Genomic DNA, 72,089 nt, shown 5'->3' on the forward strand with positions numbered 1-72,089 from the left:
GGATGACGAGGCATTTCGCTACCTTAAGAGCGTCATAGTTACTGCAGCCAGCTGCTCCCCCTTCTTTGAATGTTTCCTGTCTTTAATTCGTACTGTGGTCAGTCCTGCAGAAGCGATACGCCACCACCTGTCCATGTTACCGTTGTCTGAGTTACCTCAACAACGATTTCCTCGAGTTTTCAAATAAATTTCGCCGAGTGACGTGGCATTTGGCTAACTTAAGAGAGTCATAGTTACTGTTGCCAGCTGCTCGACCTACTTTCTTTCTTTCCACTCTTTAATTATTACTGTGGTCAGTCCTGCAGGAGCAATATGCCACTACATGTAAACCTTAACGTTGTCTGAGCTACCTTATCGAAGATATCCTCGAGTTTTCAACAAAAAATTTCACATGGTGACGAGGCATTTGGCTACCTTAAGAGAGTCATAGTACTCCTGCCTGCTGCTCCCACTTTTCTAAGCCCATTCTCTCTATCATTCTTGCTATGGCCTGTCCTACGGAACCGATGTGCCGGATGACGAGGCATTTGGCTACCTTATAAGCGTCATAGTTACTGCAGCCAGCTGCTCCCCCTTCTTTGAATGTTTCTGTCTTTAATTCGTACTGTGGTCAGTCCTGCAGAGGCGATACGCCACCACCTGTCCATGTTACCGTTGTCTGAGTTATTTCAACGACGATTTCCTCGAGTTTTCAAATAAATTTCGCCGAGTGACGAGGCATTTGGCTACCTTAAGAGAGTCATAGTTACTGCAGCCAGCTGCTCCCCCTTCTTTGAATCTTTCCTCCCTTTAAATCGTACTGTGGTCAGTCCTGCAGATCGATACGCCACCACCCTTGCATGTTACCATTGTCTGATTTACTTCAACGACGGTTTCCTCGAGTTTTCAGATAAATCTCGCTGAGTGACGAGGCATTTGGCTACCTTAAGAGAGTCATAGTACTCCTGCCTGCTGCTCCCACTTTTCTAAGCCCATTCTCTCTATCATTCTTGCTATGGCCTGTCCTACGGAACCGTTGTGCCACTATATGTCCAAGTTAACGTCGTCTCTGTTACTCCCACTACGAGTCTCTCGAGTTAGCAAATGTACCTCGCCGGATGACGAGGCATTTCGCTACCTTAAGAGCGTCATAGTTACTGCAGCCAGCTGCTCCCCCTTCTTTGAATGTTTCCTGTCTTTAATTCGTACTGTGGTCAGTCCTGCAGAAGCGATACGCCACCACCTGTCCATGTTACCGTTGTCTGAGTTACCTCAACAACGATTTCCTCGAGTTTTCAAATAAATTTCGCCGAGTGACGAGGCATTTGGCTACCTGAAAAGAGTCATAGTTACTGCAGCCAGCTGCTCCCCCTTCTTTGAATCTTTCCTCTCTTTAATTCGTAACTTGGTGTCCTGCAGAAGCGATACGCCACCACCTGTATATGTTACCGTTGTCTGAGTTACTTCGACGACGATTTCCTCGAGTTCTCAAATAAATTTCGCCGAGTGACGAGGCATTAGGCTACCTTAAGAGAGTCATAGTTATTGCTGCCAGCTGCTCGACCTACTTTCTTTCTTTCCACTCTTTAATTATTACTGTGGTCAGTCCTGCAGTAGCAATGTGCCACTACATATAAACCTTAACGTTGTCTGAGCTACCTTAACGAAAATAGCCTCGAGTTTTCAAAAAAAATTTTACATGGTGACGAGGCATTTGGCTACCTTAAGGGAGTCATAGTACCCCTGCCTACTGCTCCCACTTTTCTAAGCCCTTTCTCTCTATCATTCTTGCTATGGCTGTCCTACAGAACCGATGTGCCACTATATGTCCACGTTAACGTCGTCTCTGTTACTCCCACTATGAGTCTCTCGAGTTAGCAAATGTACCTCGCCGGATGACGAGGCATTTGGCTACCTTATAAGCGTCATAGTTACTGCAGCCAGCTACTCCCCCTTCTTTGAATCTTTCCTCCCTTTAAATCGTACTGTGGTCAGTCCTGCAGATCGATATGCCACCACCTGTGCATGTTACCGTTGTCTGATTTACTTCAACGACGATTTCCTCGAGTTTTCAAATAAATCTCGCTGAGTGACGAGGCATTTGGCTACCTTAAGAGAGTCATAGTTACTGCAGCCAGCTGCTCCCCCTTCTTTGAATGTTTCCTGTCTTTAATTCGTACTGTGGTCAGTCCTGCAGAAGCGATACGCCACCACCTGTCCATGTTACCGTTGTCTGAGTTACCTCAACAACGATTTCCTCGAGTTTTCAAATAAATTTCGCCGAGTGACGTGGCATTTGGCTAACTTAAGAGAGTCATAGTTACTGTTGCCAGCTGCTCGACCTACTTTCTTTCTTTCCACTCTTTAATTATTACTGTGGTCAGTCCTGCAGGTGCAATATGCCACTACATGTAAACCTTAACGTTGTCTGAGCTACCTTATCGAAGATATCCTCGAGTTTTCAACAAAAAATTTCACATGGTGACGAGGCATTTGGCTACCTTAAGAGAGTCATAGTACTCCTGCCTGCTGCTCCCACTTTTCTAAGCCCATTCTCTCTATCATTCTTGCTATGGCCTGTCCTACGGAACCGATGTGCCACTATATGTCCAAGTTAACGTCGTCTCTGTTACTCCCACTACGAGTCTCTCGAGTTAGCTAATGTACCTCGCCGGATGACGAGGCATTTGGCTACCTTATAAGCGTCATAGTTACTGCAGCCAGCTGCTCCCCCTTCTTTGAATGTTTCCTGTCTTTAATTCGTACTGTGGTCAGTCCTGCAGAGGCGATACGCCACCACCTGTCCATGTTACCGTTGTCTGAGTTACTTTAACGACGATTTCCTCGAGTTTTCAAATAAATTTCGCCGAGTGACGAGGCATTTGGCTACCTTAAGAGAGTCATAGTTACTTCTGCCAGCTGCTCGACCTACTTTGTTTCCTTCCACTCTTTAATTATTACTGTGGTCAGTCCTGCAGGAGCAATATGCCACTACATGTAAACCTTAACGTTGTCTGAGCTACCTTATCGAAGATATCCTCGAGTTTTCAAAAAAAATTTTACATGGTGACGAGGGATTTGGGTACCTTAAGGGAGTCATAGTACCCCATTCCTGCTGCTCCCACTTTTCTAAGCCCTTTCTCTCTATCATTCTTGCTATGGCTGTCCTACAGAACCGATGTGCCACTATATGTCCAAGTTAACGTCGTCTCTGTTACTCCCACTACGAGTCTCTCGAGTTAGCAAATGTACGTCGCCGGATGACGAGGCATTTGGCTACCTTATAAGCGTCATAGTTACTGCAGCCAGCTGCTCCCCCTTCATTGAATCTTTCCTGTCTTTAATTCGTACTGCTGTCAGTCCAGCAGAAGCGATTCGCCACCACCTGTCCATGTTACCGTTGTTTGAGTTATTTCAACAACGATTTCCTCGAGTTTTCAAATAAATTTCGACGAGTGACGAGGCATTTGGCTACCTTAAGAGAGTCATAGTTACTGCAGCCAGCTGCTCCCCCTTCTTTGAATCTTTCCTCTCTTTAATTCGTACCTTGGTGTCCTGCAGAAGCAATACGCCACCACCTGTATATGTTACCGTTGTCTGAGTTACTTCGACGACGATTTCCTCGAGTTCTCAAATAAATTTCGCCGAGTGACGAGGCATTTGGCTACCTTAAGGGAGTCATAGTTATTGCTGCCAGCTGCTCGACCTACTTTCTTTCTTTCCACTCTTTAATTATTACTGTGGTCAGTCCTGCAGGAGCAATATGCCACTACATGTAAACCTTAACGTTGTCTGAGCTACCTTAAGGAAAATATCCTCGACTTTTCAAAAAAAATTTTACATGGTGACGAGTCATTTGGCTACCTTAAGGGAGTCATAGTACCCCTGCCTACTGCTCCCACTTTTCTAAGCCCCTTTCTCTCTATCATTCTTGCTATGGCTGTCCTACAAAACCGATGTGCCACTATATGTCCACGTTAACGTCGTCTCTGTTACTCCCACTACGAGTCTCTCGAGTTAGCAAATGTACCTCGCCGGATGACGAGGCATTTGGCTACCTTATAAGCGTCATAGTCACTGCAGCCAGCTGCTCCCACTTCTTTGAATCTTTCCTGTCTTTAATTCGTACTGTGGTCAGTCCTGCAGATCGATACGCCACCACCTGTGCATGTTACCGTTGTCTGATTTACTTCAACGACGATTTCCTCGAGTTTTCAAATAAATCTCGCTGAGTGACGAGGCATTTGGCTACCTTAAGAGAGTCATAGTACTCCTGCCTGCTGCTCCCACTTTTCTAAGCCCATTCTCTCTATCATTCTTGCTATGGCCTGTCCTACGGAACCGATGTGCCACTATATGTCCAAGTTAACGTCGTCTCTGTTACTCCCACTACGAGTCTCTCGAGTTAGCAAATGTACCTCGCCGGATGACGAGGCATTTCGCTACTTTAAGAGCGTCATAGTTACTGCAGCCAGCTGCTCCCCCTTCTTTGAATGTTTCCTGTCTTTAATTCGTACTGTGGTCAGTCCTGCAGAAGCGATACGCCACCACCTGTCCATGTTACCGTTGTCTGAGTTACCTCAACAACGATTTCCTCGAGTTTTCAAATAAATTTCGCCGAGTGACGAGGCATTTGGCTACCTGAAAAGAGTCATAGTTACTGCAGCCAGCTGCTCCCCCTTCTTTGAATCTTTCCTCTCTTTAATTCGTAACTTGGTGTCCTGCAGAAGCGATACGCCACCACCTGTATATGTTACCGTTGTCTGAGTAACTTCGACGACGATTTAATCGAGTTCTCAAATAATTTTCGCCGAGTGACGAGGCATTAGGCTACCTTAAGAGAGTCATAGTTATTGCTGCCAGCTGCTCGACCTACTTTCTTTCTTTCCACTCTTTAATTATTACTGTGGTCAGTCCTGCAGGAGCAATGTGCCACTACATATAAACCTTAACGTTGTCTGAGCTACCTTAACGAAAATATCCTCGAGTTTTCAAAAAAAATTTTACATGGTGACGAGGCATTTGGCTATCTTAAGGGAGTCATAGTACCCCTGCCTACTGCTCCCACTTTTCTAAGCCCTTTCTCTCTATCATTCTTGCTATGGCTGTCCTACAGAACCGATGTGCCACTATATGTCCACGTTAACGTCGTCTCTGTTACTCCCACTATGAGTCTCTCGAGTTAGCAAATGTACCTCGCCGGATGACGAGGCATTTGGCTACCTTATAAGCGTCATAGTTACTGCAGCCAGCTGCTCCCCCTTCTTTGAATCTTTCCTGTCTTTAATTCGTATTGTGGTCAGTCCTGCAGAAGCGATACGCCACCACCTGTCCATGTTACCGTTGTCTGAGTTACCTCAACAACGATTTCCTCGAGTTTTCAAATAAATTTCGCCGAGTGACGTGGCATTTGGCTAACTTAAGAGGGTCATAGTTACTGTTGCAAGCTGCTCGACCTACTTTCTTTCTTTCCACTCTTTAATTATTACTGTGGTCAGTCCTGCAGGTGCAATATGCCACTACATGTAAACCTTAACGTTGTCTGAGCTACCTTATCGAAGATATCCTCGAGTTTTCAACAAAAAATTTCACATGGTGACGAGGCTTTTGGCTACCTTAAGAGAGTCATAGTACTCCTGCCTGCTGCTCCCACTTTTCTAAGCCCATTCTCTCTATCATTCTTGCTATGGCCTGTCCTACGGAACCGATGTGCCACTATATGTCCAAGTTAACGTCGTCTCTGTTACTCCCACTACGAGTCTCTCGAGTTAGCTAATGTACCTCGCCGGATGACGAGGCATTTGGCTACCTTATAAGCGTCATAGTTACTGCAGCCAGCTGCTCCCCCTTCTTTGAATGTTTCCTGTCTTTAATTCGTACTGTGGTCAGTCCTGCAGAGGCGATACGCCACCACCTGTCCATGTTACCGTTGTCTGAGTTACTTCAACGACGATTTCCTCGAGTTTTCAAATAAATTTCGCCGAGTGACGAGGCATTTGGCTACCTTAAGAGAGTCATAGTTACTGCTGCCAGCTGCTCGACCTACTTTGTTTCCTTCCACTCTTTAATTATTACTGTGGTCAGTCCTGCAGGAGCAATATGCCACTACATGTAAACCTTAACGTTGTCTGAGCTACCTTATCGAAGATATCCTCGAGTTTTCAAAAAAAATTTTACATGGTGACGAGGGATTTGGGTACCTTAAGGGAGTCATAGTACCCCATTCCTGCTGCTCCCACTTTTCTAAGCCCTTTCTCTCTATCATTCTTGCTATGGCTGTCCTACAGAACCGATGTGCCACTATATGTCCAAGTTAACGTCGTCTCTGTTACTCCCACTACGAGTCTCTCGAGTTAGCAAATGTACCTCGCCGGATGACGAGTCATTTGGCTACCTTATAAGCGTCATAGTTACTGCAGCCAGCTGCTCCCCCTTCATTGAATCTTTCCTGTCTTTAATTCGTACTGCTGTCAGTCCAGCAGAAAAGATTCGCCACCACCTGTCCATGTTACCGTTGTTTGAGTTATTTCAACAACGATTTCCTCGAGTTTTCAAATAAATTTCGACGAGTGACGAGGCATTTGGCTACCTTAAGAGAGTCATAGTTACTGCAGCCAGCTGCTCCCCCTTCTTTGAATCTTTCCTCTCTTTAATTCGTACCTTGGTGTCCTGCAGAAGCGATACGCCACCACCTGTATATGTTACCGTTGTCTGAGTTACTTCGACGACGATTTCCTCGAGTTCTCAAATAAATTTCGCCGAGTGACGAGGCATTTGGCTACCTTAAGGGAGTCATAGTTATTGCTGCCAGCTGCTCGACCTACTTTCTTTCTTTCCACTCTTTAATTATTACTGTGGTCAGTCCTGCAGGAGCAATATGCCACTACATGTAAACCTTAACGTTGTCTGAGCTACCTTAACGAAAATATCCTCGACTTTTCAAAAAAAATTTTACATGGTGACGAGTCATTTGGCTACCTTAAGGGAGTCATAGTACCCCTGCCTACTGCTCCCACTTTTCTAAGCCCCTTTCTCTCTATCATTCTTGCTATGGCTGTCCTACAGAACCGATGTGCCACTATATGTCCACGTTAACGTCGTCTCTGTTACTCCCACTACGAGTCTCTCGAGTTAGCAAATGTACCTCGCCGGATGACGAGGCATTTGGCTACCTTATAAGCGTCATAGTCACTGCAGCCAGCTGCTCCCACTTCTTTGAATCTTTCCTGTCTTTAATTCGTACTGTGGTCAGTCCTGCAGATCGATACGCCACCACCTGTGCATGTTACCGTTGTCTGATTTACTTCAACGACGATTTCCTCGAGTTTTCAAATAAATCTCGCTGAGTGACGAGGCATTTGGCTACCTTAAGAGAGTCATAGTACTCCTGCCTGCTGCTCCCACTTTTCTAAGCCCATTCTCTCTATCATTCTTGCTATGGCCTGTCCTACGGAACCGATGTGCCACTATATGTCCAAGTTAACGTCGTCTCTGTTACTCCCACTACGAGTCTCTCGAGTTAGCAAATGTACCTCGCCGGATGACGAGGCATTTCGCTACCTTAAGAGCGTCATAGTTACTGCAGCCAGCTGCTCCCCCTTCTTTCAATGTTTCCTGTCTTTAATTCGTACTGTGGTCAGTCCTGCAGAAGCGATACGCCACCACCTGTCCATGTTACCGTTGTCTGAGTTACCTCAACAACGATTTCCTCGAGTTTTCAAATAAATTTCGCCGAGTGACGAGGCATTTGGCTACCTTAAGAGAGTCATAGTTACTGCAGCCAGCTGCTCCCCCTTCTTTGAATCTTTCCTCCCTTTAAATCGTACTGTGGTCAGTCCTGCAGATCGATACGCCACCACCTGTGCATGTTACCGTTGTCTGATTTACTTCAACGACGATTTCCTCGAGTTTTCAAATAAATCTCCTGAGTGACGAGGCATTTGGCTACCTTAAGAGAGTCATAGTACTCCTGCCTGCTGCTCCCACTTTTCTAAGCCCATTCTCTCTATCATTCTTGCTATGGCCTGTCCTATGGATTCGATGTGCCACTATATGTCCAAGTTAACGTCGTCTCTGTTACTCCCACTACGAGTCTCTCGAGTTAGCAAATGTACCTCGCCGGATGACGAGGCATTTCGCTACCTTAAGAGCGTCATGGTTACTGCAGCCAGCTGCTCCCCCTTCTTTGAATGTTTCCTGTCTTTAATTCGTACTGTGGTCAGTCCTGCAGAAGCGATACGCCACCACCTGTCCATGTTACCGTTGTCTGAGTTACCTCAACAACGATTTCCTCGAGTTTTCAAATAAATTTCGCCGAGTGACGTGGCATTTGGCTAACTTAAGAGAGTCATAGTTACTGTTGCCAGCTGCTCGACCTACTTTCTTTCTTTCCACTCTTTAATTATTACTGTGGTCAGTCCTGCAGGTGCAATATGCCACTACATGTAAACCTTAACGTTGTCTGAGCTACCTTATCGAAGATATCCTCGAGTTTTCAACAAAAAATTTCACATGGTGACGAGGCATTTGGCTACCTTAAGAGAGTCATAGTACTCCTGCCTGCTGCTCCCACTTTTCTAAGCCCATTCTCTCTATCATTCTTGCTATGGCCTGTCCTACGGAACCGATGTGCCACTATATGTCCAAGTTAACGTCGTCTCTGTTACTCCCACTACGAGTCTCTCGAGTTAGCTAATGTACCTCGCCGGATGACGAGGCATTTGGCTACCTTATAAGCGTCATAGTTACTGCAGCCAGCTGCTCCCCCTTCTTTGAATGTTTCCTGTCTTTAATTCGTACTGTGGTCAGTCCTGCAGAGGCGATACGCCACCACCTGTCCATGTTACCGTTGTCTGAGTTACTTCAACGACGGTTTCCTCGAGTTTTCAAATAAATTTCGCCGAGTGACGAGGCATTTGGCTACCTTAAGAGAGTCATAGTTACTGCTGCCAGCTGCTCGACCTACTTTGTTTCCTTCCACTCTTTAATTATTACTGTGGTCAGACCTGCAGGAGCAATATGCCACTACATGTAAACCTTAACGTTGTCTGAGCTACCTTATCGAAGATATCCTCGAGTTTTCAAAAAAAATTTTACATGGTGACGAGGGATTTGGGTACCTTAAGGGAGTCATAGTACCCCATGCCTGCTGCTCCCACTTTTCTAAGCCCTTTCTCTCTATCATTCTTGCTATGGCTGTCCTACAGAACCGATGTGCCACTATATGTCCAAGTTAACGTCGTCTCTGTTACTCCCACTACGAGTCTCTCGAGTTAGCAAATGTACCTCGCCGGATGACGAGGCATTTGGCTACCTTATAAGCGTCATAGTTACTGCAGCCAGCTGCTCCCCCTTCATTGAATCTTTCCTGTCTTTAATTCGTACTGCTGTCAGTCCAGCAGAAGCGATTCGCCACCACTTGTCCATGTTACCGTTGTTTGAGTTATTTCAACAATGATTTCCTCGAGTTTTCAAATAAATTTCGACGAGTGACGAGGTATTTGGCTACCTTAAGAGAGTCATAGTTACTGCAGCCAGCTGCTCCCCCTTCTTTGAATCTTTCCTCTCTTTAATTCGTACCTTGGTGTCCTGCAGAAGCGATACGCCACCACCTGTATATGTTACCGTTGTCTGAGTTACTTCGACGACGATTTCCTCGAGTTCTCAAATAAATTTCGCCGAGTGACGAGGCATTTGGCTACCTTAAGGGAGTCATAGTTATTGCTGCCAGCTGCTCGACCTACTTTCTTTCTTTCCACTCTTTAATTATTACTGTGGTCAGTCCTGCAGGAGCAATATGCCACTACATGTAAACCTTAACGTTGTCTGAGCTACCTTAACGAAAATATCCTCGACTTTTCAAAAAAAATTTTACATGGTGACGAGTCATTTGGCTACCTTAAGGGAGTCATAGTACCCCTGCCTACTGCTCCCACTTTTCTAAGCCCCTTTCTCTCTATCATTCTTGCTATGGCTGTCCTACAGAACCGATGTGCCACTATATGTCCACGTTAACGTCGTCTCTGTTATTCCCACTACGAGTCTCTCGAGTTAGCAAATGTACCTCGCCGGATGACGAGGCATTTGGCTACCTTATAAGCGTCATAGTTACTGCAGCCAGCTGCTCCCACTTCTTTGAATCTTTCCTGTCTTTAATTCGTACTGTGGTCAGTCCTGCAGATCGATACGCCACCACCTGTGCATGTTACCGTTGTCTGATTTACTTCAACGACGATTTCCTCGAGTTTTCAAATAAATCTCGCTGAGTGACGTGGCATTTGGCTACCTTAAGAGAGTCATAGTACTCCTGCCTGCTGCTCCCACTTTTCTAAGCCCATTCTCTCTATCATTCTTGCTATGGCCTGTCCTACAGAACCGATGTGCCACTATATGTCCAAGTTAACGTCGTCTCTGTTACTCCCACTACGAGTCTCTCGAGTTAGCAAATGTACCTCGCCGGATGACGAGGCATTTCGCTACCTTAAGAGCGTCATAGTTACTGCAGCCAGCTGCTCCCCCTTCTTTGAATGTTTCCTGTCTTTAATTCGTACTGTGGTCAGTCCTGCAGAAGCGATACGCCACCACCTGTCCATGTTACCGTTGTCTGAGTTACCTCAACAACGATTTCCTCGAGTTTTCAAATAAATTTCGCCGAGTGACGTGGCATTTGGCTAACTTAAGAGAGTCATAGTTACTGTTGCCAGCTGCTCGACCTACTTTCTTTCTTTCCACTCTTTAATTATTACTGTGGTCAGTCCTGCAGGTGCAATATGCCACTACATGTAAACCTTAACGTTGTCTGAGCTACCTTATCGAAGATATCCTCGAGTTTTCAACAAAAAATTTCACATGGTGACGAGGCATTTGGCTACCTTAAGAGAGTCATAGTACTCCTGCCTGCTGCTCCCACTTTTCTAAGCCCATTCTCTCTATCATTCTTGCTATGGCCTGTCCTACAGAACCGGTGTGCCACTATATGTCCAAGTTAACGTCGTCTCTGTTACTCCCACTACGAGTCTCTCGAGTTAGCTAATGTACCTCGCCGGATGACGAGGCATTTGGCTACCTTATAAGCGTCATAGTTACTGCAGCCAGCTGCTCCCCCTTCTTTGAATGTTTCTGTCTTTAATTCGTACTGTGGTCAGTCCTGCAGAGGCGATACGCCACCACCTGTCCATGTTACCGTTGTCTGAGTTACTTCAACGACGATTTCCTCCAGTTTTCAAATAAATTTCGCCGAGTGACGAGGCATTTGGCTACCTTAAGGTAGTCATAGTTATTGCTGCCAGCTGCTCGACCTACTTTCTTTCTTTCCACTCTTTAATTAATACTGTGGTCAGTCCTGCAGGAGCAATATGCCACTACATGTAAACCTTAACGTTGTCTGAGCTACTTCATCGAAGATATCCTCGAGTTTTCAAAAAAAATTTTTCATGGTGACGATGCATTTGGGTACCTTAAGGGAGTCATATTACCCCATGCCTGCTGCTCCCACTTTTCTAAGCCCTTTCTCTCTATCATTATTGCTATGGCTGTCCTACAGAACCGATGTGCCACTATATGTCCAAGTTAACGTCGTCTCTGTTACTCCCACTACGAGTCTCTCGAGTTAGCTAATGTACCTCGCCGGATGAAGAGGCATTTGGCTACCTTATAAGCGTCATAGTTACTGCAGCCAGCTGCTCCCCCTTCTTTGAATCTTTCCTCTCTTTAATTCGTACCTTGGTGTCCTGCAGAAGCGATACGCCACCACCTGTATATGTTACCGTTGTCTGAGTTACTTCGACGACGATTTCCTCGAGTTCTCAAATAAATTTCGCCGAGTGACGAGGCATTTGGCTACCTTAAGGGAGTCATAGTTATTGCTGCCAGCTGCTCGACCTACTTTCTTTCTTTCCACTCTTTAAATATTACTGTGGTCAGTCCTGCAGGAGCAATATGCCACTACATGTAAACTTTAACGTTGTCTGAGCTACCTTAACGAAAATATCCTCGAGTTTTCAAAAATAATTTTACATGGTGACGAGGCATTTGGCTACCTTAAGGGAGTCACAGTACCCCTGCCTACTGCTCCCACTTTTCTAAGCCCTTTCTCTCTATCATTCTTGCTATGGCTGTCCTACAGAACCGATGTGCCACTATATGTCCACGTTAACGACGTCTCTGTTACTCCCACTACGAGTCTCTCGAGTTAGCAAATGTACCTCGCCGGATGACGAGGCATTTGGCTACCTTATAAGCGTCATAGTTACTGCAGCCAGCTGCTCTCCCTTCTTTGAATCTTTCCCGTCTTTAATTCGTACTGTGGTCAGTCCTGCAGATCGATACGCCACCACCCTTGCATGTTACCGTTGTCTGATTTACTTCAACGACGATTTCCTCGTGTTTTCAGATAAATCTCGCTGAGTGACGAGGCATTTGGCTACCTTGAGAGAGTCATAGTACTCCTGCCTGCTGCTCCCACTTTTCTAAGCCCATTCTCTCTATCATTCTTGCTATGGCTGTCCTACAGAACCGATGTGCCACTATATGTCCACGTTAACGTCGTCTCTGTTACTCCCACTATGAGTCTCTCGAGTTAGCAAATGTACCTCGCCGGATGACGAGGCATTTGGCTACCTTATAAGCGTCATAGTTACTGCAGCCAGCTGCTCCCCCTTCTTTGAATCTTTCCTGTCTTTAATACGTATTGTGGTCAGTCCTGCAGAAGCGATACGCCACCACCTGTCCATGTTACCGTTGTCTGAGTTACCTCAACAACGATTTCCTCGATTTTTCAAATAAATTTCGCCGAGTGACGAGGCATTTGGCTCCCTTAAGAGAGTCATAGTTACTGCAGCCAGCTGCTCCCCCTTCTTTGAATCTTTCCTCCCTTTAAATCGTACTGTGGTCAGTCCTGCAGATCGATACGCCACCACCCTTGCGTGTTACCGTTGTCTGATTTACTTCAACGACGATTTCCTCGAGTTTTCAGATAAATCTCGCTGAGTGACGAGGCATTTGGCTACCTTAAGAGAGTCATAGTACTCCTGCCTGCTGCTCCCACTTTTCTAAGCCCTCTCTCTCTATCATTCTTGCTATGGCCTGTCCTACGGAACCGATGTGCCACTATATGTCCAAGTTAACGTCGTCTCTGTTACTCCCACTACGAGTCTCTCGAGTTAGCAAATGTACCTCGCCGGATGACGAGGCATTTGGCTACCTTATAAGCGTCATAGTTACTGCAGCCAGCTGCTCCCCCTTCATTGAATCTTTCCTGTCTTTAATTCGTACTGCTGTCAGTCCAGCAGAAGCGATTCGCCACCACCTGTCCATGTTACCGTTGTTTGAGTTATTTCAACAACGATTTCCTCGAGTTTTCAAATAAATTTCGACGAGTGACGAGGCATTTGGCTACCTTAAGAGAGTCATAGTTACTGCAGCCAGCTGCTCCCCCTTCTTTGAATCTTTCCTCTCTTTAATTCGTACCTTGGTGTCCTGCAGAAGCGATACGCCACCACCTGTATATGTTACCGTTGTCTGAGTTACTTCGACGACGATTTCCTCGAGTTCTCAAATAAATATCGCCGAGTGACGACGCATTTGGCTACCTTAAGGGAGTCATAGTTATTGCTGCCAGCTGCTCGACCTACTTTCTTTCTTTCCACTCTTTAATTATTACTGTGGTCAGTCCTGCAGGAGCAATATGCCACTACATGTAAACCTTAACGTTGTCTGAGCTACCTTAACGAAAATATCCTCGACTTTTCAAAAAAAATTTTACATGGTGACGAGTCATTTGGCTACCTTAAGGGAGTCATAGTACCCCTGCCTACTGCTCCCACTTTTCTAAGCCCCTTTCTCTCTATCATTCTTGCTATGGCTGTCCTACAGAACCGATGTGCCACTATATGTCCACGTTAACGTCGTCTCTGTTACTCCCTCTACGAGTCTCTCGAGTTAGCAAATGTACCTCGCCGGATGACGAGGCATTTGGCTACCTTATAAGCGTCATAGTTACTGCAGCCAGCTGCTCCCACTTCTTTGAATCTTTCCTGTCTTTAATTCGTACTGTGGTCAGTCCTGCAGATCGATACGCCACCACCTGTGCATGTTACCGTTGTCTGATTTACTTCAACGACGATTTCCTCGAGTTTTCAAATAAATCTCGCTGAGTGACGTGGCATTTGGCTACCTTAAGAGAGTCATAGTACTCCTGCCTGCTGCTCCCACTTTTCTAAGCCCATTCTCTCTATCATTCTTGCTATGGCCTGTCCTACGGAACCGATGTGCCACTATATGTCCAAGTTAACGTCGTCTCTGTTACTCTCACTACGAGTCTCTCGAGTTAGCAAATGTACCTCGCCGGATGACGAGGCATTTCGCTACCTTAAGAGCGTCATAGTTACTGCAGCCAGCTGCTCCCCCTTCTTTGAATGTTTCCTGTCTTTAATTCGTACTGTGGTCAGTCCTGCAGAAGCGATACGCCACCACCTGTCCATGTTACCGTTGTCTGAGTTACCTCAACAACGATTTCCTCGAGTTTTCAAATAAATTTCGCCGAGTGACGTGGCATTTGGCTAACTTAAGAGAGTCATAGTTACTGTTGCCAGCTGCTCGACCTACTTTCTTTCTCTCCACTCTTTAATTATTACTGTGGTCAGTCCTGCAGGTGCAATATGCCACTACATGTAAACCTTAACGTTGTCTGAGCTACCTTATCGAAGATATCCTCGAGTTTTCAACAAAAAATTTCACATGGTGACGAGGCATTTGGCTACCTTAAGAGAGTCATAGTACTCATGCCTGCTGCTCCCACTTTTCTAAGCCCATTCTCTCTATCATTCTTGCTATGGCCTGTCCTACGGAACCGATGTGCCACTATATGTCCAAGTTAACGTCGTCTCTGTTACTCCCACTACGAGTCTCTCGAGTTAGCTAATGTACCTCGCCGGATGACGAGGCATTTGGCTACCTTATAAGCGTCATAGTTACTGCAGCCAGCTGCTCCCCCTTCTTTGAATGTTTCTGTCTTTAATTCGTACTGTGGTCAGTCCTGCAGAGGCGATACGCCACCACCTGTCCATGTTACCGTTGTCTGAGTTACTTCAACGACGATTTCCTCGAGTTTTCAAATAAATTTCGCCGAGTGACGAGGCATTTGGCTACCTTAAGGGAGTCATAGTTATTGCTGCCAGCTGCTCGACCTACTTTCTTTCTTTCCACTCTTTAATTAATACTGTACTCAGTCCTGCAGGAGCAATATGCCACTACATGTAAACCTTAACGTTGTCTGAGCTACTTTATCGAAGATATCCTCGAGTTTTCAAAAAAAATTTTACATGGTGACGAGGCATTTGGGTACCTTAAGGGAGTCATATTACCCCATGCCTGCTGCTCCCACTTTTCTAAGCCCTTTCTCTCTATCATTCTTGCTATGGCTGTCCTACAGAACCGATGTGCCACTATATGTCTAAGTTAACGTCGTCTCTGTTACTCCCACTACAAGTCTCTCGAGTTAGCAAATGTACCTCGCCGGATGAAGAGGCATTTGGCTACCTTATAAGCGTCATAGTTACTGCAGCCAGCTGCTCCCCCTTCTTTGAATCTTTCCTCTCTCTAATTCGTACCTTGGTGTCCTGCAGAAGCGATACGCCACCACCTGTATATGTTACCGTTGTCTGAGTTACTTCGACGACGATTTCCTCGAGTTCTCAAATAAATTTCGCCGAGTGACGAGGCATTTGGCTACCTTAAGGGAGTCATAGTTATTGCTGCCAGCTGCTCGACCTACTTTCTTTCTTTCCACTCTTTAAATATTACTGTGGTCAGTCCTGCAGGAGCAATATGCCACTACATGTAAACCTTAACGTTGTCTGAGCTACCTTATCGAAGATATCCTCGAGTTTTCAACAAAAAATTTCACATGGTGACGAGGCATTTGGCTACCTTAAGAGAGTCATAGTACTCATGCCTGCTGCTCCCACTTTTCTAAGCCCATTCTCTCTATCATTCTTGCTATGGCCTGTCCTACGGAACCGATGTGCCACTATATGTCCAAGTTAACGTCGTCTCTGTTACTCCCACTACGAGTCTCTCGAGTTAGATAATGTACCTCGCCGGATGACGAGGCATTTGGCTACCTTATAAGCGTCATAGTTACTGCAGCCAGCTGCTCCCCCTTCTTTGAATGTTTCTGTCTTTAATTCGTACTGTGGTCAGTCCTGCAGAGGCGATACGCCACCACCTGTCCATGTTACCGTTGTCTGAGTTACTTCAACGACGATTTCCTCGAGTTTTCAAATAAATTTCGCCGAGTGACGAGGCATTTGGCTACCTTAAGGGAGTCATAGTTATTGCTGCCAGCTGCTCGACCTACTTTCTTTCTTTCCACTCTTTAATTAATACTGTGGTCAGTCCTGCAGGAGCAATATGCCACTACATGTAAACCTTAACGTTGTCTGAGCTACTTTATCGAAGATATCCTCGAGTTTTCAAAAAAAACTTTACATGGTGACGAGGCATTTGGGTACCTTAAGGGAGTCATATTACCCCATGCCTGCTGCTCCCACTTTTCTAAGCCCTTTCTCTCTATCATTCTTGCTATGGCTGTCCTACAGAACCGATGTGCCACTATATGTCTAAGTTAACGTCGTCTCTGTTACTCCCACTACAAGTCTCTCGAGTTAGCAAATGTACCTCGCCGGATGAAGAGGCATTTGGCTACCTTATAAGCGTCATAGTTACTGCAGCCAGCTGCTCCCCCTTCTTTGAATCTTTCCTGTCTTTAATTCGTACTGTGGTCAGTCCTGCAGATCGATACGCCACCACCCTTGCATGTTACCGTTGTCTGATTTACTTCAACGACGATTTCCTCGAGTTTTCAGATAAATCTCGCTGAGTGACGAGGCATTTGGCTACCTTAAGAGAGTCATAGTACTCCTGCCTGCTGCTCCCACTTTTCTAAGCCCATTCTCTATATCATTCTTGCTATGGCCTGTCCTTCGGAACCGTTGTGTCACTATATGTCCAAGTTAACGACGTCTCTGTTACTCCCACTACGAGTCTCTCGAGTTAGCAAATGTACCTCGCCGGATGACGAGGCATTTGGCTACCTTATAAGCGTCATAGTTACTGCAGCCAGCTGCTCCCCCTTCTTTGAATGTTTCCTGTCTTTAATTCGTACTGTGGTCAGTCCTGCAGAAGCGATACGCCACCACCTGTCCATGTTACCGTTGTCTGAGTTACCTCAACAACGATTTCCTCGAGTTTTCAAATAAATTTCGCCGAGTGCCGTGGCATTTGGCTAACTTAAGAGAGTCATAGTTACTGTTGCCAGCTGCTCGACCTACTTTCTTTCTTTCCACTCTTTAATTATTACTGTGGTCAGTCCTGCAGGTGCAATATGCCACTACATGTAAACCTTAACGTTGTCTGAGCTACCTTATCGAAGATATCCTCGAGTTTTCAACAAAAAATTTCACATGGTGACGAGGCATTTGGCTACCTTAAGAGAGTCATAGTACTCCTGCCTGCTGCTCCCACTTTTCTAAGCCCATTCTCTCTATCATTCTTGCTATGGCCTTTCCTACGGAACCGATGTGCCACTATATGTCCAAGTTAACGTCGTCTCTGTTACTCCCACTACGAGTCTCTCGAGTTAGCTAATGTACCTCGCCGGATGACGAGGCATTTGGCTACCTAATAAGCGTCATAGTTACTGCAGCCAGCTGCTCCCCCTTCTTTGAATGTTTCTGTCTTTAATTCGTACTGTGGTCAGTCCTGCAGAGGCGATACGCCACCACCTGTCCATGTTACCGTTGTCTGAGTTACTTCAACGACGATTTCCTCGAGTTTTCAAATAAATTTCGCCGAGTGACGAGGCATTTGGCTACCTTAAGGGAGTCATAGTTATTGCTGCCAGCTGCTCGACCTACTTTCTTTCTTTCCACTCTTTAATTAATACTGTGGTCAGTCCTGCAGGAGCAATATGCCACTACATGTAAACCTTAACGTTGTCTGAGCTACTTTATCGAAGATATCCTCGAGTTTTCAAAAAAAATTTTACATGGTGACGAGGCATTTGGGTACCTTAAGGGAGTCATATTACCCCATGCCTGCTGCTCCCACTTTTCTAAGCCCTTTCTCTCTATCATTCTTGCTATGGCTGTCCTACAGAACCGATGTGCCACTATATGTCCAAGTTAACGTCGTCTCTGTTACTCCCACTACGAGTCTCTCGAGTTAGCAAATGTACCTCGCCGGATGAAGAGGCATTTGGCTACCTTATAAGCGTCATAGTTACTGCAGCCAGCTGCTCCCCCTTCTTTGAATCTTTCCTCTCTTTAATTCGTACGTTGGTGTCCTGCAGAAGCGATACGCCACCACCTGTATATGTTACCGTTGTCTGAGTTACTTCGACGACGATTTCCTCGAGTTCTCAAACAAATTTCGCCGAGTGACGAGGCATTTGGCTACCTTAAGGGAGTCATAGTTATTGCTGCCAGCTGCTCGACCTACTTTCTTTCTTTCCACTCTTTAAATATTACTGTGGTCAGTCCTGCAGGAGCAATATGCCACTACATGTAAACCTTAACGTTGTCTGAGCTACCTTAACGAAAATATCCTCGAGTTTTCAAAAATAATTTTACATGGTGACGAGGCATTTGGCTACCTTAAGGGAGACATAGTACCCCTGCCTACTGCTCCCACTTTTCTAAGCCCTTTCTCTCTATGATTCTTGCTATGGCTGTCCTACAGAACCGATGTGCCACTATATGTCCACGTTAACGACGTCTCTGTTACTCCCACTACGAGTCTCTCGAGTTAGCTAATGTACCTCGCCGGATGACGAGGCATTTGGCTACCTTAAGAGCGTCATAGTTACTGCAGCCAGCTGCTCCCCCTTCTTTGAATGTTTCCTGTCTTTAATTCGTACTGTGGTCAGTCCTGCAGAAGCGATACGCCACCACCTGTCCATGTTACCGTTGTCTGAGTTACCTCAACAACGATTTCCTCGAGTTTTCAAATAAATTTCGCCGAGTGACGTGGCATTTGGCTAACTTAAGAGAGTCATAGTTACTGTTGCCAGCTGCTCGACCTACTTTCTTTCTTTCCACTCTTTAATTATTACTGTGGTCAGTCCTGCAGGTGCAATATGCCACTACATGTAAACCTTAACGTTGTCTGAGCTACCTTATCGAAGATATCCTCGAGTTTTCAACAAAAAATTTCACATGGTGACGAGGCATTTGGCTACCTTAAGAGAGTCATAGTACTCCTGCCTGCTGCTCCCACTTTTCTAAGCCCATTCTCTCTATCATTCTTGCTATGGCCTGTCCTACGGAACCGGTGTGCCACTATATGTCCAAGTTAACGTCGTCTCTGTTACTCCCACTACGAGTCTCTCGAGTTAGCTAATGTACCTCGCCGGATGACGAGGCATTTGGCTACCTTATAAGCGTCATAGTTACTGCAGCCAGCTGCTCCCCCTTCTTTGAATGTTTCTGTCTTTAATTCGTACTGTGGTCAGTCCTGCAGAGGCGATACGCCACCACCTGTCCATGTTACCGTTGTCTGAGTTACTTCAACGACGATTTCCTCCAGTTTTCAAATAAATTTCGCCGAGTGACGAGGCATTTGGCTACCTTAAGGGAGTCATAGTTATTGCTGCCAGCTGCTCGACCTACTTTCTTTCTTTCCACTCTTTAAATATTACTGTGGTCAGTCCTGCAGGAGCAATATGCCACTACATGTAAACCTTAACGTTGTCTGAGCTACCTTAACGAAAATATCCTCGAGTTTTCAAAAATAATTTTACATGGTGACGAGGCATTTGGCTACCTTAAGGGAGTCATAGTACCCCTGCCTACTGCTCCCACTTTTCTTAGCCCTTTCTCTCTATCATTCTTGCTATGGCTGTCCTACAGAACCGATGTGCCACTATATGTCCACGTTAACGACGTCTCTGTTACTCCCACTACGAGTCTCTCGAGTTAGCAAATGTACCTCGCCGGATGACGAGGCATTTGGCTACCTTATAAGCGTCATAGTTACTGCAGCCAGCTGCTCTCCCTTCTTTGAATCTTTCCCGTCTTTAATTCGTACTGTGGTCAGTCCTGCAGATCGATACGCCACCACCCTTGCATGTTACCGTTGTCTGATTTACTTCAACGACGATTTCCTCGTGTTTTCAGATAAATCTCGCTGAGTGACGAGGCATTTGGCTGCCTTGAGAGAGTCATAGTACTCCTGCCTGCTGCTCCCACTTTTCTAAGCCCATTCTCTCTATCATTCTTGCTATGGCTGTCCTACAGAACCGATGTGCCACTATATGTCCACGTTAACGTCGTCTCTGTTACTCCCACTATGAGTCTCTCGAGTTAGCAAATGTACCTCGCCGGATGACGAGGCATTTGGCTACCTTATAAGCGTCATAGTTACTGCAGCCAGCTGCTCCCCCTTCTTTGAATCTTTCCTGTCTTTAATACGTATTGTGGTCAGTCCTGCAGAAGCGATACGCCACCACCTGTCCATGTTACCGTTGTCTGAGTTACCTCAACAACGATTTCCTCGATTTTTCAAATAAAATTCGCCGAGTGACGAGGCATTTGGCTCCCTTAAGAGAGTCATAGTTACTGCAGCCAGCTGCTCCCCCTTCTTTGAATCTCTCCTCCCTTTAAATCGTACTGTGGTCAGTCCTGCAGATCGATACGCCACCACCCTTGCGTGTTACCGTTGTCTGATTTACTTCAACGACGATTTCCTCGAGTTTTCAAATAAATCTCGCTGAGTGACGTGGCATTTGGCTACCTTAAGAGAGTCATAGTACTCCTGCCTGCTGCTCCCACTTTTCTAAGCCCATTCTCTCTATCATTCTTGCTATGGCCTGTCCTACGGAACCGATGTGCCACTATATGTCCAAGTTAACGTCGTCTCTGTTACTCCCACTACGAGTCTCTCGAGTTAGCAAATGTACCTCGCCGGATGACGAGGCATTTCGCTACCTTAAGAGCGTCATAGTTACTGCAGCCAGCTGCTCCCCCTTCTTTGAATGTTTCCTGTCTTTAATTCGTACTGTGGTCAGTCCTGCAGAAGCGATACGCCACCACCTGTCCATGTTACCGTTGTCTGAGTTACCTCAACACCGATTTCCTCGAGTTTTCAAATAAATTTCGCCGAGTGACGTGGCATTTGGCTAACTTAAGAGAGTCATAGTTACTGTTGCCAGCTGCTCGACCTACTTTCTTTCTTTCCACTCTTTAATTATTACTGTGGTCAGTCCTGCAGGTGCAATATGCCACTACATGTAAACCTTAACGTTGTCTGAGCTACCTTATCGAAGATATCCTCGAGTTTTCAACAAAAAATTTCACATGGTGACGAGGCATTTGGCTACCTTAAGAGAGTCATAGTACTCCTGCCTGCTGCTCCCACTTTTCTAAGCCCATTCTCTCTATCATTCTTGCTATGGCCTGTCCTACGGAACCGATGTGCCACTATATGTCCAAGTTAACGTCGTCTCTGTTACTCCCACTACGAGTCTCTCGAGTTAGCTAATGTACCTCGCCGGATGACGAGGCATTTGGCTACCTTATAAGCGTCATAGTTACTGCAGCCAGCTGCTCCCCCTTCTTTGAATGTTTCTGTCTTTAATTCGTACTGTGGTCAGTCCTGCAGAGGCGATACGCCACCACCTGTCCATGTTACCGTTGTCTGAGTTACTTCAACGACGATTTCCTCGAGTTTTCAAATAAATTTCGCCGAGTGACGAGGCATTTGGCTACCTTAAGGGAGTCATAGTTATTGCTGCCAGCTGCTCGACCTACTTTCTTTCTTTCCACTCTTTAATTAATACTGTGGTCAGTCCTGCAGGAGCAATATGCCACTACATGTAAACCTTAACGTTGTCTGAGCTACTTTATCGAAGATATCCTTGAGTTTTCAAAAAAAATTTTACATGGTGACGAGGCATTTGGGTACCTTAAGGGAGTCATATTACCCCATGCCTGCTGCTCCCACTTTTCTAAGCCCTTTCTCTCTATCATTCTTGCTATGGCTGTCCTACAGAACCGATGTGCCACTATATGTCTAAGTTAACGTCGTCTCTGTTACTCCCACTACGAGTCTCTCGAGTTAGCAAATGTACCTCGCCGGATGAAGAGGCATTTGGCTACCTTATAAGCGTCATAGTTACTGCAGCCAGCTGCTCCCCCTTCTTTGAATCTTTCCTCTCTTTAATTCGTACCTTGGTGTCCTGCAGAAGCGATACGCCACCACCTGTATATGTTACCGTTGTCTGAGTTACTTCGACGACGATTTCCTCGAGTTCTCAAATAAATTTCGCCGAGTGACGAGGCATTTGGCTACCTTAAGGGAGTCATAGTTATTGCTGCCAGCTGCTCGACCTACTTTCTTTCTTTCCACTCTTTAAATATTACTGTGGTCAGTCCTGCAGGAGCAATATGCCACTACATGTAAACCTTAACGTTGTCTGAGCTACCTTAACGAAAATATCCTCGAGTTTTCAAAAATAATTTTACATGGTGACGAGGCATTTGGCTACCTTAAGGGAGACATAGTACCCCTGCCTACTGCTCCCACTTTTCTAAGCCCATTCTCTCTATGATTCTTGCTATGGCTGTCCTACAGAACCGATGTGCCACTATATGTCCACGTTAACGACGTCTCTGTTACTCCCACTACGAGTCTCTCGAGTTAGCAAATGTACCTCGCCGGATGACGAGGCATTTGGCTACCTTATAAGCGTCATAGTTACTGCAGCCAGCTGCTCCCCCTTCTTTGAATCTTTCCTGTCTTTAATTCGTACTGTGGTCAGTCCTGCAGATCGATACGCCACCACCCTTGCATGTTACCTTTGTCTGATTTACTTCAACGACGATTTCCTCGAGTTTTCAGATAAATCTCGCTGAGTGACGAGGCATTTGGCTACCTTAAGAGAGTCATAGTACTCCTGCCTGCTGCTCCCACTTTTCTAAGCCCATTCTCTATATCATTCTTGCTATGGCCTGTCCTACGGAACCGTTGTGTCACTATATGTCCAAGTTAACGACGTCTCTGTTACTCCCACTACGAGTCTCTCGAGTTAGCAAATGTACCTCGCCGGATGACGAGGCATTTCGCTACCTTAAGAGCGTCATAGTTACTGCAGCCAGCTGCTCCCCCTTCTTTGAATGTTTCCTGTCTTTAATTCGTACTGTGGTCAGTCCTGCAGAAGCGATACGCCACCACCTGTCCATGTTACCGTTGTCTGAGTTACCTCAACAACGATTTCCTCGATTTTTCAAATAAATTTCGCCGAGTGACGAGGCATTTGGCTACCTTAAGAGAGTCATAGTTACTGCAGCCAGCTGCTCCCCCTTCTTTGAATCTTTCCTCCCTTTAAATCGTACTGTGGTCAGTCCTGCAGATCGATACGCCACCACCCTTGCATGTTACCGTTGTCTGATTTACTTCAACGACGATTTCCTCGAGTTTTCAGATAAATCTCGCTGAGTGACGAGGCATTTGGCTACCTTAAGAGAGTCATAGTACTCCTGCCTGCTGCTCCCACTTTTCTAAGCCCATTCTCTCTATTATTCTTGCTATGGCCTGTCCTACGGAACCGATGTGCCACTATATGTCCAAGTTAACGTCGTCTCTGTTACTCCCACTACGAGTCTCTCGAGTTAGCAAATGTACCTCGCCGGATGACGAGGCATTTCGCTACCTTAAGAGCGTCATAGTTACTGCAGCCAGCTGCTCCCCCTTCTTTGAATGTTTCCTGTCTTTAATTCGTACTGTGGTCAGTCCTGCAGAAGCGATAAGCCACCACCTGTCCATGTTACCGTTGTCTGAGTTACCTCAACAACGATTTCCTCGAGTTTTCAAATAAATTTCGCCGAGTGACGTGGCATTTGGCTAACTTAAGAGAGTCATAGTTACTGTAGCCAGCTGCTCGACCTACTTTCATTCTTTCCACTCTTTAATTATTACTGTGGTCAGTCCTGCAGGTGCAATATGCCACTACATGTAAACCTTAACGTTGTCTGAGCTACCTTATCGAGGATATCCTCGAGTTTTCAACAAAAAATTTCACATGGTGACGAGGCATTTGGCTACCTTAAGAGAGTCATAGTACTCCTGCCTGCTGCTCCCACTTTTCTAAGCCCATTCTCTCTATCATTCTTGCTATGGCCTGTCCTACGGAACCGATGTGCCACTATATGTCCAAGTTAACGTCGTCTCTGTTACTCCCACTACGAGTCTCTCGAGTTAGCTAATGTACCTCGCCGGATGACGAGGCATTTGGCTACCTTATATGCGTCATAGTTACTGCAGCCAGCTGCTCCCCCTTCTTTGAATGTTTCTGTCTTTAATTCGTACTGTGGTCAGTCCTGCAGAGGCGATACGCCACCACCTGCCCATGTTACCGTTGTCTGAGTTACTTCAACGACGATTTCCTCGAGTTTTCAAATAAATTTCGCCGAGTGACGAGGCATTTGGCTACCTTAAGGGAGTCATAGTTATAGCTGCCAGCTGCTCGACCTACTTTCTTTCTTTCCACTCTTTAATTATTACTGTGGTCAGTCCTGCAGGTGCAATATGCCACTACATGTTAACCTTAACGTTGTCTGAGCTACCTTATCGAAGATATCCTCGAGTTTTCAACAAAAAATTTCACATGGTGACGAGGCATTTGGCTACCTTAAGAGAGTCATAGTACTCCTGCCTGCTGCTCCCACTTTCCTAAGCCCATTCTCTCTATTATTCTTGCTATGGCCTGTCCTACGGGACCGATGTGCCACTATATGTCCAAGTTAACGTCGTCTCTGTTACTCCCACTACGAGACTCTCGAGTTAGCAAATGTACCTCGCCGGATGACGAGGCATTTCGCTACCTTAAGAGCGTCATAGTTACTGCAGCCAGCTGCTCCCCCTTCTTTGAATGTTTCCTGTCTTTAATTCGTACTGTGGTCAGTCCTGCAGAAGCGATACGCCACCACCTGTCCATGTTACCGTTGTCTGAGTTACCTCAACAACGATTTCCTCGAGTTTTCAAATAAATTTCGCCGAGTGACGTGGCATTTGGCTAACTTAAGAGAGTCATAGTTACTCTTGCCAGCTGCTCGACCTACTTTCTTTCTTTCCACTCTTTAATTATTACTGTGGTCAGTCCTGCAGGTGCAATATGCCACTACATGTAAACCTTAACGTTGTCTGAGCTACCTTATCGAAGATATCCTCGAGTTTTCAACAAAAAATTTCACATGGTGACGAGGCATTTGGCTACCTTAAGAGAGTCATAGTACTCCTGCCTGCTGCTCCCACTTTTCTAAGCCCATTCTCTCTATCATTCTTGCTATGGCCTGTCCTACGGAACCGATGTGCCACTATATGTCCAAGTGAACGTCGTATCTGTTACTCCCACTACGAGTCTCTCGAGTTAGCTAATGTACCTCGCCGGATGACGAGGCATTTGGCTACCTTATAAGCGTCATAGTTACTGCAGCCAGCTGCTCCCCCTTCTTTGAATGTTTCTGTCTTTAATTCGTACTGTGGTCAGTCCTGCAGAGGCGATACGCCACCACCTGTCCATGTTACCGTTGTCTGAGTTACTTCAACGACGATTTCCTCGAGTTTTCAAATAAATTTCGCCGAGTGACGAGGCATTTGGCTACCTTAAGGGAGTCATAGTTATAGCTGCCAGCTGCTCGACCTACTTTCTTTCTTTCCACTCTTTAATTATTACTGTGGTCAGTCCTGCAGGAGCAATATGCCACTACATGTGAACCTTAACGTTGTCTGAGCTACTTTATCGAAGATATCCTCGAGTTTTCAAAAAAAATTTTACATGGTGACGAGGCATTTGGGTACCTTAAGGGAGTCATATTACTCCATGCCTGCTGCTCCTACTTTTCTAAGCCCTTTCTCACTATCATTCTTGCTATGGCTGTCCTACAGAACCGATGTGCCACTATATGTCCAAGTTAACGTCGTCTCTGTTACTCAAACTACGAGTCTCTCGAGTTAGCAAATGTACCTCGCCGGATGAAGAGGCATTTGGCTACCTTATAAGCGTCATAGTTACTGCAGCCAGCTGCTCCCCCTTCTTTGAATCTTTCCTCTCTTTAATTCGTACCTTGGTGTCCTGCAGAAGCGATACGCCACCACCTGTATATGTTACCGTTGTCTGAGTTACTTCGACGACGATTTCCTCGAGTTCTCAAATAAATTTCGCCGAGTGACGAGGCATTTGGCTACCTTAAGGGAGTCATAGTTATTGCTGCCAGCTGCTCGACCTACTTTCTTTCTTTCCACTCTTTAAATATTACTGTGGTCAGTCCTGCAGGAGCAATATGCCACTACATGTAAACCTTAACGTTGTCTGAGCTACCTTAACGAAAATATCCTCGAGTTTTCAAAAATAATTTTACATGGTGACGAGGCATTTGGCTACCTTAAGGGAGACATAGTACCCCTGCCTACTGCTCCCACTTTTCTAAGCCCTTTCTCTCTATGATTATTGCTATGGCTGTCCTACAGAACCGATGTGCCACTATATGTCCACGTTAACGACGTCTCTGTTACTCTCACTACGAGTCTCTCGAGTTAGCAAATGTACCTCGCCGGATGACGAGGCATTTGGCTACCTTATAAGCGTCATAGTTACTGCAGCCAGCTGCTCCCCCTTCTTTGAATCTTTCCTGTCTTTAATTCGTACTGTTGTCAGTCCAGCAGATCGATACGCCACCACCCTTGCATGTTACCGTTGTCTGATTTACTTCAACGACGATTTCCTCGAGTTTTCAGATAAATCTCGCTGAGTGACGAGGCATTTGGCTACCTTAAGAGAGTCATAGTACTCCTGCCTGCTGCTCCCACTTTTCTAAGCCCTCTCTCTCTATCATTCTTGCTATGGCCTGTCCTACGGAACCGATGTGCCACTATATGTCCAAGTTAACGTCGTCTCTGTTACTCCCACTACGAGTCTCTCGAGTTTGCAAATGTACCTCGCCGGATGACGAGGCATTTCGCTACCTTAAGAGCGTCATAGTTACTGCAGCCAGCTGCTCCCCCTTCTTTGAATGTTTCCTGCCTTTAATTCGTACTGTGGTCAGTCCTGCAGAAGCGATACGCCACCACCTGTCCATGTTACCGTTGTCTGAGTTACCTCAACAACGATTTCCTCGAGTTTTCAAATAAATTTCGCCGAGTGACGAGGCATTTGGCTACCTTAAGAGAGTCATAGGTACTGTTGCCAGCTGCTCGACCTACTTTCTTTCTTTCCACTCTTTAATTATTACTGTGGTCAGTCCTGCAGGTGCAATATGCCACTACATGTTAACCTTAACGTTGTCTGAGCTACCTTATCGAAGATATCCTCGAGTTTTCAACAAAAAATTTCACATGGTAACGAGGCATTTGGCTACCTTAAGAGAGTCATAGTACTCCTGCCTGCTGCTCCCACTTTTCTAAGCCCATTCTCTCTATTATTCTTGCTATGGCCTGTCCTACGGAACCGATGTGCCACTATATGTCCAAGTTAACGTCGTCTCTGTTACTCCCACTACGAGTCTATCGAGTTAGCAAATGTACCTCGCCGGATGACGAGGCATTTCGCTACCATAAGAGCGTCATAGTTACTGCAGCCAGCTGCTCCCCCTTCTTTGAATGTTTCTGTCTTTAATTCGTACTGTGGTCAGTCCTGCAGAGGCGATACGCCACCACCTGTCCATGTTACCGTTGTCTGAGTTACTTCAACGACGATTTCCTCGAGTTTTCAAATATATTTCGCCGAGTGACGAGGCATTTGGCTACCTTAAGGGAGTCATAGTTATTGCTGCCAGCTGCTCGACCTACTTTCTTTCTTTCCACTCTTTAATTATTACTGTGGTCAGTCCTGCAGGTGCAATATGCCACTACATGTTAACCTTAACGTTGTCTGAGCTACCTTATCGAAGATATCCTCGAGTTTTCAACAAAAAATTTCACATGGTGACGAGGCATTTGGCTACCTTAAGAGAGTCATAGTACTCCTGCCTGCTGCTCCCACTTTTCTAAGCCCATTCTCTCTATTATTCTTGCTATGGCCTGTCCTACGGAACCGATGTGCCACTATATGTCCAAGTTAACGTCGTCTCTGTTACTCCCACTACGAGTCTCTCGAGTTAGCAAATGTACCTCGCCGGAAGACGAGGCATTTCGCTACCTTAAGAGCGTCATAGTTACTGCAGCCAGCTGCTCCCCCTTCTTTGAATGTTTCCTGTCTTTAATTCGTACTGTGGTCAGTCCTGCAGAAGCGATACGCCACCACCTGTCCATGTTACCGTTGTCTGAGTTACCTCAACAACGATTTCCTCGAGTTTTCAAATAAATTTCGCCGAGTGACGTGGCATTTGGCTAACTTAAGAGAGTCATAGTTACTGTTGCCAGCTGCTCGACCTACTTTCATTCTTTCCACTCTTTAATTATTACTGTGGTCAGTCCTGCAGGTGCAATATGCCACTACATGTAAACCTTAACGTTGTCTGAGCTACCTTATCGAAGATATCCTCGAGTTTTCAACAAAAAATTTCACATGGTGACGAGGCAATTGGCTACCTTAAGAGAGTCATAGTACTCCTGCCTGCTGCTCCCACTTTTCTAAGCCCATTCTCTCTATCATTCTTGCTATGGCCTGTCCTACGGAACCGATGTGCCACTATATGTCCAAGTTAACGTCGTCTCTGTTACTCCCACTACGAGTCTCTCGAGTTAGCTAATGTACCTCGCCGGATGACGAGGCATTTGGCTACCTTATAAGCGTCATAGTTACTGCAGCCAGCTGCTCCCCCTTCTTTGAATGTTTCTGTCTTTAATTCGTACTGTGGTCAGTCCTGCAGAGGCGATACGCCACCACCTGTCCATGTTACCGTTGTCTGAGTTACTTCAACGACGATTTCCTCGAGTTTTCAAATAAATTTCGCCGAGTGACGAGGCATTTGGCTACCTTAAGGGAGTCATAGTTATAGCTGCCAGCTGCTCGACCTACTTTCTTTCTTTCCACTCTTTAATTATTACTGTGGTCAGTCCTGCAGGTGCAATATGCCACTACATGTTAACCTTAACGTTGTCTGAGCTACCTTATCGAAGATATCCTCGAGTTTTCAACAAAAAATTTCACATGGTGACGAGGCATTTGGCTACCTTAAGAGAGTCATAGTACTCCTGCCTGCTGCTCCCACTTTTCTAAGCCCATTCTCTCTATCATTCTTGCTATGGCCTGTCCTACGGAACCGATGTGCCACTATATGTCTAAGTTAACGTCGTCTCTGTTACTCCCACTACGAGTCTCTCGAGTTAGCTAATGTACCTCGCCGGATGACGAGGCATTTGGCTACCTTATAAGCGTCATAGTTACTGCAGCCAGCTGCTCCCCCTTCTTTGAATGTTTCTGTCTTTAATTCGTACTGTGGTCAGTCCTGCAGAGGCGATACGCCACCACCTGTCCATGTTACCGTTGTCTGAGTTACTTCAACGACGATTTCCTCGAGTTTTCAAATAAATTTCGCCGAGTGACGAGGCATTTGGCTACCTTAAGGGAGTCATAGTTATAGCTGCCAGCTGCTCGACCTACTTTCTTTCTTTCCACTCTTTAATTATTACTGTGGTCAGTCCTGCAGGAGCAATATGCCACTACATGTAAACCTTAACGTTGTCTGAGCTACTTTATCGAAGATATCCTCGAGTTTTCAAAAAAAATTTTACATGGTGACGAGGCATTTGGGTACCTTAAGGGAGTCATATTACTCCATGCCTGCTGCTCCCACTTTTCTAAGCCCTTTCTCTCTATCATTCTTGCTATGGCTGTCCTACAGAACCGATGTGCCACTATATGTCCAAGTTAACGTCGTCTCTGTTACTCCCACTACGAGTCTCTCGAGTTAGCAAATGTACCTCGCCGGATGAAGAGGCATTTGGCTACCTTATAAGCGTCATAGTTACTGCAGCCAGCTGCTCCCCCTTCTTTGAATCTTTCCTCTCTTTAATTCGTACCTTGGTGTCCTGCAGAAGCGATACGCCACCACCTGTATATGTTACCGTTGTCTGAGTTACTTCGACGACGATTTCCTCGAGTTCTCAAATAAATTTCGCCGAGTGACGAGGCATTTGGCTACCTTAAGGGAGTCATAGTTATTGCTGCCAGCTGCTCGACCTACTTTCTTTCTTTCCACTCTTTAAATATTACTGTGGTCAGTCCTGCAGGAGCAATATGCCACTACATGTAAACCTTAACGTTGTCTGAGCTACCTTAACGAAAATATCCTCGAGTTTTCAAAAATAATTTTACATGGTGACGAGGCATTTGGCTACCTTAAGGGAGACATAGTACCCCTGCCTACTGCTCCCACTTTTCTAAGCCCTTTCTCTCTATGATTCTTGCTATGGCTGTCCTACAGAACCGATGTGCCACTATATGTCCACGTTAACGACGTCTCTGTTACTCCCACTACGAGTCTCTCGAGTTAGCAAATGTACCTCGCCGGATGACGAGGCATTTGGCTACCTTATAAGCGTCATAGTTACTGCAGCCAGCTGCTCCCCCTTCTTTGAATCTTTCCTGTCTTTAATTCGTACTGTGGTCAGTCCTGCAGATCGATACGCCACCACCCTTGCATGTTACCGTTGTCTGATTTACTTCAACGACGATTTCCTCGAGTTTTCAGATAAATCTCGCTGAGTGACGAGGCATTTGGCTACCTTAAGAGAGTCATAGTACTCCTGCCTGCTGCTCCCACTTTTCTAAGCCTATTCTCTCTATCATTCTAGCTATGGCCTGTCCTACGGAACCGTTGTCTCACTATATGTCCAAGTTAACGACGTCTCTGTTACTCCCACTACGAGTCTCTCGAGTTAGCAAATGTACCTCGCCGGATGACGAGGCATTTCGCTACCTTAAGAGCGTCATAGTTACTGCAGCCAGCTGCTCCCCCTTCTTTGAATGTTTCCTGTCTTTAATTCGTACTGTGGTCAGTCCTGCAGAAGCGATACGCCACCACCTGTCCATGTTACCGTTGTCTGAGTTACCTCAACAACGATTTCCTCGATTTTTCAAATAAATTTCGCCGAGTGACGAGGCATTTGGCTACCTTAAGAGAGTCATAGTTACTGCAGCCAGCTGCTCCCCCTTCTTTGAATCTTTCCTCCCTTTAAATCGTACTGTGGTCAGTCCTGCAGATCGATACGCCACCACCCTTGCATGTTACCGTTGTCTGATTTACTACAACGACGATTTCCTCGAGTTTTCAGATAAATCTCGCTGAGTGACGAGGCATTTGGCTACCTTAAGAGAGTCATAGTACTCCTGCCTGCTGCTCCCACTTTTCTAAGCCCTCTCTCTCTATCATTCTTGCTATGGCCTGTCCTACGGAACCGATGTGCCACTATATGTCCAAGTTAACGTCGTCTCTGTTACTCCCACTACGAGTCTCTCGAGTTAGCAAATGTACCTCGCCGGATGACGAGGCATTTCGCTACCTTAAGAGCGTCATAGTTACTGCAGCCAGCTGCTCCCCCTTCTTTGAATGTTTCCTGCCTTTAATTCGTACTGTGGTCAGTCCTGCAGAAGCGATACGCCACCACCTGTCCATGTTACCGTTGTCTGAGTTACCTCAACAACGATTTCCTCGAGTTTTCAAATAAATTTCGCCGAGTGACGAGGCATTTGGCTACCTTAAGAGAGTCATAGTTACTGTTGCCAGCTGCTCGACCTACTTTCTTTCTTTCCAGTCTTTAATTATTACTGTGGTCAGTCCTGCAGGTGCAATATGCCACTACATGTTAACCTTAACGTTGTCTGAGCTACCTTATCGAAGATATCCTCGAGTTTTCAACAAAAAATTTCACATGGTGACGAGGCATTTGGCTACCTTAAGAGAGTCATAGTACTCCTGCCTGCTGCTCCCACTTTTCTAAGCCCATTCTCTCTATTATTCTTGCTATGGCCTGTCCTACGGAACCGATGTGCCACTATATGTCCAAGTTAACGTCGTCTCTGTTACTCCCACTACGAGTCTCTCGAGTTAGCAAATGTACCTCGCCGGATGACGAGGCATTTCGCTACCTTGAGAGCGTCATAGTTACTGCAGCCAGCTGCTCCCCCTTCTTTGAATGTTTCCTGTCTTTAATTCGTACTGTGGTCAGTCCTGCAGAAGCGATACGCCACCACCTGTCCATGTTACCGTTGTCTGAGTTACCTCAACAACGATTTCCTCCAGTTTTCAAATAAATTTCGCCGAGTGACGTGGCATTTGGCTAACTTAAGAGAGTCATAGTTACTGTTGCCAGCTGCTCGACCTACTTTCTTTCTTTCCACTCTTTAATTATTACTGTGGTCAGTCCTGCAGGTGCAATATGCCACTACATGTAAACCTTAACGTTGTCTGAGCTACCTTATCGAAGATATCCTCGAGTTTTCAACAAAAAATTTCACATGGTGACGAGGCATTTGGCTACCTTAAGAGAGTCATAGTACTCCTGCCTGCTGCTCCCACTTTTCTAAGCCCATTCTCTCTATCATTCTTGCTATGGCCTGTCCTACGGAACCGATGTGCCACTATATGTCCAAGTTAACGTCGTCTCTGTTACTCCCACTACGAGTCTCTCGAGTTAGCTAATGTACCTCGCCGGATGACGAGGCATTTGGCTACCTTATAAGCGTCATAGTTACTGCAGCCAGCTGCTCCCCCTTCTTTGAATGTTTCTGTCTTTAATTCGTACTGTGGTCAGTCCTGCAGAGGCGATACGCCACCACCTGTCCATGTTACCGTTGTCTGAGTTACTTCAACGACGATTTCCTCGAGTTTTCAAATAAATTTCGCCGAGTGACGAGGCATTTGGCTACCTTAAGGGAGTCATAGTTATAGCTGCCAGCTGCTCGACCTACTTTCTTTCTTTCCACTCTTTAATTATTACTGTGGTCAGTCCTGCAGGAGCAATATGCCACTACATGTAAACCTTAACGTTGTCTGAGCTACTTTATCGAAGATATCCTCGAGTTTTCAAAAAAAATTTTACATGGTGACGAGGCATTTGGGTACCTTAAGGGAGTCATATTACTCCATGCCTGCTGCTCCCACTTTTCTAAGCCCTTTCTCTCTATCATTCTTGCTATGGCTGTCCTACAGAACCGATGTGCCACTATATGTCCAAGTTAACGTCGTCTCTGTTACTCCCACTACGAGTCTCTCGAGTTAGCAAATGTACCTCGCCGGATGACGAGGCATTTGGCTACCTTATAAGCGTCATAGTTACTGCAGCCAGCTGCTCCCCCTTCTTTGAATCTTTCCTGTCTTTAATTCGTACTGTGGTCAGTCCTGCAGATCGATACGCCACCACCCTTGCATGTTACCGTTGTCTGATTTACTTCAACGACGATTTCCTCGAGTTTACAGATAAATCTCGCTGAGTGACGAGGCATTTGGCTACCTTAAGAGAGTCATAGTACTCCTGCCTGCTGCTCCCACTTTTCTAAGCCCATTCTCTCTATCATTCTTGCTATGGCCTGTCCTACGGAACCGTTGTGTCACTATATGTCCAAGTTAACGACGTCTCTGTTACTCCCACTACGAGTCTCTCGAGTTAGCAAATGTACCTCGCCGGATGACGAGGCATTTCGCTACCTTAAGAGCGTCATAGTTACTGCAGCCAGCTGCTCCCCCTTCTTTGAATGTTTCCTGTCTTTAATTCGTACTGTGGTCAGTCCTGCAGAAGCGATACGCCACCACCTGTCCATGTTACCGTTGTCTGAGTTACCTCAACAACGATTTCCTCGATTTTTCAAATAAATTTCGCCGAGTGACGAGGCATTTGGCTACCTTAAGAGAGTCATAGTTACTGCAGCCAGCTGCTCCCCCTTCTTTGAATCTTTCCTCCCTTTAAATCGTACTGTGGTCAGTCCTGCAGATCGATACGCCACCACCCTTGCATGTTACCGTTGTCTGATTTACTTCAACGACGATTTCCTCGAGTTTTCAGATAAATCTCGCTGAGTGACGAGGCATTTGGCTACCTTAAGAGAGTCATAGTACTCCTGCCTGCTGCTCCCACTTTTCTAAGCCCTCTCTCTCTATCATTCTTGCTATGGCCTGTCCTACGGAACCGATGTGCCACTATATGTCCAAGTGAACGTCGTCTCTGTTACTCCCACTACGAGTCTCTCGAGTTAGCTAATGTACCTCGCCGAATGACGAGGCATTTGGCTACCTTATAAGCGTCATAGTTACTGCAGCCAGCTGCTCCCCCTTCTTTGAATGTTTCTGTCTTTAATTCGTACTGTGGTCAGTCCTGCAGAAGCGATACGCCACCACCTGTCCATGTTACCGTTGTCTGAGTTACCTCAACAACGATTTCCTCGAGTTTTCAAATAAATTTCGCCGAGTGACGAGGCATTTGGCTACCTTAAGAGAGTCATAGTTACTGTTGCCAGCTGCTCGACCTACTTTCTTTCTTTCCACTCTTTAATTATTACTGTGGTCAGTCCTGCAGGTGCAATATGCCACTACATGTTAACCTTAACGTTGTCTGAGCTACCTTATCGAAGATATCCTCGAGTTTTCAACAAAAAATTTCACATGGTGACGAGGCATTTGGCTACCTTAAGAGAGTCATAGTACTCCTGCCTGCTGCTCCCACTTTTCTAAGCCCATTCTCTCTAATATTCTTGCTATGGCCTGTCCTACGGAACCGATGTGCCACTATATGTCCAATTTACGTCGTCTCTGTTACTCCCACTACGAGTCTCTCGAGTTAGCAAATGTACCTCGCCGGATGACGAGGCATTTGGCTACCTTATAAGCGTCATAGTTACTGCAGCCAGCTGCTCCCCCTTCTTTGAATGTTTCTGTCTTTAATTCGTACTGTGGTCAGTCCTGCAGAGGCGATACGCCACCACCTGTCCATGTTACCGTTGTCTGAGTTACTTCAACGACGATTTCCTCGAGTTTTCAAATAAATTTCGCCGAGTGACGAGGCATTTGGCTACCTTAAGGGAGTCATAGTTATAGCTGCCAGCTGCTCGACCTACTTTCTTTCTTTCCACTCTTTAATTATTACTGTGGTCAGTCCTGCAGGAGCAATATGCCACTACATGTAAACCTTAACGTTGTCTGAGCTACTTTATCGAAGATATCCTCGAGTTTTCAAAAAAAATTTTACATGGTGACGAGGCATTTGGGTACCTTAAGGGAGTCATAGTACTCCTGCCTGCTGCTCCCACTTTTCTAAGCCCATTCTCTCTATTATTCTTGCTATGGCCTGTCCTACGGAACCGATGTGCCACTATATGTCCAAGTTAACGTCGTCTCTGTTACTCCCACTACGAGTCTCTCGAGTTAGCAAATGTACCTCGCCGGATGACGAGGCATTTCGCTACCTTGAGAGCGTCATAGTTACTGCAGCCAGCTGCTCCCCCTTCTTTGAATGTTTCCTGTCTTTAATTCGTACTGTGGTCAGTCCTGCAGAAGCGATACGCCACCACCTGTCCATGTTACCGTTGTCTGAGTTACCTCAACAACGATTTCCTCCAGTTTTCAAATAAATTTCGTCGAGTGACGTGGCATTTGGCTAACTTAAGAGAGTCATAGTTACTGTTGCCAGCTGCTCGACCTACTTTCTTTCTTTCCACTCTTTAATTATTACTGTGGTCAGTCCTGCAGGTGCAATATGCCACTACATGTAAACCTTAACGTTGTCTGAGCTACCTTATCGAAGATATCCTCGAGTTTTCAACAAAAAATTTCACATGGTGACGAGGCATTTGGCTACCTTAAGAGAGTCATAGTACTCCTGCCTGCTGCTCCCACTTTTCTAAGCCCATTCTCTCTATCATTCTTGCTATGGCCTGTCCTACGGAACCGATGTGCCACTATATGTCCAAGTTAACGTCGTCTCTGTTACTCCCACTACGAGTCTCTCGAGTTAGCTAATGTACCTCGCCGGATGACGAGGCATTTGGCTACCTTATAAGCGTCATAGTTACTGCAGCCAGCTGCTCCCCCTTCTTTGAATGTTTCTGTCTTTAATTCGTACTGTGGTCAGTCCTGCAGAGGCGATACGCCACCACCTGTCCATGTTACCGTTGTCTGAGTTACTTCAACGACGATTTCCTCGAGTTTTCATATAAATTTCGCCGAGTGACGAGGCATTTGGCTACCTTAAGGGAGTCATAGTTATAGCTGCCAGCTGCTCGACCTACTTTCTTTCTTTCCACTCTTTAATTATTACTGTGGTCAGTCCTGCAGGAGCAATATGCCACTACATGTAAACCTTAACGTTGTCTGAGCTACTTTATCGAAGATATCCTCGAGTTTTCAAAAAAAATTTTACATGGTGACGAGGCATTTGGGTACCTTAAGGGAGTCATATTACTCCATGCCTGCTGCTCCCACTTTTCTAAGCCCTTTCTCTCTATCATTCTTGCTATGGCTGTCCTACAGAACCGATGTGCCACTATATGTCCAAGTTAACGTCGTCTCTGTTACTCCCACTACGAGTCTCTCGAGTTAGCAAATGTACCTCGCCGGATGAAGAGGCATTTGGCTACCTTATAAGCGTCATAGTTACTGCAGCCAGCTGCTCCCCCTTCTTTGAATGTTTCCTGTCTTTAATTCTTACTGTGGTCAGTCCTGCAGAAGCGATACGCCACCACCTGTATATGTTACCGTTGTCTGAGTTACTTCGACGACGATTTCCTCGAGTTCTCAAATAAATTTCGCCGAGTGACGAGGCATTTGGCTACCTTAAGGAAGTCATAGTTATTGCTGCCAGCTGCTCGACCTACTTTCTTTCTTTCCACTCTTTAAATATTACTGTGGTCAGTCCTGCAGGAGCAATATGCCACTACATGTAAACCTTAACGTTGTCTGAGCTACCTTAACGAAAATATCCTCGAGTTTTCAAAAATAATTTTACATGGTGACGAGGCATTTGGCTACCTTAAGGGAGACATAGTACCCCTGCCTACTGCTCCCACTTTTCTAAGCCCTTTCTCTCTATGATTCTTGCTATGGCTGTCCTACAGAACCGATGTGCCACTATATGTCCACGTTAACGACGTCTCTGTTACTCCCACTACGAGTCTCTCGAGTTAGCAAATGTACCTCGCCGGATGACGAGGCATTTGGCTACCTTATAAGCGTCATAGTTACTGCAGCCAGCTGCTCCCCCTTCTTTGAATCTTTCCTGTCTTTAATTCGTACTGTGGTCAGTCCTGCAGATCGATACGCCACCACCCTTGCATGTTACCGTTGTCTGATTTACTTCAACGACGATTTCCTCGAGTTTTCAGATAAATCTCGCTGAGTGACGAGGCATTTGGCTACCTTAAGAGAGTCATAGTACTCCTGCCTGCTGCTCCCACTTTTCTAAGCCCATTCTCTCTATCATTCTTGCTATGGCCTGTCCTACGGAACCGTTGTGTCACTATATGTCCAAGTTAACGACGTCTCTGTTACTCCCACTACGAGTCTCTCGAGTTAGCAAATGTACCTCGCCGGATGACGAGGCATTTCGCTACCTTAAGAGCGTCATAGTTACTGCAGCCAGCTGCTCCCCCTTCTTTGAATGTTTCCTGTCTTTAATTCGTACTGTGGTCAGTCCTGCAGAAGCGATACGCCACCACCTGTCCATGTTACCGTTGTCTGAGTTACCTCAACAACGATTTCCTCGATTTTTCAAATAAATTTCGCCGAGTGACGAGGCATTTGGCTACCTTAAGAGCGTCATAGTTACTGCAGCCAGCTGCTCCCCCTTCTTTGAATCTTTCCTCCCTTTAAATCGTACTGTGGTCAGTCCTGCAGATCGATACGCCACCACCCTTGCATGTTACCGTTGTCTGATTTACTTCAACGACGATTTCCTCGAGTTTTCAGATAAATCTCGCCGAGTGACGAGGCATTTGGCTACCTTAAGAGAGTCATAGTTACTGCAGCCAGCTGCTCCCCCTTCTTTGAATCTTTCCTGTCTTTAATTCGTACTGTGGTCAGTCCTGCAGAAGCGATACGCCACCACCTGTCCATGTTACCGTTGTCTGAGTTACCTCAACAACGATTTCCTCGAGTTTTCAAATAAATTTCGCCGAGTGACGAGGCATTTGGCTACCTTAAGAGAGTCATAGTTACTGTTGCCAGCTGCTCGACCTACTTTCTTTCTTTCCACTCTTTAATTATTACTGTGGTCAGTCCTGCAGGTGCAATATGCCACTACATGTTAACCTTAACGTTGTCTGAGCTACCTTATCGAAGATATCCTCGAGTTTTCAACAAAAAATTTCACATGGTGACGAGGCATTTGGCTACCTTAAGAGAGTCATAGTACTCCTGCCTGCTGCTCCCACTTTTCTAAGCCCATTCTCTCTAATATTCTTGCTATGGCCTGTCCTACGGAACCGATGTGCCACTATATGTCCAATTTACGTCGTCTCTGTTACTCCCACTACGAGTCTCTCGAGTTAGCAAATGTACCTCGCCGGATGACGAGGCATTTGGCTACCTTATAAGCGTCATAGTTACTGCAGCCAGCTGCTCCCCCTTCTTTGAATGTTTCTGTCTTTAATTCGTACTGTGGTCAGTCCTGCAGAGGCGATACGCCACCACCTGTCCATGTTACCGTTGTCTGAGTTACTTCAACGACGATTTCCTCGAGTTTTCAAATAAATTTCGCCGAGTGACGAGGCATTTGGCTACCTTAAGGGAGTCATAGTTATAGCTGCCAGCTGCTCGACCTACTTTCTTTCTTTCCACTCTTTAATTATTACTGTGGTCAGTCCTGCAGGAGCAATATGCCACTACATGTAAACCTTAACGTTGTCTGAGCTACTTTATCGAAGATATCCTCGAGTTTTCAAAAAAAATTTTACATGGTGACGAGGCATTTGGGTACCTTAAGGGAGTCATATTACTCCATGCCTGCTGCTCCCACTTTTCTAAGCCCTTTCTCTCTATCATTCTTGCTATGGCTGTCCTACAGAACCGATGTGCCACTATATGTCCAAGTTAACGTCGTCTCTGTTACTCCCACTACGAGTCTCTCGAGTTAGCAAATGTACCTCGCCGGATGAAGAGGCATTTGGCTACCTTATAAGCGTCATAGTTACTGCAGCCAGCTGCTCCCCCTTCTTTGAATGTTTCCTGTCATTAATTCGTACTGTGGTCAGTCCTGCAGAAGCGATACGCCACCACCTGTATATGTTACCGTTGTCTGAGTTACTTCGACGACGATTTCCTCGAGTTCTCAAATAAATTTCGCCGAGTGACGAGGCATTTGGCTACCTTAAGGGAGTCATAGTTATTGCTGCCAGCTGCTCGACCTACTTTCTTTCTTTCCACTCTTTAAATATTACTGTGGTCAGTCCTGCAGGAGCAATATGCCACTACATGTAAACCTTAACGTTGTCTGAGCTACCTTAACGAAAATATCCTCGAGTTTTCAAAAATAATTTTACATGGTGACGAGGCATTTGGCTACCTTAAGGGAGACATAGTACCCCTGCCTACTGCTCCCACTTTTCTAAGCCCATTCTCTCTATCATTCTTGCTATGGCCTGTCCTACGGAACCGTTGTGTCACTATATGTCCAAGTTAACGACGTCTCTGTTACTCCCACTACGAGTCTCTCGAGTTAGCAAATGTACCTCGCCGGATGACGAGGCATTTCGCTACCTTAAGAGCGTCATAGTTACTGCAGCCAGCTGCTCCCCCTTCTTTGAATGTTTCCTGTCTTTAATTCGTACTGTGGTCAGTCCTGCAGAAGCGATACGCCACCACCTGTCCATGTTACCGTTGTCTGAGTTACCTCAACAACGATTTCCTCGATTTTTCAAATAAATTTCGCCGAGTGACGAGGCATTTGGCTACCTTAAGAGAGTCATAGTTACTGCAGCCAGCTGCTCCCCCTTCTTTGAATCTTTCCTCCCTTTAAATCGTACTGTGGTCAGTCCTGCAGATCGATACGCCACCACCCTTGCATGTTACCGTTGTCTGATTTACTTCAACGACGATTTCCTCGAGTTTTCAGATAAATCTCGCTTAGTGACGAGGCATTTGGCTACCTTAAGAGAGTCATAGTACTCCTGCCTGCTGCTCCCACTTTTCTAAGCCCTCTCTCTCTATCATTCTTGCTATGGCCTGTCCTACGGAACCGATGTGCCACTATATGTCCAAGTGAACGTCGTCTCTGTTACTCCCACTACGAGTCTCTCGAGTTAGCTAATGTACCTCGCCGGATGACGAGGCATTTGGCTACCTTATAAGCGTCATAGTTACTGCAGCCAGCTGCTCCCCCTTCTTTGAATGTTTCTGTCTTTAATTCGTACTGTGGTCAGTCCTGCAGAAGCGATACGCCACCACCTGTCCATGTTACCGTTGTCTGAGTTACCTCAACAACGATTTCCTCGAGTTTTCAAATAAAGTTCGCCGAGTGACGAGGCATTTGGCTACCTTAAGAGAGTCATAGTTACTGTTGCCAGCTGCTCGACCTACTTTCTTTCTTTCCACTCTTTAATTATTACTGTGGTCAGTCCTGCAGGTGCAATATGCCACTACATGTTAACCTTAACGTTGTCTGAGCTACCTTATCGAAGATATCCTCGAGTTTTCAACAAAAAATTTCACATGGTGACGAGGCATTTGGCTACCTTAAGAGAGTCATAGTACTCCTGCCTGCTGCTCCCACTTTTCTAAGCCCATTCTCTCTATTATTCTTGCTATGGCCTGTCCTACGGAACCGATGTGCCACTATATGTCCAATTTACGTCGTCTCTGTTACTCCCACTACGAGTCTCTCGAGTTAGCAAATGTACCTCGCCGGATGACGAGGCATTTGGCTACCTTATAAGCGTCATAGTTACTGCAGCCAGCTGCTCCCCCTTCTTTGAATGTTTCTGTCTTTAATTCGTACTGTGGTCAGTCCTGCAGAGGCGATACGCCACCACCTGTCCATGTTACCGTTGTCTGAGTTACTTCAACGACGATTTCCTCGAGTTTTCAAATAAATTTCGCCGAGTGACGAGGCATTTGGCTACCTTAAGGGAGTCATAGTTATAGCTGCCAGCTGCTCGACCTACTTTCTTTCTTTCCACTCTTTAATTATTACTGTGGTCAGTCCTGCAGGAGCAATATGCCACTACATGTAAACCTTAACGTTGTCTGAGCTACTTTATCGAAGATATCCTCGAGTTTTCAAAAAAAATTTTACATGGTGACGAGGCATTTGGGTACCTTAAGGGAGTCATATTACTCCATGCCTGCTGCTCCCACTTTTCTAAGCCCTTTCTCTCTATCATTCTTGCTATGGCTGTCCTACAGAACCGATGTGCCACTATATGTCCATGTTAACGTCGTCTCTGTTACTCCCACTACGAGTCTCTCGAGTTAGCAAATGTACCTCGCCGGATGAAGAGGCATTTGGCTACCTTATAAGCGTCATAGTTACTGCAGCCAGCTGCTCCCCCTTCTTTGAATGTTTCATGTCATTAATTCGTACTGTGGTCAGTCCTGCAGAAGCGATACGCCACCACCTGTATATGTTACCGTTGTCTGAGTTACTTCGACGACGATTTCCTCGAGTTCTCAAATAAATTTCGCCGAGTGACGAGGCATTTGGCTACCTTAAGGGAGTCATAGTTATTGCTGCCAGCTGCTCGACCTACTTTCTTTCTTTCCACTCTTTAAATATTACTGTGGTCAGTCCTGCAGGAGCAATATGCCACTACATGTAAACCTTAACGTTGTCTGAGCTACCTTAACGAAAATATCCTCGAGTTTTCAAAAATAATTTTACATGGTGACGAGGCATTTGGCTACCTTAAGGGAGACATAGTACCCCTGCCTACTGCTCCCACTTTTCTAAGCCCTTTCTCTCTATGATTCTTGCTATGGCTGTCCTACAGAACCGATGTGCCACTATATGTCCACGTTAACGACGTCTCTGTTACTCCCACTACGAGTCTCTCGAGTTAGCAAATGTACCTCGCCGGATGACGAGGCATTTGGCTACCTTATAAGCGTCATAGTTACTGCAGCCAGCTGCTCCCCCTTCTTTGAATCTTTCCTGTCTTTAATTCGTACTGTGGTCAGTCCTGCAGATCGATACGCCACCACCCTTGCATGTTACCGCTGTCTGATTTACTTCAACGACGATTTCCTCGAGTCTTCAGATAAATCTCGCTGAGTGACGAGGCATTTGGCTACCTTAAGAGAGTCATAGTACTCCTGCCTGCTGCTCCCACTTTTCTAAGCCCATTCTCTCTATCATTCTTGCTATGGCCTGTCCTACGGAACCGTTGTGTCACTATATGTCCAAGTTAACGACGTCTCTGTTACTCCCACTACGAGTCTCTCGAGTTAGCAAATGTACCTCGCCGGATGACGAGGCATTTCGCTACCTTAAGAGCGTCATAGTTACTGCAGCCAGCTGCTCCCCCTTCTTTGAATGTTTCCTGTCTTTAATTCGTACTGTGGTCAGTCCTGCAGAAGCGATACGCCACCACCTGTCCATGTTACCGTTGTCTGAGTTACCTCAACAACGATTTCCTCGATTTTTCAAATAAATTTCGCCGAGTGACGAGGCATTTGGCTACCTTAAGAGAGTCATAGTTACTGCAGCCAGCTGCTCCCCCTTCTTTGAATCTTTCCTCCCTTTAAATCGTACTGTGGTCAGTCCTGCAGATCGATACGCCACCACCCTTGCATGTTACCGTTGTCTGATTTACTTCAACGACGATTTCCTCGAGTTTTCAGATAAATCTCGCTTAGTGACGAGGCATTTGGCTACCTTAAGAGAGTCATAGTACTCCTGCCTGCTGCTCCCACTTTTCTAAGCCCTCTCTCTCTATCATTCTTGCTATGGCCTGTCCTACGGAACCGATGTGCCACTATATGTCCAAGTGAACGTCGTCTCTGTTACTCCCACTACGAGTCTCTCGAGTTAGCTAATGTACCTCGCCGGATGACGAGGCATTTGGCTACCTTATAAGCGTCATAGTTACTGCAGCCAGCTGCTCCCCCTTCTTTGAATGTTTCTGTCTTTAATTCGTACTGTGGTCAGTCCTGCAGAAGCGATACGCCACCACCTGTCCATGTTACCGTTGTCTGAGTTACCTCAACAACGATTTCCTCGAGTTTTCAAATAAAGTTCGCCGAGTGACGAGGCATTTGGCTACCTTAAGAGAGTCATAGTTACTGTTGCCAGCTGCTCGACCTACTTTCTTTCTTTCCACTCTTTAATTATTACTGTGGTCAGTCCTGCAGGTGCAATATGCCACTACATGTTAACCTTAACGTTGTCTGAGCTACCTTATCGAAGATATCCTCGAGTTTTCAACAAAAAATTTCACATGGTGACGAGGCATTTGGCTACCTTAAGAGAGTCATAGTACTCCTGCCTGCTGCTCCCACTTTTCTAAGCCCATTCTCTCTATTATTCTTGCTATGGCCTGTCCTACGGAACCGATGTGCCACTATATGTCCAATTTACGTCGTCTCTGTTACTCCCACTACGAGTCTCTCGAGTTAGCAAATGTACCTCGCCGGATGACGAGGCATTTGGCTACCTTATAAGCGTCATAGTTACTGCAGCCAGCTGCTCCCCCTTCTTTGAATGTTTCTGTCTTTAATTCGTACTGTGGTCAGTCCTGCAGAGGCGATACGCCACCACCTGTCCATGTTACCGTTGTCTGAGTTACTTCAACGACGATTTCCTCGAGTTTTCAAATAAATTTCGCCGAGTGACGAGGCATTTGGCTACCTTAAGGGAGTCATAGTTATAGCTGCCAGCTGCTCGACCTACTTTCTTTCTTTCCACTCTTTAATTATTACTGTGGTCAGTCCTGCAGGTGCAATATGCCACTACATGTTAACCTTAACGTTGTCTGAGCTACCTTATCGAAGATATCCTCGAGTTTTCAACAAAAAATTTCACATGGTGACGAGGCATTTGGCTACCTTAAGAGAGTCATAGTACTCCTGCCTGCTGCTCCCACTTTTCTAAGCCCATTCTCTCTATTATTCTTGCTATGGCCTGTCCTACGGAACCGATGTGCCACTATATGTCCAAGTTAACGTCGTCTCTGTTACTCCCACTACGAGTCTCTCGAGTTAGCAAATGTACCTCGCCGGATGACGAGGCATTTCGCTACCTTAAGAGCGTCATAGTTACTGCAGCCAGCTGCTCCCCCTTCTTTGAATGTTTCCTGTCTTTAATTCGTACTGTGGTCAGTCCTGCAGAAGCGATACGCCACCACCTGTCCATGTTACCGTTGTCTGAGTTACCTCAACAACGATTTCCTCGAGTTTTCAAATAAATTTCGCCGAGTGACGTGGCATTTGGCTAACTTAAGAGAGTCATAGTTACTGTTGCCAGCTGCTCGACCTACTTTCTTTCTTTCCACTCTTTAATTATTACTGTGGTCAGTCCTGCAGGTGCAATATGCCACTACATGTAAACCTTAACGTTGTCTGAGCTACCTTATCGAAGATATCCTAGAGTTTTCAACAAAAAATTTCACATGGTGACGAGGCATTTGGCTACCTTAAGAGAGTCATAGTACTCCTGCCTGCTGCTCCCACTTTTCTAAGCCCATTCTCTCTATCATTCTTGCTATGGCCTGTCCTACGGAACCGATGTGCCACTATATGTCCAAGTTAACGTCGTCTCTGTTACTCCCACTACGAGTCTCTCGAGTTAGCTAATGTACCTCGCCGGATGACGAGGCATTTGGCTACCTTATAAGCGTCATAGTTACTGCAGCCAGCTGCTCCTCCTTCTTTGAATGTTTCTGTCTTTAATTCGTACTGTGGTCAGTCCTGCAGAGGCGATACGCCACCACCTGTCCATGTTACCGTTGTCTGAGTTACTTCAACGACGATTTCCTCGAGTTTTCAAATAAATTTCGCCGAGTGACGAGGCATTTGGCTACCTTAAGGGAGTCATAGTTATAGCTGCCAGCTGCTCGACCTACTTTCTTTCTTTCCACTCTTTAATTATTACTGTGGTCAGTCCTGCAGGAGCAATATGCCACTACATGTAAACCTTAACGTTGTCTGAGCTACTTTATCGAAGATATCCTCGAGTTTTCAAAAAAAATTTTACATGGTGACGAGGCATTTGGGTACCTTAAGGGAGTCATATTACTCCATGCCTGCTGCTCCCACTTTTCTAAGCCCTTTCTCTCTATCATTCTTGCTATGGCTGTCCTACAGAACCGATGTGCCACTATATGTCCAAGTTAACGTCGTCTCTGTTACTCCCACTACGAGTCTCTCGAGTTAGCAAATGTACCTCGCCGGATGAAGAGGCATTTGGCTACCTTATAAGCGTCATAGTTACTGCAGCCAGCTGCTCCCCCTTCTTTGAATGTTTCCTGTCATTAATTCGTACTGTGGTCAGTCCTGCAGAAGCGATACGCCACCACCTGTATATGTTACCGTTGTCTGAGTTACTTCGACGACGATTTCCTCGAGTTCTCAAATAAATTTCGCCGAGTGACGAGGCATTTGGCTACCTTAAGGGAGTCATAGTTATTGCTGGCAGCTGCTCGACCTACTTTCTTTCTTTCCACTCTTTAAATATTACTGTGGTCAGTCCTGCAGGAGCAATATGGCACTACATGTAAACCTTAACGTTGTCTGAGCTACCTTAACGAAAATATCCTCGAGTTTTCAAAAATAATTTTACATGGTGACGAGGCATTTGGCTACCTTAAGGGAGACATAGTACCCCTGCCTACTGCTCCCACTTTTCTAAGCCCTTTCTCTCTATGATTCTTGCTATGGCTGTCCTACAGAACCGATGTGCCACTATATGTCCACGTTAACGACGTCTCTGTTACTCCCACTACGAGTCTCTCGAGTTAGCAAATGTACCTCGCCGGATGACGAGGCATTTGGCTACCTTATAAGCGTCATAGTTACTGCAGCCAGCTGCTCCCCCTTCTTTGAATCTTTCCTGTCTTTAATTCGTACTGTGGTCAGTCCTGCAGATCGATACGCCACCACCCTTGCATGTTACCGCTGTCTGATTTACTTCAACGACGATTTCCTCGAGTTTTCAGATAAATCTCGCTGAGTGACGAGGCATTTGGCTACCTTAAGAGAGTCATAGTACTCCTGCCTGCTGCTCCCACTTTTCTAAGCCCATTCTCTCTATCATTCTTGCTATGGCCTGTCCTACGGAACCGTTGTGTCACTATATGTCCAAGTTAACGACGTCTCTGTTACTCCCACTACGAGTCTCTCGAGTTAGCAAATGTACCTCGCCGGATGACGAGGCATTTCGCTACCTTAAGAGCGTCATAGTTACTGCAGCCAGCTGCTCCCCCTTCTTTGAATGTTTCCTGTCTTTACTTCGTACTGTGGTTAGTCCTGCAGAAGCGATACGCCACCACCTGTCCATGTTACCGTTGTCTGAGTTACCTCAACAACGATTTCCTCGATTTTTCAAATAAATTTCGCCGAGTGACGAGGCATTTGGCTACCTTAAGAGAGTCATAGTTACTGCAGCCAGCTGCTCCCCCTTCTTTGAATCTTTCCTCCCTTTAAATCGTACTGTGGTCAGTCCTGCAGATCGATACGCCACCACCCTTGCATGTTACCGTTGTCTGATTTACTTCAACGACGATTTCCTCGAGTTTTCAGATAAATCTCGCTGAGTGACGAGGCATTTGGCTACCTTAAGAGAGTGATAGTACTCCTGCCTGCTGCTCCCACTTTTCTAAGCCCTCTCTCTCTATCATTCTTGCTATGGCCTGTCCTACGGAACCGATGTGCCACTATATGTCCAAGTTAACGTCGTCTCTGTTACTCCCACTACGAGTCTCTCGAGTTAGCAAATGTACCTCGCCGGATGACGAGGCATTTGGCTACCTTATAAGCGTCATAGTTACTGCAGCCAGCTGCTCCCCCTTCTTTGAATGTTTCTGTCTTTAATTCGTACTGTGGTCAGTCCTGCAGTGGCGATACGCCACCACCTGTCCATGTTACCGTTGTCTGAGTTACTTCAACGACGATTTCCTCGAGTTTTCAAATAAATTTCGCCGAGTGACGGGGCATTTGGCTACCTTAAGGGAGTCATAGTTATAGCTGCCAGCTGCTCGACCTACTTTCTTTCTTTCCACTCTTTAATTATTACTGTGGTCAGTCCTGCAGGAGCAATATGCCACTACATGTAAACCTTAACGTTGTCTGAGCTACTTTATCGAAGATATCCTCGAGTTTTCAAAAAAAATTTTACATGGTGACGAGGCATTTGGGTACCTTAAGGGAGTCATATTACTCCATGCCTGCTGCTCCCACTTTTCTAAGCCCTTTCTCTATATCATTCTTGCTATGGCTGTCCTACAGAACCGATGTGCCACTATATGTCCAAGTTAACGTCGTCTCTGTTACTCCCACTACGAGTCTCTCGAGTTAGCAAATGTACCTCGCCGGATGAAGAGGCATTTGGCTACCTTATAAGCGTCATAGTTACTGCAGCCAGCTGCTCCCCCTTCTTTGAATCTTTCCTCTCTTTAATTCGTACCTTGGTGTCCTGCAGAAGCGATACGCCACCACCTGTATATGTTACCGTTGTCTGAGTTACTTCGACGACGATTTCCTCGAGTTCTCAAATAAATTTCGCCGAGTGACGAGGCATTTGGCTACCTTAAGGGAGTCATAGTTTTTGCTGCCAGCTGCTCGACCTACTTTCTTTCTTTCCACTCTTTAAATATTACTGTGGTCAGTCCTGCAGGAGCAATATGCCACTACATGTAAACCTTAACGTTGTCTGAGCTACCTTAACGAAAATATCCTCGAGTTTTCAAAAATAATTTTACATGGTGACGAGGCATTTGGCTACCTTAAGGGAGACATAGTACCCCTGCCCACTGCTCCCACTTTTCTAAGCCCTTTCTCTCTATGATTCTTGCTATGGCTGTCCTACAGAACCGATGTGCCACTATATGTCCACGTTAACGACGTCTCTGTTACTCCCACTACGAGTCTCTCGAGTTAGCAAATGTACCTCGCCGGATGACGAGGCATTTGGCTACCTTATAAGCGTCATAGTTACTGCAGCCAGCTGCTCCCCCTTCTTTGAATCTTTCCTGTCTTTAATTCGTACTGTGGTCAGTCCTGCAGATCGATACGCCACCACCCCTGCATGTTACCGTTGTCTGATTTACTTCAACGACGATTTCCTCGAGTTTTCAGATAAATCTCGCTGAGTGACGAGGCATTTGGCTACCTTAAGAGAGTCATAGTACTCCTGCCTGCTGCTCCCACTTTTCTAAGCCCATTCTCTCTATCATTCTCGCTATGGCCTGTCCTACGGAACCGTTGTGTCACTATATGTCCAAGTTAACGACGTCTCTGTTACTCCCACTACGAGTCTCTCGAGTTAGCAAATGTACCTCGCCGGATGACGAGGCATTTCGCTACCTTAAGAGCGTCATAGTTACTGCAGCCAGCTGCTCCCCCTTCTTTGAATGTTTCCTGTCTTTAATTCGTACTGTGGTCAGTCCTGCAGAAGCGATACGCCACCACCTGTCCATGTTACCGTTGTCTGAGTTACCTCAACAACGATTTCCTCGATTTTTCAAATAAATTTCGCCGAGTGACGAGGCATTTGGCTACCTTAAGAGAGTCATAGTTACTGCTGCCAGCTGCTCCCCCTTCTTTGAATCTTTCCTCCCTTTAAATCGTACTGTGGTCAGTCCTGCAGATCGATACGCCACCACCCTTGCATGTTACCGTTGTCTGATTTACTTCAACGACGATTTCCTCGAGTTTTCAGATAAATCTCGCTGAGTGACGAGGCATTTGGCTACCTTAAGAGAGTCATAGTACTCCTGCAGCTGCTCCCACTTTTCTAAGCCCTCTCTCTCTATCATTCTTGCTATGGCCTGTCCTACGGAACCGATGTGCCACTATATGTCCAAGTTAACGTCGTCTCTGTTACTCCCACTACGAGTCTCTCGAGTTATCAAATGTACCTCGCCGGATGACGAGGTATTTCGCTACCTTAAGAGCGTCATAGTTACTGCAGCCAGCTGCTCCCCCTTCTTTGAATGTTTCCTGCCTTTAATTCGTACTGTGGTCAGTCCTGCAGAAGCGATACGCCACCACCTGTCCATGTTACCGTTGTCTGAGTTACCTCAACAACGATTTCCTCGAGTTTTCAAATAAATTTCGCCGAGTGACGAGGCATTTGGCTACCTTAAGAGAGTCATAGTTACTGTTGCCAGCTGCCCCACCTACTTTCTTTCTTTCCACTCTTTAATTATTACTGTGGTCAGTCCTGCAGGTGCAATATGCCACTACATGTTAACCTTAACGTTGTCTGAGCTACCTTATCGAAGATATCCTCGAGTTTTCAACAAAAAATTTCACATGGTGACGATGCATTTGGCTACCTTAAGAGAGTCATAGTACTCCTGCCTGCTGCTTTCACTTTTCTAAGCCCATTCTCTCTATTATTCTTGCTATGGCCTGTCCTACGGAACCGATGTGCCACTATATGTCCAAGTTAACGTCGTCTCTGTTACTCCCACTACGAGTCTCTCGAGTTAGCAAATGTACCTCGCCGGATGACGAGGCATTTGGCTACCTTATAAGCGTCATAGTTACTGCAGCCAGCTGCTCCCCCTTCTTTGAATGTTTCTGTCTTTAATTCGTACTGTGGTCAGTCCTGCAGAGGCGATACGCCACCACCTGTCCATGTTACCGTTGTCTGAGTTACTTCAACGACGATTTCCTCGAGTTTTCAAATAAATTTCGCCGAGTGACGAGGCATTTGGCTACCTTAAGGGAGTCATAGTTATAGCTGCCAGCTGCTCGACCTACTTTCTTTCTTTCCACTCTTTAATTATTACTGTGGTCAGTCCTGCAGGAGCAATATGCCACTACATGTAAACCTTAACGTTGTCTGAGCTACTTTATCGAAGATATCCTCGAGTTTTCAAAAAAAATTTTACATGGTGACGAGGCATTTGGGTACCTTAAGGGAGTCATATTACTCCATGCCTGCTGCTCCTACTTTTCTAAGCCCTTTCTCTCTATCATTCTTGCTATGGCTGTCCTACAGAACCGATGTGCCACTATATGTCCAAGTTAACGTCGTCTCTGTTACTCCCACTACGAGTCTCTCGAGTTAGCAAATGTACCTCGCCGGATGAAGAGGCATTTGGCTACCTTATAAGCGTCATAGTTACTGCAGCCAGCTGCTCCCCCTTCTTTGAATCTTTCCTCTCCTTAATTCGTACCTTGGTGTCCTGCAGAAGCGATACGCCAGCACCTGTATATGTTACCGTTGTCTGAGTTACTTCGACGACGATTTCCTCGAGTTCTCAAATAAATTTCGCCGAGTGACGAGGCATTTGGCTACCTTAAGGGAGTCATAGTTATTGCTGCCAGCTGCGCGACCTACTTTCTTTCTTTCCACTCTTTGAATATTACTGTGGTCAGTCCTGCAGGAGCAATATGCCACTACATGTAAACCTTAACGTTGTCTGAGCTACCTTAACGAAAATATCCTCGAGTATTCAAAAATAATTTTACATGGTGACGAGGCATTTGGCTACCTTAAGGGAGTCATAGTACCCCTGCCTACTGCTCCCACTTTTCTAAGCCCTTTCTCTCTATCATTCTTGCTATGGCTGTCCTACAGAACCGATGTGCCACTATATGTCCACGTTAACGACGTCTCTGTTACTCCCACTACGAGTCTCTCGAGTTAGCAAATGTACCTCGCCGGATGACGAGGCATTTGGCTACCTTATAAGCGTCATAGTTACTGCAGCCAGCTGCTCCCCCTTCTTTGGATCTTTCCTGTCTTTAATTCGTACTGTGGTCAGTCCTGCAGATCTATACGCCACCACCCTTGCATGTTACCGTTGTCTGATTTACTTCAACGACGATTTCCTCGAGTTTTCAGATAAATCTCGCTGAGTGACGAGGCATTTGGCTACCTTAAGAGAGTCATAGTACTCCCTCCTGCTGCTCCCACTTTTCTAAGCCCATTCTCTCTATCATTCTTGCTATGGCCTGTCCTACGGAACCGTTGTGCCACTATATGTCCAAGTTAACGACGTCTCTGTTACTCCCACTACGAGTCTCTCGAGTTAGCAAATGTACCTCGCCGGATGACGAGGCATTTCGCTACCTTAAGAGCGTCATAGTTACTGCTGCCAGCTGCTCCCCCTTCTTTGAATGTTTTCTGTCTTTAATTCGTACTGTGGTCAGTCCTGCAGAAGCGATACGCCACCACCTGTCCATGTTACCGTTGTCTGAGTTACCTCAACAACGATTTCCTCGATTTTTTAAATAAATTTCGCCGAGTGACGAGGCATTTGGCTACCTTAAGAGAGTCATAGTTACTGCAGCCAGCTGCTTCCCCTTCTTTGAATCTTTCCTCCCTTTAAATCGTACTGTGGTCAGTCCTGCAGATCGATACGCCACCACCCTTGCATGTTACCGTTGTCTGATTTACTTCAACGACGATTTCCTCGAGTTTTCAGATAAATCTCGCTGAGTGACGAGGCATTTGGCTACCTTAAGAGAGTCATAGTACTCCTGCCTGCTGCTCCCACTTTTCTAAGCCCATTCTCTCTATTATTCTTACTATGGCCTGTCCTACGGAACCGATGTGCCACTATATGTCCAAGTTAACGTCGTCTCTGTTACTCCCACTACGAGTCTCTCGAGTTGGCAAATGTACCTCGCCGGATGACGAGGCATTTGGCTGCCTTATAAGCGTCATAGTTACTGCAGCCAGCTGCTCCCCCTTCTTTGAATCTTTCCTCTCTTTAATTCGTACCTTGGTGTCCTGCAGAAGCGATACGCCACCACCTGTATATGTTACCGTTGTCTGAGTTACTTCGACGACGATTTCCTCGAGTTCTCAAATAAATTTCGCCGAGTGACGAGGCATATGGCTACCTTAAGAGAGTCATAGTTACTGCTGCCAGCTGCTCGACCGACCTTCTTTCTTTCCACTCTTTAATTATTACTGTGGTCAGTCCTGCAGGAGCAATATGCCACTACATGTAAACCTTAACGTTGTCTGAGCTACCTTAACGAAAATATCCTCGAGTTTTCAAAAAAAAATTTTACATGGTGACGAGGCATTTGGGTACCTTAAGTGAGTCATAGTACCCCTGCCTGCTGCTCCCACTTTTCTAAGCCCTTTCTCTCTATGATTCTTGCTATGGCTGTCCTACAGAACCGATGTGCCACTATATGTCCAAGTTAACGTCGTCTCTGTTACTCCCACTACGAGTCTCTTGAGTTAGCTAATGTACCTCGCCGGATGACGAGGCATTTGGCTGCCTTATAAGCGTCATAGTTACTGCAGCCAGCTGCTCCCCCTTCTTTGAATGTTTCCTGTCTTTAATTCGTACTGTGGTCAGTCCTGCAGAAGCGATACGCCACCACCTGTCCATGTTACCGTTGTCTGAGTTACCTCAACAACGATTTCCTCGAGTTTTCAAATAAATTTCGCCGAGTGACGAGGCATTTGGCTACCTTAAGAGAGGCATAGTTACTGTTGCCAGCTGCTCGACCGACCTTCTTTCTTTCCACTCTTTAATTATTACTGTGGTCAGTCCTGCAGGAGCAATATGCCACTACATGTAAACCTTAACGTTGTCTGAGCTACCTTAACGAAAATATCCTCGAGTTTTCAAAAAAAAATTTTACATGGTGACGAGGCATTTGGCTACCTTAAAAGAGTCATAGTACTCCTGCCTGCTGCTCCCACTTTTCTAAGCCCATTCTCTCTATCATTCTTGCTATGGCCTGTCCAACGGAACCGATGTGCCACTATATGTCCACGTTAACGTCGTCACTGTTACTCCCACTACGAGTCTCTCGAGTTAGCAAATGTACCTCGCCGGATGACGATTCATTTGGCTACCTTAAGAGAGTCATAGTTACTGCAGCCAGCTGCTCCCCCTTCTTTGAATCTTTCCTGTCTTCAATTCGTACTGCGGTCAGTCCTGCAGAGACGATACGCCACCACCTGTCCATGTTACAGTTGTCTGAGTTACTTCAACAACGATTTCCTCGAGTTTTCAAATAAATTTCGCCGAGTGACGAGGCATTTGGCAACCTTAAGAGAGTCATAGTTACTGCAGCCAGCTGCTCCCCCTTCTTTGAATCTTTCCTCTCTTTAATTCGTACCTTGGTGTCCTGCAGAAGCGATACGCCACCACCTGTATATGTTACCGTTGTCTGAGTTACTTCGACGACGATTTCCTCTTGCTATGGCCTGTCCAACGGAACCGATGTGCCACTATATGTCCACGTTAACGTCGTCACTGTTACTCCCACTACGAGTCTCTCGAGTTCTCAAATAAATTTCGCCGAGTGACGAGGCATTTGGCTACCTTAAGAGAGTCATAGTTACTGCTGCCAGCTGCTCGACCTACTTTCTTTCTTTCCACTCTTTAATTATTACTGTGGTCTGTCCTGCAGGTGCAATATGCCACTACATGTAAACCTTAACGTTGTCTGAGCTACCTTAACGAAAATATCCTCGAGTTTTCAAAAAAAATTTTACATGGTGACGAGGCATTTGGCTACCTTAAGGGAGTCATAGTACCCCTGCCTACTGCTCCCACTTTTCTAAGCCCTTTCTCTATGTCATTCTTGCTATGGCTGTCCTACAGAACCGATGTGCCACTATATGTCCAAGTTAACGTCGTCTCTGTTACTCCCACTACGAGTCTCTCGAGTTAGCAAATGTACCTCGCCGGATGACGAGGCATTTGGCTACCTTAAGAGAGTCATAGTTACTGCTGTCAGCTGCTCGACCTACTTTCTTTCTTTCCACTCTTTAATTATTACTGTGGTCAGTCCTGCAGGAGCAATATGCCACTACATGTAAACCTTAACGTTATCTGAGCTACCTTATCGAAGATATCCTCGAGTTTTCAACAAAAAATTTCACATGGTGACGAGGCATTTGGCTACCTTAAGAGAGTCATAGTACTTCTGCCTGCTGCTCCCACTTTTCTAAGCCCATTCTCTCTATCATTCTTGCTATGGCCTGTCCTACGGAACCGATGTGCCACTATATGTCCAAGTTAACGTCGTCTCTGTTACTCCCACTACGAGTCTCTCGAGTTAGCAAATGTACCTCGCCGGATGACGAGGCGTTTCGCAACCTTAAGAGCGTCATAGTTACTGCAGCCAGCTGCTCCCCCTTCTTTGAATGTTTCCTGACTTTAATTCGTACTGTGGTCAGTCCTGCAGAAGCGATACGCCACCACCTGTCCATGTTACCGTTGTCTGAGTTACCTCAACAACGATTTCCTCGAGTTTTCAAATAAATTTCGCCGAGTGACGTGGCATTTGGCTAACTTAAGAGAGTCATAGTTACTGTTGCCAGCTGCTCGACCTACTTTCTTTCTTTCCACTCTTTAATTATTACTGTGGTCAGTCCTGCAGGTGCAATATGCCACTACATGTAAACCTTAACGTTGTCTGAGCTACCTTATCGAAGATATCCTCGAGTTTTCAACAAAAAATTTCACATGGTGACGAGGCATTTGGCTACCTTAAGAGAGTCATAGTACTCCTGCCTGCTGCTCCCACTTTTCTAAGCCCATTCTCTCTATCATTCTTGCTATGGCCTGTCCTACGGAACCGATGTGCCACTATATGTCCAAGTTAACGTCGTCTCTGTTACTCCCACTACGAGTCTCTCGAGTTAGCTAATGTACCTCGCCGGATGACGAGGCATTTGGCTACCTTATAAGCGTCATAGTTACTGCAGCCAGCTGCTCCCCCTTCTTTGAATGTTTCTGTCTTTAATTCGCACTGTGGTCAGTCCTGCAGAGGCGATACGCCACCACCTGTCCATGTTACCGTTGTCTGAGTTACTTCAACGACGATTTCCTCGAGTTTTCAAAAAAATTTCGCCGAGTGACGAGGCATTTGGCTACCTTAATTGAGTCATAGTTATTGCTGCCAGCTGCTCGACCTACTTTCTTTCTTTCCACTCTTTAATTATTACTGTGGTCAGTCCTGCAGGAGCAATATGCCACTACATGTAAAGCTTAACGTTGTCTGAGCTACTTTATCGAAGATATCCTCGAGTTTTCAAAAAAAATTTTACATGGTGACGAGGCATTTGGGTACCTTAAGGGAGTCATATTACTCCATGCCTGCTGCTCCCACTTTTCTAAGCCCATTCTCTCTATCATTCTTGCTATGGCTGTCCTACAGAACCGATGTGCCACTATATGTCCAAGATAACGTCGTCTCTGTTACTCCCACTACGAGTCTCTCGAGTTAGCAAATGTACCTCGCCGGATGAAGAGGCATTTGGCTACCTTATAAGCGTCATAGTTACTGCAGCCAGCTGCTCCCCCTTCTTTGAATCTTTCCTCTCTTTAATTCGTACCTTGGTGTCCTGCAGAAGCGATACGCCACCACCTGTATATGTTACCGTTGTCTGAGTTACTTCGACGACGATTTCCTCGAGTTCTCAAATAAATTTCGCCGAGTGACGATGCATTTGGCTACCTTAAGGGAGTCATAGTTATTGCTGCCAGCTGCTCGACCTACTTTCTTTCTTTCCACTCTTTGAATATTACTGTGGTCAGTCCTGCAGGAGCAATATGCCACTACATGTAAACCTTAACGTTGTCTGAGCTACCTTAACGAAAATATCCTCGAGTTTTCAAAAATAATTTTACATGGTGACGAGGCATTTGGCTACCTTAAGGGAGTCATAGTACCCCTACCTACTGCTCCCACTTTTCTAAGCCCTTTCTCTCTATCATTCTTGCTATGGCTGTCCTACAGAACCGATGTGCCACTATATGTCCACGTTAACGACGAATCTGTTACTCCCACTACGAGTCTCTCGAGTTAGCAAATGTACCTCGCCGGATGACGAGGCAATTGGCTACCTTATAAGCGTCATAGTTACTGCAGCCAGCTGCTCCCCCTTCTTTGAATCTTTCCTGTCTTTAATTCGTACTGTGGTCAGTCCAGCAGATCGATACGCCACCACCCTTGCATGTTACCGTTGTCTGATTTACTTCAACGACGATTTCCTCGAGTTTTCAGATAAATCTCGCTGAGTGACGAGGCATTTGGCTACCTTAAGAGAGTCATAGTACTCCTGCCTGCTGCTCCCACTTTTCTAAGCCCTCTCTCTCTATCATTCTTGCTATGGCCTGTCCTACGGAACCGATGTGCCACTATATGTCCAAGTTAACGTTGTCTCTGTTACTCCCACTACGAGTCTCTCGAGTTAGCAAATGTACCTCGCCGGATGACGAGGCATTTCGCTACCTTAAGAGCGTCATAGTTACTGCAGCCAGCTGCTCCCCCTTCTTTGAATGTTTCCTGTCCTTAATTCGTACTGTGGTCAGTCCTGCAGAAGCGATACGCCACCACCTGTCCATGTTACCGTTGTCTGAGTTACCTCAACAACGATTTCCACGAGTTTTCAAATAAATTTCGCCGAGTTACGAGGCATTTGGCTACCTTAAGAGAGTCATAGTTACTGTTGCCAGCTGCTCGACCTACTTTCTTTCTTTCCACTCTTTAATTTTTACTGTGGTCAGTCCTGCAGGTGCAATATGCCAATACATGTTAACCTTAACGTTGTCTGAGCTACCTTATCGAAGATATCCTCGAGTTTTCAACAAAAAATTTCACATGGTGACGAGGCATTTGGCTACCTGAAGAGAGTCATAGTACTCCTGCCTGCTGCTCCCACTTTTCTAAGCCCATTCTCTCTATTATTCTTGCTATGGCCTGTCCTACGGTACCGATGTGCCACTATATGTCCAAGTTAACGTCGTCTCTGTTACTCCCACTACGAGTCTCTCGAGTTAGCAAATGTACCTCGCCGGATGACGAGGCATTTGGCTACCTTATAAGCGTCATAGTTACTGCAGCCAGCTGCTCCCCCTTCTTTGAATGTTTCCTGTCTTTAATTCGTACTGTGGTCAGTCCTGCAGAAGCGATACGCCACCACCTGTCCATGTTACCGTTGTCTGAGTTACTTCAACGGCGATTTCCTCGAGTTTTCAAATAAATTTCGCCGAGTGACGAGGCATTTGGCTACCTTAAGAGAGTCATAGTTACTGCAGCCAGCTGCTCCCCCTTCTTTGAATCTTTCCTCTCTTTAATTCGTACCTTGGTGTCCTGCAGAAGCGATACGCCACCACCTGTATATGTTACCGTTGTCTGAGTTACTTCGACGACGATTTCCTCGAGTTCTCAAATAAATTTCGCCGAGTGACGAGGCATATGGCTACCTTAAGAGAGTCATAGTTACTGCTGCCAGCTGCTCGACCGACCTTCTTTCTTTCCACTCTTTAATTATTACTGTGGTCAGTCCTGCAGGAGCAATATGCCACTACATGTAAACCTTAACGTTGTCTGAGCTACCTTAACGAAAATATCCTCGAGTTTTCAAAAAAAAATTTTACATGGTGACGAGGCATTTGGGTACCTTAAGGGAGTCATAGTACCCCTGCCTGCTGCCCCCACTTTTCTAAGCCCTCTCTCTCTATCATTCTTGCTGTGGCCTGTCCTACGGAACCGATGTGCCACTATATGTCCAAGTTAACGTTGTCTCTGTTACTCCCACTACGAGTCTCTCGAGTTAGCAAATGTACCTCGCCGGATGACGATTCATTTGGCTACCTTAAGAGAGTCATAGTTACTGCAGCCAGCTGCTCCCCCTTCTTTGAATCTTTCCTGTCTTTAATTCGTACTGCGGTCAGTCCTGCAGAGACGATACGCCACCACCTGTCCATGTTACAGTTGTCTGAGTTACTTCAACAACGATTTCCTCGAGTTTTCAAATAAATTTCGCCGAGTGACGAGGCATTTGGCTACCTTAAGAGAGTCATAGTTACTGTTGCCAGCTGCTCGACCTACTTTCTTTCTTTCCACTCTTTAATTATTACTGTGGTCAGTCCTGCAGGAGCAATATGCCACTACATGTAAACCTTAACGTTGTCTGAGCTACCTTATCGAAGATATCCTCGAGTTTTCAACAAATAATTTTACATGGTGACGAGGCATTTGGCTACCTTAAGAGAGTCATAGTTACTGCAGCCAGCTGCTCCCCCTTCTTTGAATCTTTCCTCTCTTTAATTCGTACCTTGGTGTCCTGCAGAAGCGATACGCCACCACCTGTATATGTTACCGTTGTCTGAGTTACTTCGACGACGATTTCCTCGAGTTCTCAAATAAATTTCGCCGAGTGACGAGGCATATGGCTACCTTAAGAGAGTCATAGTTACTGCTGCCAGCTGCTCGACCGACCTTCTTTCTTTCCACTCTTTAATTATTACTGTGGTCAGTCCTGCAGGAGCAATATGCCACTACATGTAAACCTTAACGTTGTCTGAGCTACCTTAACGAAAATATCCTCGAGTTTTCAAAAAAAAATTTTACATGGTGACGAGGCATTTGGGTACCTTAAGGGAGTCATAGTACCCCTGCCTGCTGCCCCCACTTTTCTAAGCCCTCTCTCTCTATCATTCTTGCTATGGCCTGTCCTACGGAACCGATGTGCCACTATATGTCCAAGTTAACGTTGTCTCTGTTACTCCCACTACGAGTCTCTCGAGTTAGCAAATGTACCTCGCCGGATGACGATTCATTTGGCTACCTTAAGAGAGTCATAGTTACTGCAGCCAGCTGCTCCCCCTTCTTTGAATCTTTCCTGTCTTTAATTCGTACTGCGGTCAGTCCTGCAGAGACGATACGCCACCACCTGTCCATGTTACAGTTGTCTGAGTTACTTCAACAACGATTTCCTCGAGTTTTCAAATAAATTTCGCCGAGTGACGAGGCATTTGGCAACCTTAAGAGAGTCATAGTTACTGCAGCCAGCTGCTCCCCCTTCTTTGAATCTTTCCTCTCTTTAATTCGTACCTTGGTGTCCTGCAGAAGCGATACGCCACCACCTGTATATGTTACCGTTGTCTGAGTTACTTCGACGACGATTTCCTCTTGCTATGGCCTGTCCAACGGAACCGATGTGCCACTATATGTCCACGTTAACGTCGTCACTGTTACTCCCACTACGAGTCTCTCGAGTTCTCAAATAAATTTCGCCGAGTGACGAGGCATTTGGCTACCTTAAGAGAGTCATAGTTACTGCTGCCAGCTGCTCGACCTACTTTCTTTCTTTCCACTCTTTAATTATTACTGTGGTCTGTCCTGCAGGTGCAATATGCCACTACATGTAAACCTTAACGTTGTCTGAGCTACCTTAACGAAAATATCCTCGAGTTTTCAAAAAAAATTTTACATGGTGACGAGGCATTTGGCTACCTTAAGGGAGTCATAGTACCCCTGCCAACTGCTCCCACTTTTCTAAGCCCTTTCTCTATATCATTCTTGCTATGGCTGTCCTACAGAACCGATGTGCCACTATATGTCCAAGTTAACGTCGTCTCTGTTACTCCCACTACGAGTCTCTCGAGTTAGCAAATGTACCTCGCCGGATGACGAGGCATTTGGCTACCTTAAGAGAGTCATAGTTACTGCTGTCAGCTGCTCGACCTACTTTCTTTCTTTCCACTCTTTAGTTATTACTGTGGTCAGTCCTGCAGGAGCAATATGCCACTACATGTAAACCTTAACGTTATCTGAGCTACCTTATCGAAGATATCCTCGAGTTTTCAACAAAAAATTTCACATGGTGACGAGGCATTTGGCTACCTTAAGAGAGTCATAGTACTTCTGCCTGCTGCTCCCACTTTTCTAAGCCCATTCTCTCTATCATTCTTGCTATGGCCTGTCCTACGGAACCGATGTGCCACTATATGTCCAAGTTAACGTCGTCTCTGTTACTCCCACTACGAGTCTCTCGAGTTAGCAAATGTACCTCGCCGGATGACGAGGCGTTTCGCTAACTTAAGAGCGTCATAGTTACTGCAGCCAGCTGCTCCCCCTTCTTTGAATGTTTCCTGACTTTAATTCGTACTGTGGTCAGTCCTGCAGAAGCGATACGCCACCACCTGTCCATGTTACCGTTGTCTGAGTTACCTCAACAACGATTTCCTCGAGTTTTCAAATAAATTTCGCCGAGTGACGTGGCATTTGGCTAACTTAAGAGAGTCATAGTTACTGTTGCCAGCTGCTCGACCTACTTTCTTTCTTTCCACTCTTTAATTATTACTGTGGTCAGTCCTGCAGGTGCAATATGCCACTACATGTAAACCTTAACGTTGTCTGAGCTACCTTATCGAAGATATCCTCGAGTTTTCAACAAAAAATTTCACATGGTGACGAGGCATTTGGCTACCTTAAGAGAGTCATAGTACTCCTGCCTGCTGCTCCCACTTTTCTAAGATCATTCTCTCTATCATTCTTGCTATGGCCTGTCCTACGGAACCGATGTGCCACTATATGTCCAAGTTAACGTCGTCTCTGTTACTCCCACTACGAGTCTCTCGAGTTAGCTAATGTACCTCGCCGGATGACGAGGCATTTGGCTACCTTATAAGCGTCATAGTTACTGCAGCCAGCTGCTCCCCCTTCTTTGAATGTTTCTGTCTTTAATTCGCACTGTGGTCAGTCCTGCAGAGGCGATACGCCACCACCTGTCCATGTTACCGTTGTCTGAGTTACTTCAACGACGATTTCCTCGAGTTTTCAAAAAAATTTCGCCGAGTGACGAGGCATTTGGCTACCTTAATTGAGTCATAGTTATTGCTGCCAGCTGCTCGACCTACTTTCTTTCTTTCCACTCTTTAATTATTACTGTGGTCAGTCCTGCAGGAGCAATATGCCACTACATGTAAACCTTAACGTTGTCTGAGCTACTTTATCGAAGATATCCTCGAGTTTTCAAAAAAAATTTTACATGGTGACGAGGCATTTGGGTACCTTAAGGGAGTCATATTACTCCATGCCTGCTGCTCCCACTTTTCTAAGCCCATTCTCTCTATCATTCTTGCTATGGCTGTCCTACAGAACCGATGTGCCACTATATGTCCAAGTTAACGTCGTCTCTGTTACTCCCACTACGAGTCTCTCGAGTTAGCAAATGTACCTCGCCGGATGACGAGGCATTTGGCTACCTTAAGAGAGTCATAGTTACTGCTGTCAGCTGCTCGACCTACTTTCTTTCTTTCCACTCTTTAATTATTACTGTGGTCAGTCCTGCAGGAGCAATATGCCACTACATGTAAACCTTAACGTTATCTGAGCTACCTTATCGAAGATATCCTCGAGTTTTCAACAAAAAATTTCACATGGTGACGAGGCATTTGGCTACCTTAAGAGAGTCATAGTACTTCTGCCTGCTGCTCCCACTTTTCTAAGCCCATTCTCTCTATCATTCTTGCTATGGCCTGTCCTACGGAACCGATGTGCCACTATATGTCCAAGTTAACGTCGTCTCTGTTACTCCCACTACGAGTCTCTCGAGTTAGCAAATGTACCTCGCCGGATGACGAGGCGTTTCGCTACCTTAAGAGCGTCATAGTTACTGCAGCCAGCTGCTCCCCCTTCTTTGAATGTTTCCTGACTTTAATTCGTACTGTGGTCAGTCCTGCAGAAGCGATACGCCACCACCTGTCCATGTTACCGTTGTCTCAGTTACCTCAACAACGATTTCCCCGAGTTTTCAAATAAATTTCGCCGAGTGACGTGGCATTTGGCTAACTTAAGAGAGTCATAGTTACTGTTGCCAGCTGCTCGACCTACTTTCTTTCTTTCCACTCTTTAATTATTACTGTGGTCAGTCCTGCAGGTGCAATATGCCACTACATGTAAACCTTAACGTTGTCTGAGCTACCTTATCGAAGATATCCTCGAGTTTTCAACAAAAAATTTCACATGGTGACGAGGCATTTGGCTACCTTAAGAGAGTCATAGTACTCCTGCCTGCTGCTCCCACTTTTCTAAGCCCATTCTCTCTATCATTCTTGCTATGGCCTGTCCTACGGAACCGATGTGCCACTATATGTCCAAGTTAACGTCGTCTCTGTTACTCCCACTACGAGTCTCTCGAGTTAGCTAATGTACCTCGCCGGATGACGAGGCATTTGGCTACCTTATAAGCGTCATAGTTACTGCAGCCAGCTGCTCCCCCTTCTTTGAATGTTTCTGTCTTTAATTCGCACTGTGGTCAGTCCTGCAGAGGCGATACGCCACCACCTGTCCATGTTACCGTTGTCTGAGTTACTTCAACGACGATTTCCTCGAGTTTTCAAAAAAATTTCGCCGAGTGACGAGGCATTTGGCTACCTTAATTGAGTCATAGTTATTGCTGCCAGCTGCTCGACCTACTTTCTTTCTTTCCACTCTTTAATTATTACTGTGGTCAGTCCTGCAGGAGCAATATGCCACTACATGTAAACCTTAACGTTGTCTGAGCTACTTTATCGAAGATATCCTCGAGTTTTCAAAAAAAATTTTACATGGTGACGAGGCATTTGGGTACCTTAAGGGAGTCATATTACTCCATGCCTGCTGCTCCCACTTTTCTAAGCCCATTCTCTCTATCATTCTTGCTATGGCTGTCCTACAGAACCGATGTGCCACTATATGTCCAAGATAACGTCGTCTCTGTTACTCCCACTACGAGTCTCTCGAGTTAGCAAATGTACCTCGCCGGATGAAGAGGCATTTGGCTACCTTATAAGCGTCATAGTTACTGCAGCCAGCTGCTCCCCCTTCTTTGAATCTTTCCTCTCTTTAATTCGTACCTTGGTGTCCTGCAGAAGCGATACGCCACCACCTGTATATGTTACCGTTGTCTGAGTTACTTCGACGACGATTTCCTCGAGTTCTCAAATAAATTTCGCCGAGTGACGATGCATTTGGCTACCTTAAGGGAGTCATAGTTATTGCTGCCAGCTGCTCGACCTACTTTCTTTCTTTCCACTCTTTGAATATTACTGTGGTCAGTCCTGCAGGAGCAATATGCCACTACATGTAAACCTTAACGTTGTCTGAGCTACCTTAACGAAAATATCCTGGAGTTTTCAAAAATAATTTTACATGGTGACGAGGCATTTGGCTACCTTAAGGGAGTCATAGTACCCCTACCTACTGCTCCCACTTTTCTAAGCCCTTTCTCTCTATCATTCTTGCTATGGCTGTCCTACAGAACCGATGTGCCACTATATGTCCACGTTAACGACGTCTCTGTTACTCCCACTACGAGTCTCTCGAGTAAGCAAATGTACCTCGCCGGATGACGAGGCATTTGGCTACCTTATAAGCGTCATAGTTACTGCAGCCAGCTGCTCCCCCTTCTTTGAATCTTTCCTGTCTTTAATTCATACTGTGGTCAGTCCTGCAGATCGATACGCCACCACCCTTGCATGTTACCGTTGTCTGATTTACTTCAACGACGATTTCCTCGAGTTTTCAGATAAATCTCGCTGAGTGACGAGGCATTTGGCTACCTTAAGAGAGTCATAGTACTCCTGCCTGCTGCTCCCAATTTTCTAAGCCCTCTCTCTCTATCATTCTTGCTATGGCCTGTCCTACGGAACCGATGTGCCACTATATGTCCAAGTTAACGTTGTCTCTGTTACTCCCACTACGAGTCTCTCGAGTTAGCAAATGTACCTCGCCGGATGACGAGGCATTTCGCTACCTTAAGAGCGTCATAGTTACTGCAGCCAGCTGCTCCCCCTTCTTTGAATGTTTCCTGTCTTTAATTCGTACTGTGGTCAGTCCTGCAGAAGCGATACGCCACCACCTGTCCATGTTACCGTTGTCTGAGTTACTTCAACGGCGATTTCCTCGAGTTTTCAAATAAATTTCGCCGAGTGACGAGGCATTTGGCTACCTTAAGAGAGTCATAGTTACTGCTGCCAGCTGCTCGACCGACCTTCTTTCTTTCCACTCTTTAATTATTACTGTGGTCAGTCCTGCAGGAGCAATATGCCACTACATGTAAACCTTAACGTTGTCTGAGCTACCTTAACGAAAATATCCTCGAGTTTTCAAAAAAAAATTTTACTTGGTGACGAGGCATTTGGGTACCTTAAGGGAGTCATAGTACCCCTGCCTGCTGCTCCCACTTTTCTAAGCCCTCTCTCTCTATCATTCTTGCTATGGCCTGTCCTACGGAACCGATGTGCCACTATATGTCCAAGTTAACGTTGTCTCTGTTACTCCCACTACGAGTCTCTCGAGTTAGCAAATGTACCTCGCCGGATGACGATTCATTTGGCTACCTTAAGAGAGTCATAGTTACTGCAGCCAGCTGCTCCCCCTTCTTTGAATCTTTCGTGTCTTTAATTCGTACTGCGGTCAGTCCTGCAGAGACGATACGCCACCACCTGTCCATGTTACAGTTGTCTGAGTTACTTCAACAACGATTTCCTCGAGTTTTCAAATAAATTTCGCCGAGTGACGAGGCATTTGGCAACCTTAAGAGAGTCATAGTTACTGCAGCCAGCTGCTCCCCCTTCTTTGAATCTTTCCTCTCTTTAATTCGTACCTTGGTGTCCTGCAGAAGCGATACGCCACCACCTGTATATGTTACCGTTGTCTGAGTTACTTCGACGACGATTTCCTCTTGCTATGGCCTGTCCAACGGAACCGATGTGCCACTATATGTCCACGTTAACGTCGTCACTGTTACTCCCACTACGAGTCTCTCGAGTTCTCAAATAAATTTCGCCGAGTGACGTGGCATTTGGCTAACTTAAGAGAGTCATAGTTACTGTTGCCAGCTGCTCGACCTACTTTCTTTCTTTCCACTCTTTAATTATTACTGTGGTCAGTCCTGCAGGTGCAATATGCCACTACATGTAAACCTTAACGTTGTCTGAGCTACCTTATCGAAGATATCCTCGAGTTTTCAACAAAAAATTTCACATGGTGACGAGGCATTTGGCTACCTTAAGAGAGTCATAGTACTCCTGCCTGCTGCTCCCACTTTTCTAAGCCCATTCTCTCTATCATTCTTGCTATGGCCTGTCCTACGGATCCGATGTGCCACTATATGTCCAAGTTAACGTCGTCTCTGTTACTCCCACTACGAGTCTCTCGAGTTAGCTAATGTACCTCGCCGGATGACGAGGCATTTGGCTACCTTATAAGCGTCATAGTTACTGCAGCCAGCTGCTCCCCCTTCTTTGAATGTTTCTGTCTTTAATTCGCACTGTGGTCAGTCCTGCAGAGGCGATACGCCACCACCTGTCCATGTTACCGTTGTCTGAGTTACTTCAACGACGATTTCCTCGAGTTTTCAAAAAAATTTCGCCGAGTGACGAGGCATTTGGCTACCTTAATTGAGTCATAGTTATTGCTGCCAGCTGCTCGACCTACTTTCTTTCTTTCCACTCTTTAATTATTACTGTGGTCAGTCCTGCAGGAGCAATATGCCACTACATGTAAACCTTAACGTTGTCTGAGCTACTTTATCGAAGATATCCTCGAGTTTTCAAAAAAAATTTTACATGGTGACGAGGCATTTGGGTACCTTAAGGGAGTCATATTACTCCATGCCTGCTGCTCCCACTTTTCTAAGCCCATTCTCTCTATCATTCTTGCTATGGCTGTCCTACAGAACCGATGTGCCACTATATGTCCAAGATAACGTCGTCTCTGTTACTCCCACTACGAGTCTCTCGAGTTAGCAAATGTACCTCGCCGGATGAAGAGGCATTTGGCTACCTTATAAGCGTCATAGTTACTGCAGCCAGCTGCTCCCCCTTCTTTGAATCTTTCCTCTCTTTAATTCGTACCTTGGTGTCCTGCAGAAGCGATACGCCACCACCTGTATATGTTACCGTTGTCTGAGTTACTTCGACGACGATTTCCTCGAGTTCTCAAATAAATTTCGCCGAGTGACGATGCATTTGGCTACCTTAAGGGAGTCATAGTTATTGCTGCCAGCTGCTCGACCTACTTTCTTTCTTTCCACTCTTTGAATATTACTGTGGTCAGTCCTGCAGGAGCAATATGCCACTACATGTAAACCTTAACGTTGTCTGAGCTACCTTAACGAAAATATCCTCGAGTTTTCAAAAATAATTTTACATGGTGACGAGGCATTTGGCTACCTTAAGGGAGTCATAGTACCCCTACCTACTGCTCCCACTTTTCTAAGCCCTTTCTCTCTATCATTCTTGCTATGGCTGTCCTACAGAACCGATGTGCCACTATATGTCCACGTTAACGACGTCTCTGTTACTCCCACTACGAGTCTCTCGAGTTAGCAAATGTACCTCGCCGGATGACGAGGCATTTGGCTACCTTATAAGCGTCATAGTTACTGCAGCCAGCTGCTCCCCCTTCTTTGAATCTTTCCTGTCTTTAATTCGTACTGTGGTCAGTCCTGCAGATCGATACGCCACCACCCTTGCATGTTACCGTTGTCTGATTTACTTCAACGACGATTTCCTCGAGTTTTCAGATAAATCTCGCTGAGTGACGAGGCATTTGGCTACCTTAAGAGAGTCATAGTACTCCTGCCTGCTGCTCCCAATTTTCTAAGCCCTCTCTCTCTATCATTCTTGCTATGGCCTGTCCTACGGAACCGATGTGCCACTATAAGTCCAAGTTAACGTTGTCTCTGTTACTCCCACTACGAGTCTCTCGAGTTAGCAAATGTACCTCGCCGGATGACGAGGCATTTCGCTACCTTAAGAGCGTCATAGTTACTGCAGCCAGCTGCTCCCCCTTCTTTGAATGTTTCCTGTCTTTAATTCGTACTGTGGTCAGTCCTGCAGAAGCGATACGCCACCACCTGTCCATGTTACCGTTGTCTGAGTTACTTCAACGGCGATTTCCTCGAGTTTTCAAATAAATTTCGCCGAGTGACGAGGCATTTGGCTACCTTAAGAGAGTCATAGTTACTGCAACCAGCTGCTCCCCCTTCTTTGAATCTTTCCTCTCTTTAATTCGTACCTTGGTGTCCTGCAGAAGCGATACGCCACCACCTGTATATGTTACCGTTGTCTGAGTTACTTCGACGACGATTTCCTCGAGTTCTCAAATAAATTTCGCCGAGTGACGAGGCATATGGCTACCTTAAGAGAGTCATAGTTACTGCTGCCAGCTGCTCGACCCTCCTTCTTTCTTTCCACTCTTTAATTATTACTGTGGTCAGTCCTGCAGGAGCAATATGCCACTACATGTAAACCTTAACGTTGTCTGAGCTACCTTAACGAAAATATCCTCGACTTTTCAAAAAAAAATTTTACTTGGTGACGAGGCATTTGGGTACCTTAAGGGAGTCATAGTACCCCTGCCTGCTGCTCCCACTTTTCTAAGCCCTCTCTCTCTATCATTCTTGCTATGGCCTGTCCTACGGAACCGATGTGCCACTATATGTCCAAGTTAACGTTGTCTCTGTTACTCCCACTACGAGTCTCTCGAGTTAGCAAATGTACCTCGCCGGATGACGAGGCATTTCGCTACCTTAAGAGCGTCATAGTTACTGCAGCCAGCTGCTCCCCCTTCTTTGAATTTTTCCTGTCTTTCATTCGTACTGTGGTCAGTCCTGCAGAAGCGATACGCCACCACATGTCCATGTTACCGTTGTCTGAGTTACCTCAACAACGATTTCCTCGAGTTTTCAAATAAATTTCGCCGAGTGACGAGGCATTAGGCTACCTTAAGAGAGTCATAGTTACTGTTGCCAGCTGCTCGACCTACTTTCTTTCTTTCCACTCTTTAATTATTACTGTGGTCAGTCCTGCAGGAGCAATATGCCACTACATGTAAACCTTAACGTTGTCTGAGCTACCTTATCGAAGATATCCTCGAGTTTTCAACAAAAAATTTCACATGGTGACGAGGCATTTGGCTACCTTAAAAGAGTCATAGTACTCCTGCCTGCTGCTCCCACTTTTCTAAGCCCATTCTCTCTATCATTCTTGCTATGGCCTGTCCAACGGAATAGATGTGCCACTATATGTCCACGTTAACGTCGTCACTGTTACTCCCACTACGAGTCTCTCGAGTTAGCAAATGTACCTCGCCGGATGACGATTCATTTGGCTACCTTAAGAGAGTCATAGTTACTGCAGCCAGCTGCTCCCCCTTCTTTGAATCTTTCCTGTCTTTAATTCGTACTGCGGTCAGTCCTGCAGAGACGATACGCCACCACCTGTCCATGTTACAGTTGTTTGAGTTACTTGAACAACGATTTCCTCGAGTTTTCAAATAAATTTCGCCGAGTGACGAGGCATTTGGCAACCTTAAGAGAGTCATAGTTACTGCAGCCAGCTGCTCCCCCTTCTTTGAATCTTTCCTCTCTTTAATTCGTACCTTGGTGTCCTGCAGAAGCGATACGCCACCACCTGTATATGTTACCGTTGTCTGAGTTACTTCGACGACGATTTTCTCGAGTTCTCAAATAAATTTCGCCGAGTGACGAGGCATTTGGCTACCTTAAGAGAGTCATAGTTACTGCTGCGAGCTGCTCGACCTACTTTCTTTCTTTCCACTCTTTAATTATTACTGTGGTCTGTCCTGCAGGAGCAATATGCCACTACATGTAAACCTTAACGTTGTCTGAGCTACCTTAACGAAAATATCCTCGAGTTTTCAAAAAAAATTTTACATGGTGACGAGGCATTTGCTACCTTAAGGGAGTCATAGTACCCCTGCCTACTGCTCCCACTTTTCTAAGCCCTTTCTCTATATCATTCTTGCTATGGCTGTCCCACAGAACCGATGTGCCACTATATGTCCAAGTTAACGTCGTCTCTGTTACTCCCACTACGAGTCTCTCGAGTTAGCAAATGTACCTCGCCGGATGACGAGGCATTTGGCTACCTTAAGGGAGTCATAGTTACTGCTGTCAGCTGCTCGACCTACTTTCTTTCTTTCCACTCTTTAATTATTACTGTGGTCAGTCCTGCAGGAGCAATATGCCACTACATGTAAACCTTAACGTTATCTGAGCTACCTTATCGAAGATATCCTCGAGTTTTCAACAAAAAATTTCACATGGTGACGAGGCATTTGGCTACCTTAAGAGAGTCATAGTACTTCTGCCTGCTGCTCCCACTTTTCTAAGCCCATTCTCTCTATCATTCTTGCTATGGCCTGTCCTACGGAACCGATGTGCCACTATATGTCCAAGTTAACGTCGTCTCTGTTACTCCCACTACGAGTCTCTCGAGTTAGCAAATGTACCTCGCCGGATGACGAGGCGTTTCGCTACCTTAAGAGCGTCATAGTTACTGCAGCCAGCTGCTCCCCCTTCTTTGAATGTTTCCTGACTTTAATTCGTACTGTGGTCAGTCCTGCAGAAGCGATACGCCACCACCTGTCCATGTTACCGTTGTCTCAGTTACCTCAACAACGATTTCCTCGAGTTTTCAAATAAATTTCGCCGAGTGACGTGGCATTTGGCTAACTTAAGAGAGTCATAGTTACTGTTGCCAGCTGCTCGACCTACTTTCTTTCTTTCCACTCTTTAATTATTACTGTGGTCAGTCCTGCAGGTGCAATATGCCACTACATGTAAACCTTAACGTTGTCTGAGCTACCTTATCGAAGATATCCTCGAGTTTTCAACAAAAAATTTCACTTGGTGACGAGGCATTTGGCTACCTTAAGAGAGTCATAGTACTCCTGCCTGCTGCTCCCACTTTTCTAAGCCCATTCTCTCTATCATTCTTGCTATGGCCTGCCCTACGGAACCGATGTGCCACTATATGTCCAAGTTAACGTCGTCTCTGTTACTCCCACTACGAGTCTCTCGAGTTAGCTAATGTACCTCGCCGGATGACGAGGCATTTGGCTACCTTATAAGCGTCATAGTTACTGCAGCCAGCTGCTCCCCCTTCTTTGAATGGTTCCTGACTTTAATTCGTACTGTGGTCAGTCCTGCAGAAGCGATACGCCACCACCTGTCCATGTTACCGTTGTCTCAGTTACCTCAACAACGATTTCCTCGAGTTTTCAAATAAATTTCGCCGAGTGACGTGGCATTTGGCTAACTTAAGAGAGTCATAGTTACTGTTGCCAGCTGCTCGACCTACTTTCTTTCTTTCCACTCTTTAATTATTACTGTGGTCAGTCCTGCAGGTGCAATATGCCACTACATGTAAACCTTAACGTTGTCTGAGCTACCTTATCGAAGATATCCTCGAGTTTTCAACAAAAAATTTCACTTGGTGACGAGGCATTTGGCTACCTTAAGAGAGTCATAGTACTCCTGCCTGCTGCTCCAACTTTTCTAAGCCCATTCTCTCTATCATTCTTGCTATGGCCTGTCCTACGGAACCGATGTGCCACTATATGTCCAAGTTAACGTCGTCTCTGTTACTCCCACTACGAGTCTCTCGAGTTAGCAAATGTACCTCGCCGGATGAAGAGGCATTTGGCTACCTTATAAGCGTCATAGTTACTGCAGCCAGCTGCTCCCCCTTCTTTGAATCTTTCCTCTCTTTAATTCGTACCTTGGTGTCCTGCAGAAGCGATACGCCACCACCTGTATATGTTACCGTTGTCTGAGTTACTTCGACGACGATTTCCTCGAGTTCTCAAATAAATTTCGCCGAGTGACGAGGCATTTGGCTACCTTAAGGGAGTCATAGTTACTGCAGCCAGCTGCTCCCCCTTCTTTGAATCTTTCCTCCCTTTAAATCGTACTGTGGTCAGTCCTGCAGATCGATACGCCACCACCCTTGCATGTTACCGTTGTCTGATTTACTTCAACGACGATTTCCTCGAGTTTTCAGATAAATCTCGCTGAGTGACGAGGCATTTGGCTACCTTAAGAGAGTCATAGTACTCCTGCCTGCTGCTCCCACTTTTCTAAGCCCTCTCTCTCTATCATTCTTGCTATGGCCTGTCCTACGGAACCGATGTTCCACTATATGTCCAAGTTAACGTTGTCTCTGTTACTCCCACTACGAGTCTCTCGAGTTAGCAAATGTACCTCGCCGGATGACGAGGCATTTCGCTACCTTAAGAGCGTCATAGTTACTGCAGCCAGCTGCTCCCCCTTCTTTGAATCTTTCCTCTCTTTAATTCGTACCTTGGTGTCCTGCAAAAGCGATACGATACCACCTGTCCATGTTACCGTTGTCTGAGTTACCTCAACAACGATTTCCTCGAGTTTTCAAATAAATTTCGCCGAGTTACGAGGCATTTGGCTACCTTAAGAGAGTCATAGTTACTGTTGCCAGCTGCTCGACCTACTTTCTTTCTTTCCACTCTTTAATTATTACTGTGGTCAGTCGTGCAGGTGCAATATGCCACTACATGTTAACCTTAACGTTGTCTGAGCTACCTTATCGAAGATATCCTCGAGTTTTCAACAAAAAATTTCACATGGTGACGAGGCATTTGGCTACCTTAAGAGAGTCATAGTACTCCTGCCTGCTGCTCCCACTTTTCTAAGCCCATTCTCTCTATTATTCTTGCTATGGCCTGTCCTACGGAACCGATGTGCCACTATATGTCCAAGTTAACGTCGTCTCTGTTACTCCCACTACGAGTCTCTCGAGTTAGCAAATGTACCTCGCCGGATGACGAGGCATTTGGCTACCTTATAAGCGTCATAGTTACTGCAGCCAGCTGCTCCCCCTTCTTTGAATCTTTCCTGTCTTTAATTCGTACTGTGGTCAGTCCTGCAGATCGATACGCCACCACCCTTGCATGTTACCGTTGTCTGATTTACTTCAACGACGATTTCCTCGAGTTTTCAGATAAATCTCGCTGAGTGACGAGGCATTTGGCTACCTTAAGAGAGTCATAGTACTCCCTCCAGCTGCTCCCACTTTTCTAAGCCCATTCTCTCTATCATTCTTGCTATGGCCTGTCCTACGGAACCGTTGTGCCACTATATGTCCAAGTTAACGACGTCTCTGTTACTCCCACTACGAGTCTCTCGAGTTAGCAAATGTACCTCGCCGGATGACGGGGCATTTCGCTACCTTAAGAGCGTCATAGTTACTGCTGCCAGCTGCTCCCCCTTCTTTGAATGTTTCCTGTCTTTAATTCGTACTGTGGTCAGTCCTGCAGAAGCGATACGCCACACCTGTCCATGTTACCGTTGTCTGAGTTACCTCAACAACGATTTCCTCGATTTTTCAAATAAATTTCGCCGAGTGACGAGGCATTTGGCTACCTTAAGAGAGTCATAGTTACTGCAGCCAGCTGCTCCCCCTTCTTTGAATCTTTCCTCCCTTTAAA

This window comes from Schistocerca serialis, unplaced genomic scaffold, assembly GCF_023864345.2.
Source record: "Schistocerca serialis cubense isolate TAMUIC-IGC-003099 unplaced genomic scaffold, iqSchSeri2.2 HiC_scaffold_1362, whole genome shotgun sequence".
Classification (NCBI taxonomy): domain Eukaryota; kingdom Metazoa; phylum Arthropoda; class Insecta; order Orthoptera; family Acrididae; genus Schistocerca; species Schistocerca serialis.